This window comes from Thunnus maccoyii, chromosome 18, assembly GCF_910596095.1.
Source record: "Thunnus maccoyii chromosome 18, fThuMac1.1, whole genome shotgun sequence".
NCBI lineage: Eukaryota > Metazoa > Chordata > Actinopteri > Scombriformes > Scombridae > Thunnus > Thunnus maccoyii.
The window spans coordinates 20,162,436-20,234,524 of NC_056550.1; the positions used below are offsets into that span (position 1 = coordinate 20,162,436).

General features: G+C 38.4%; 3 protein-coding genes and 1 non-coding gene across 13 annotated transcripts in view; 2 read left to right on the plus strand and 2 right to left on the minus strand.

Moving 5' to 3' along the window:
* Positions 1–230: 230 nt before the first annotated feature.
* pla2g10 (phospholipase A2 group X) lies at positions 231–3,776 on the plus strand. Its single transcript, XM_042393865.1, has 4 exons — positions 231–319; positions 2,053–2,221; positions 2,899–3,005; positions 3,628–3,776. Exons 1-4 carry the CDS (start codon positions 283–285, stop codon positions 3,774–3,776), a joined length of 462 nt encoding a protein of 153 aa, XP_042249799.1. The 5' UTR covers positions 231–282.
* Positions 3,777–9,845: 6,069 nt separating this feature from the next.
* On the minus strand, positions 9,846–9,917 carry trnat-cgu. The gene has a single exon. It is a non-coding gene; the product is annotated as a tRNA-Thr (tRNA).
* A 123-nt stretch (positions 9,918–10,040) lies between these two features.
* Positions 10,041–49,176, plus strand: axin1 (axin 1). 10 transcript variants are annotated; one of them, XM_042393060.1, is made up of 16 exons: positions 10,041–10,240; positions 13,047–13,181; positions 13,577–13,758; positions 19,300–19,485; positions 20,704–20,753; positions 21,414–21,470; positions 26,907–27,854; positions 33,541–33,681; positions 34,729–34,825; positions 35,794–35,931; positions 41,006–41,550; positions 41,648–41,812; positions 42,003–42,251; positions 42,462–42,569; positions 45,790–45,939; positions 46,357–49,176. In XM_042393060.1, the coding sequence occupies exons 7-16, from the start codon at positions 26,974–26,976 to the stop codon at positions 46,481–46,483; spliced, it is 2,601 nt and encodes an 866-aa protein (XP_042248994.1). In that variant the 5' UTR covers positions 10,041–10,240; positions 13,047–13,181; positions 13,577–13,758; positions 19,300–19,485; positions 20,704–20,753; positions 21,414–21,470; positions 26,907–26,973; the 3' UTR covers positions 46,484–49,176. The 10 variants fall into 10 exon arrangements, with proteins under 10 accessions (XP_042248994.1, XP_042248993.1, XP_042248992.1 ...); XM_042393059.1 differs by lacking the exon at positions 20,704–20,753; XM_042393058.1 differs by lacking the exons at positions 20,704–20,753; positions 21,414–21,470 and having other exon boundaries at positions 13,577–14,678.
* Positions 49,177–60,674: 11,498 nt separating this feature from the next.
* The window catches only part of galr2b (galanin receptor 2b), a 12,659-nt gene continuing 1,244 nt past the window's right edge, over positions 60,675–72,089 (minus strand). Inside the window, exons 3-4 of the mRNA XM_042393596.1 lie at positions 64,935–65,317; positions 60,675–61,632 (exon numbers count right to left, since the gene is read on the minus strand). Of these exons, the coding sequence (XP_042249530.1) occupies positions 60,870–61,632; positions 64,935–65,308 (1,137 nt within the window). The 5' untranslated portion in view covers positions 65,309–65,317 and the 3' untranslated portion in view covers positions 60,675–60,869. The remainder of the gene's footprint in view (positions 61,633–64,934; positions 65,318–72,089) is intronic.

Here is a 72,089-nt window from a genome sequence, read left to right on the forward strand (position 1 = left end):
CATTTGTTGTTTGTTGTCAAATATCTCGTAGAAAACACAATTTTGCATCATTCATCCACACACACAAACACTCAAGTCCCAAAGACTTGAGAAGAAGCACAAAAAACTCCAGGCTGTTTCCTCCAGGGGGAGCACAGGTTTACCAACACTGGATTAGCCTCTGGCCAATGGTGATGCTCAAGAGATTATTCAAACAGCATCTAAAAAAAGCTCTCCACTCATACGCTCACCGAGTGGAAGTGAACAACACTTTCTGTGGAGTTCAGCCGCCTGTTGCATGCCATGACTGCGTTTTACCGGATAATTTTCCTTCTATCTGGTAAGTTCATTATTTACTTTGAAGTGGAGCTATGACTAGTGGGGGGAAAAAATCCAAGTTATTCTAAGAACACAGAAGGAGTCAGTGCAGGTTACAGGCTTGAGGGGAAACCACTTGTATTTGCACAGTAATTCAGTCAAAATGTTATTCTAAGGGAGCAAATGAAAAGAAACTACAGCATTATACTTTATTTAGAGAAATATATGTTATCTCTATACTGGTGACGAATGCATGTTTCATAATCCACAAATAAGAACAAGATGTACAAACCTGTATGACAATTTGCGGGTAATTCATGGTGTTCACAAATGCATTTTCCAATTCACAAACAAATGCCAACCAATTAGAGCAAATGTAAAACATCTGAAACACACAGAGCACCTGTACATTAGTGAATCAGATGACTGACTTTACATTTTCACACATCTTACACCTCATGAATGTCTGAACACGTCAACCAGGTTCAGATTTGAAATAATGGGATAGTACAGAGAGAATTTAGTCCCCATAACGGTGACAAATGCATGTTTCTTGATCCATAAATAAAAATCAGAAATAAGTAAGGCATGTGTATGACAGTTTGTGCGTAATTTATGTTTATGTTCACAAATGCATTTTCCACAAACCATCCACGAACAAATACCAAACAAACAAAAAAAAACACAAACAAATGTAATACAATTTTACAAATAAATTCCAAACTTGAATAAATGTCATTAATCTGCATATATATTTCCAACTTCAACGTCATTAATCTAACTTTTGAAATGCTTCCTGTGCATATAAATGACTTTTGCTTTTATTTACAGATTTTTGAATATGTGTGCATGGATCACCTGACATGTGTGAATTCATTTACAATTATATTTGTGTGTCTTTTTCACAGCCTCTGATCCACAAATGTTGGAAAACTCAGATGGCTTGTTAGTCGCTACAGAGAAGAATCCACATGGATGTCACTCCATGGTTCCTACTTGCTGGGACTAGCACATGGAGACCACAACCCACTGTTAGTCCGCTCGCACTGATACCACACAGACAAATAAGAAGTTCGCCACCTAGCTGTAGCTGGCTTGGTTTTTGTGAAACTGTCATAAAAACATAGTCCTGTCCTGAACTAATTAGCTGCAGAAACACAATTAAGATTGCTTCATGAATTGTTAGGACAGAGGCAGTCAATAAGCTGGTCTTTAGGGGTCAGGAAAGGGGAAACAGCCTCTACAAGCTTGAATAGTATAGGTAGTGAATTTAAAGTTGCCAAAATTAAAGCCATAACAGAAATATTCCATGTAAAAACACTTTAAAGGGTGATGAGATATTGTATGTTTTGGGAAATCACTCACATTTCTAAATCTTGTTTTTATTTGTGGATAATGAAACACACTTTCAACACCAGTGTAAGGACTAATTTCTCTCCATATTTCCCCATTATTCTAAGTCTGGACCTGGTTGAGCTGTTCTGGCACAGTATATCTTTTTTGAATTCATGATAGCTGTGAGTAAGAGTAAGGTCAGTGCTGTGAGTGCTGTACAGGGGCTCACTGGGGCTGCAGAAGCACACATTCTTGTGAAGAAACAGCCTAAAAAATATGCATGTACCTTTCTAGATTTCTTTGATTCTGTAGCCAATTAGAAAAAAGGACTTCATACATGCAGAGGGCCGAGCAGTGTCTTTGTGCAGGGTTTTATGTTTAATTTTATGAAGAATATGACACGGTTTATTTCTCTTGCAGTGGCCGTGGCCTCTGTGACGACACGCGGGTCCCAGCGGACTAAAAGAGGGCTACTCGAGCTGGCAGGAGCCATCAAATGCAGCACAGGGAGATCTGCCTTGGCTTATATGATGTACGGATGCTACTGCGGACTGGGTGGTCAAGGCTGGCCCAGAGACAAGGCAGACTGGTGAGACACCAGCCAGGGCTTTAATCACACTCCTCTCAAAGCTGACAGAAGAAAATACAACTCAATGTCAAGACTGCTTTTATCTTTTTTTTCTGAAAATATCACATATGCAGACTAAAATGTAAACACCCAATTGACACTCTATATATGACCCACCTATACATTATGTGGTGCAAAGTATATCATTCAGCGTGCATTATAGCCCTCCATGGTGGGCACACATGATTTGGGTTCTTCTCAGTCATCCTACATCCTGCTGGTGTGCACAGTGTTTCTGTTTGTGAACGAGTCGACTGAACCACAAATGCTGTGCGACGGGATGGAAGGAGAGGATGATGCCCAAATTCAGCAGACTCACATGGTCCAATGGGTACAGCAATTCAAAAGAGCTCCAAAAATTCCACACCCAAATCCTAATTGCCGACTCCTTCTTTTCCTTCTTCACCACAAAGCGTCAAGCCCCCTCAAACCAGTTAACTGCTAACTATCTGTTTTGTAAACTCATGTGGTGATCCTGCCCTGCCTTTAAAATAGCTGTGGTGAGACTCCAACCACAGCACTGGGACTATCCACCTATCGCTTTCTTGACCCTGTCTGGTCTAAATTGAGTTCTGACTGCTGCCGCCTTCAAAACAACACATCTATCATGCTGTTAATTGTCTTAATTCTGTATGTAGGTGCTGCCACAGACATGACTGCTGTTACGGAGTCGCCGAACGTTTCGGCTGCCAAACCAAAACAGACCGGTATCAGTGGACATGTGAGGACAAGACAGCTGAGTGTGGTATTGCATTTTTAAGCCTTGTTTGTAATATCCATATGTTTGCTTTTTGATCTTTGTTTTTAGTGGCAGCACATTAAATATCATGCTTTGCATACATGCATAACACACCTTCAGGAGTAAACATAAAAGTGAAACACAGATCCGGCTATGTGTGCATGTACCCATGGTGCTATGAAAACAGTATGCAGACAGCTGATTCTAGGGAAAGAAGTGGATGCTTATAACCTGTATTTAATGTTATTTTAAGCCTCCTTTAATCCACAGTAATTACAATTATAAATAGGAACAGCCTTAATAAAGTGTACCTAAGCACTGAAAACAGTGGGTTGATTATGATTTTCTTTATATACATCAATGTAAAATTACTTCACAATATCTGCATTAACTGTTTGTTACTTGTGTGTGTTTCGGTTCAGTAGCCAGATTTCTCTCATTCTTAGAGGAATTGCACCAAATTAACCATTCAGAAGGAAAATGAATAAAGCTAGAGTTGTTTGCAGCAGTAACAACCAAGATTTTGCAACAAACACTAATGATGGAAACAACAAAAAGCATGCATATTTAGTGAAAATCCTCTTTTCAGCTTATCACTGAAAGAAGACGTTTATGTTCTTCGTTGCAGATGATGTGAAGGACAAATGTGAAAAGCTGCTGTGCAAGTGTGACAGAGACGCTGCCAAATGTTTGAGAAAAGCACCTTTCATCCGGAAATATGCCTTATGGCCAGATTTCCTCTGTGGCTACCAACAACCAACGTGTAATATTTACTGACACAATAAATGCATCTGCATGTCTTGTGTGCCTTTTGCAAATACATATTACAGTAATAATGGTAACAGGAGTAATGTAAAATTGTAAAAAAAAAAAAACAAACAAAAAAAACAAATCCAAAGCTGTTTAATTTATCATTATCAGGCCCTTTTACCTAATGTGACAGTACATAATGAGATGTGTTTTTGCAGATACCCTTATATCAAATGTTGTTTCAATAAAACACAAAAACTACTATTAAAACCTGAAAAGACTTTGCAGTAAATGAGCACCTAATTTCTGATAAGTGCCCCATGAATGCCTGGAAAGTAGTAATGGGGATTATATCTGCCCTGGATTCACACAATAGAAGGGCAACTTGTGCATTCCTCGGGTGAAACTCAGCCAGAAGGTCGATTGTTAATCAGCAAGGGAAACATCAGATGGTCTCAGTCCTCACAACAGTACTTTTATTTGCTGAGGGCGTTGTCTGCCTTATAACTCTGAAGTTGCCTCCCTGTGCTTTGGGAATGTTTTGACTACTCTTCATTCATCGGGGGTTTTTGAAAAAAAAAAAGTTATTTGGAAACTTGAGTGAGTTAATAGGCAAACTGAGGTTTTCCTGCTTTTCTATTTAAAGTCAGCTGTGACACAGCTTTTATACTTCTTTCCCCCAAAACCCACGTATAAAAGGTTTCAGCAGCATTGTTAGTGCTATTCCTGAAATCTCTTAAGTGTTCATTTCCTTTTAAAGCTTTAATAACACAGTATTGTTGTGCTGAAAAGAACTCTCCCATGGAGTCTACAGATTAACTTGAGTCAATACATAGCCATTCAGTGATCTCATATACCCTTAATATTGTTACATTGTGAGTTAGTGATGTATGGCTGGTCTCATTGGCTGGTCCGCAGTGAAGTATTTGCTCTGTCTTTTTTCTCAGAAAAAAAAAAATAAAACAACAAATGCAACCTTTGAACCAAGGCAGGCCTCTAAGGAAAAATAAGGTCATAAAACCAGGCAGACGTTGCCTGGTCTTTGATGTGTGAAGTATAGAAATTCACCTGTAGATGGTGCAATATTCACAAACATTAATCACGCTGACAGCATGAGAAGCAAGCATTTACACAACTTACACAATGACAGAGTTTGTTCTTAATAATCATCATTGATGTCATTTAAATATATTTTTAAAAAGAATTTCTGCATTGAGTTCAGTAGAAACAAGGAGACAGTTTTCTGACAGTGGTTTCACATGTAGAAAATTATGCTATTTTAGTCCACCACAGTTGGTTTTAGGTTTGGGAACCTCCTTTAGATTAAATTAGTTCAAGTAAAAACTGTCATTCCCCTCTGACACTCACTAAACACCATTACCACCGTGGGTGTAATCATAGTAAATAAAACAGTGTCCCAGATGTTACTGCTCTGGTGAGCTTCTACACTCCTGAGCTTTGTGTATCGGTTCACAGAGGAAACACAGTTTCTTTGTTGAATGAGTGCATGGCTCATGTGTGGACTGAAATGGGAGATGATGCTGTGGTGCATGGTGTGGTGCAGCGAAGTCCAGGACTGGAAACAAGTATCTGGGTCATGGCCCACAGACACTTGCCCGATTGTATCCTTCACCTTCTACCTTCGGTGGGTATGAGCTCCGAAGTTAGTGAAGTCAAACGCTCCATCCACCATGTGGCAGACAGCCAGTACCACACTTCTATTAGTATATTTTCTTCTAACACTAATCTCTCTGAATGAAAATGAAATAAATTTTTATTGTGCCATCATTAAACTGTGCTGAGCTAGTGTGCTACAAATTATGTATGATTTAAAGTATTTTTTTAACTTTGCTATAACTATGTTTTATACACTAAGTATACTGTAAGTAGAAAGCAGGGTGCTTTGTTTTTGTGGTGCTAAAATTGTTTGCATTAAAGTTACAGGCTGAGTCACTACAGCAGCTGTTTGAGTGAAATCAGAAACTGAGAAACAGAAGACCCTCATTTAACCTTTCTCATTGTGTAACACTGGCTGTGTTTCTCAAGCAAAAACATTTTGATCTGTAATGCGTTAAAGGTTGCATGGCTGTTTTGCAGAGGGAAAGTCTTCATCGGATGCTGAAAGATTCACTTACATAGCTCTGACATCTCTTTCTGGGTTGTTAGTGTCTGGTTTTCAGTTTCAAGGACATTTTGATGAATAGTACATCTCTAAATATTTGTTTAGAGCACACTGTGGTTCAGTTTCATTTCTGGCCAGCCAGCTGTCTTGTGAACCTGCATCCTGCTCCTTTCTTTTCCCCGCTGCCTGTGAAGGTTGATGAGGTTTCTCCTCAGAGCTGTACTCTGGCAGCACACTCCTCTCTTCTGTTCCTGCTGCCTTGAAGTGGTGTGTCAAGGATTTCAGCTCTTGACTTTGTTGATGATCTCTCACCTGTGCTATGTACTCTTGCCAAATACCATCATCACACAGTCTGTGTCTGCACCAGTCTTAACCGTTGCCTTAAGAATCTATCTACACCTTCAAAAGATGAGACTTTCTGTCATTGCTGGTTGGAAGGTTGTGAAAGTTAAGACTCAATGCCTGGTCCTGTTTTGAATCTCAAAACAGATACCTCCTGTGCACTGTTGAAAGTGGTGCATTTGCAATGACTGTGTCCTCTAAGTGCCTGAATTACTTGTCCTTTCCCTCTCATCTCTTGCTGAGGATCAATGGGATTTTTCAGTGTTTTAGTGATGAGCTGTGTGAACCTTGAGAACTGCATCTAAAATACTTCATTGTCAAAACTCTTCAGCTGCAGGTGGTTATTAATATTTTACTTGTGGGATTTGGCTGTACAACTTCGCCAGTGTTATTTCACACTTATCAGCAGCAGCAGTTGAGTTTGGCCGTAGCTGACATGCAAAGTCTGGTTAAAAATGACTCAACTGACCTCATATTAACATTTCTGGATCATTATGGCACTCGAAGAAACCAGGCATTTGAGGAAATGCCGGTCCCCTACCCTACATATGCATGACAGCGTGGTTGCCGCAACGAATGAGCACATTCTTTAATCCCTGCCGGGTGAGCTGACAGAACGTGTTCCACGCTAATTGCATTCTTTAATCAACTGTTTGTCTCTCCAGCTGAGAGCCAGATAGCACACAATGAAGTCTTGGCTTAAACAGCTCCAAACATAAACAACCATGTGCAGAACAAAGTATGACTTCATATACCAGCATAAGATCTTCTAAGCTATGTACAGGCATAATTTGTTCCACTGATGTACTGTTTTTTTTTTTATTATATAAAATAGAATGACAAGTAACTAAAATACAATAGAATACATGATTTGGATGGGTTTCAATGCTTTGCATTTACTGTGTAAAAAGAACTCCTTTGAATTCAGAATACCACTGCCTACGCAAGCACAAAAATCAATGTGAATGGAGCCCAAAGCAGACTTGGACATGCTGCCAATATACTGCATGTTGCAGACTCTTTAGTCATCCTCCTCCTCCTGTTTTCTCCTTTGTGTGTTTTTTTTTTTTAAGACTCTTTTTATTTGCAGGTGGCAGAGGAGAAATGAAAGGAGATTAAAAGTATTGTACAAATGATATGATATTGAATATGTGTGATTTTTATAATCTAAGTGATGATCACACATACTGATCGTTTGACAAAGTAAAGAAGAACAACAAATAACAACACGACTCTATTATCCTTGCCTACAGCTAAAGGCATGTACAAAATGCTGATATACAAAGCCGTTGTATACAGTATGATGTCAGCATCATCTGTCAGGATTCGGACATGTGTGTGATTATATAGCATTTTATCAGTTGTTCAAGAAAAGGCAGATTTCAGCAACCAGAAGATGAACTGAGGGGATTAAAGACAGGATGAGAAATACGTGAATATGTGTCAAATTTCTTTTAAGGATGAAGACAAAGGTGAAGAATTGTGTCTTTTGCCAGTAGTGACCCCATCTGGCCAATTACCTCCAATTTTCCTCCAAGATATATATTGTTTTTGCTAGGACCGCACAATTCCTGCAGTGTGTTGTTTAAAAATGGGAGGGACAGCTCTTATTCTGCCTTTCTAACCAGCTCAGGGAAGGGTGAGAGCGTTTCAATGAGGATACACGTGAAAGCCTGCACCACACAGCCCCCACCCGTACTAATAAAATATGAGGGAAAAAAGCAGTAGAAGGGGGATCATTAAAACAGAAAGAATGGAGACACTTATGCTGTTGCTATATCTGGAATCTAAATACAAGCTGTGAAAGTGAAAACTATTTAGAAGGGCGCTGATAATTGCTTTCCTAATCTTGGAGGAAAGCTTATGTGACACACTCATTTCCACTAAGGTGAGATTGCGTCATTATGCTTACGAAGGTATACATACAGTATACTTTTATACCAAATATCCAATTTAAACTGTCTCCAGAATCTCTTTGACCGGGTATAAGCGAATAAAATAATGTCAGCAAATGTTATTTACTGACATTAAAAGCTCAGCGGCAGAAAATCCTCTTGGGGAAGAAAAAACAATAATATATAAAGTCCTTATATTTTCTCCTAATACTTTCTTAGGTCATGGGATCAATGTTTTATATTATTATTGACACTTTAAAAAAAAACCCACACAGGTTACCATGGAAACAAGCTGCTGGCACTGCAGCTCACTAATAGATGTCAATCACAGTGGCCTTGACTGCATGATGTTTATGAGCCATTCTTTTGTGTTCACTTGAAAAATACTTGTGGACCATATGAGAGCAAATTCCTCTCAAACATCCACACAGCTCTTAACCACAATATAAAATGATCACCTGAGGAAGTCTAAAAGGAGATTTTATTGCATTTTGTCTGTTTGCATTGTGTCATGAAGGACAGTGTCTTTTTCTTCACCATCATGACAATTAAACTTTAGAACCTGCAATTTTGCAATCTGGACCTTATTTGAAGTGAGGGAGGTACTGGTTTATGTGTTAAATGCATTTCCTCTCACTGTGATTGTAGTTGGAGATTGGAGCGGTTTAAAGGTTTTAAATTGTTTTCTTCCTATCATCACGCCTCGGTTTACAAAGGGTCACTTGAACAGATGGAACGTGATGATACACTGCAGCGTGAACTAGATACGAATCATTGATGCTGCAACATGGAGCGTTACCCAGGAAACTGCAGTAGTCTGCTACATCACTGTCAGCTGAGTATGCATGATTATGATGAAATCATCCCAATGATGTGATGTGAAAATATGTTTTGCACAGGAGACTTAATGCAATATTGTGAAAAGTAACATTTGATCAAGCTCAGGTGTATTTGCTGAGTATCTAAAAACACAAGCTGTCAGACAGGCAAACATCCACTTTGAAGATAAACGCAGGTGCAACAGCAATTTTGAAACTTACTGTGAGGATAAATGTGAAACACACTTGAGGCCCTATCATTCTGTATTTCAGACTGCAATTTCTATGTTTTTCCATTCATTTTGAATGAGACACACTCTATGTTGTATTTTGAGTCAAAAAATTGCACTGAGTTGTTATGCGCAGTGAAGTCAAGTGCGTAAAGACCCCGATCGAGTGTAAAAATACATACTTGTGTGTAAAGTCACCAGTTAAACCTGAATTACATTAAAATGATGAAAGGAAAATGTCCAAGGGGATAATTTAACATGGTAAAAACTCAGTCTACTTAAAAGAAACATTTCCTTTCCAATACAGTTTGTATGAATTTATTAACAGTGTTGTTTTTATTAACACAGAATCACTGGACTCCCTTTACTGTACTTCCGCACATACTATGGTTTACACCAGTGGTTCTCAAGGTGGGGTCCAGAGACCCCCAAGGGGGTTTCAGGGGGTCCCCAGCAAAAAGGGGAATAACTTACTTTCTCTATAATTCCATCCATAAGTAACACAATGACAGGATGTGTGACTATTTTGGTCATGAGTTTCATACACTTTCTATAATAAAACGTGTAAAAGCGAAAATCTTATCAGGTGGGGGTCCGTGGTCTGATTTGTGTCAGTTTAGAGATCTTTGACGTGAGAACTTTGAGAACCACCGGTTAAAACCATTGCTGCTCTAAGTCTCGACTTCAAAAGGCACGGACGGGGTTCGAACCCGCGATCTTCGGTTTACGAGACCGACGCCTTACCACTTGGCCACCGCGCCTGCGCTGTCTTTGCCGTCCTGATTTAATTTGTCCTTTAACAAAGCCCACATGTTGTCGGTATTTATATACTGTAGATTTGACGGCGCACTTGCTATTGTCTTTTAAATGCGGTCAGGCTCGACTTCCTCCCTCTGACCGACACAAACACTGTGAGCTGCTGAGATTAACAACCAGTAGAAATGTATTGTTGTAATTTGGCCACAAGAGGAGGCTGTTAACTACCGTGTGAGAAAACAAAATACGTGTCTAGTCATTTGCAGATTTTAACAAGTAGAGGTCTCTCTTCTACTTCCAGTGTTTACAACAAAGAAACACAACATAGGTGAGCCCGCAATGTCTGCTTTTCAGTCCTCTTTACTTTCTGTTTTGGTTAAGGGCTGTCGCGTTTCCTGTAAAGCTAATTAGTGAAACTGCACGTCCGGCACTGATTTGGCAAGAAACCAGTTCAAACTAATCAAGGTAGCCCGAGCTAAATGCACAAGCAGCACAAAAGTTTAGTTACGGGTGAACAACATAACAAACCATTGTGCTATTCTTGACCGTTTAGAAGTAGTGGAAGTAAATATATGAAGTTTGGTCTTAGGTTGGTTATAAGGAAAAAGCCAGTGAGTCATTAAAAGCCTAGGCTATTTGAAGCATAATGTGCCCTGCAAAAATCACTGCAAGCTGCCAACGTGTTACAAGTTGCATGCACAAAGTTGACATTGTCAACAAAGGCTGGTCGTGATGGAGAAACTTTACAAAGGGAGCTTTTATTAAGATCTGACTTTCAATCGGTTATTAAGATAGGCCTACCTTAATATTTTATGACATCAAACACAAAACACAGGTGTCCTCAAGTCTGGCATACGCTGTCATGGCATGGGCCAGAGTTTGGTAGAGAAAAGGTCAGGGGGTCACCAAAATCACCAAAAATGCAATATCTCAACTAAATTCAATGGCAATGTGTGCAGTAACTGTCAAGATATTTTGTTCAGAATTGGCATATTGAACACAGAGAGATTGAGCTTGCATAGCTAATAACTATGAGAACCATGAGGCTGTTTGTAGTTCTTTCCTAAGCAATACAATATGCATGAAGCCAGACTGCAGCTTTTCACTGTCTTTCTTTTCCAAACATCAAAGATGAATGCCTGCCTGAGGGGATTTTTTTTTTTTTTTTTTTGGGAGGGGGGTGTGGGAGTGGTGGTGGGGGGGTGGGGGGTCAGATATCCTAGAGGCTGTTTGAAAAATGAATAAGACTCATTTCCATTGGGAATGAGTTAGTGGTGAAAATCACAGATGTGGAGTATTCACCTTGACCTGCTTATATCAGCACACAGACCAACAGAAGGGCTTCTCAGGGATAAACTGCATGCGTAGATTTAATTCAGAGTACCTAGAAATTTGACGCTGTTTCTGTCAAAGTCCAGACTTGCTTTAGTAGATGGCTAGGTTCAATCAACTCTAGATAATGTAATAATATATAATGTCTAAACTAACTGTCTTAAAAGCAAATTACCATCAATGATAAAACAGGATAACACCCTTGAGTGAGATTTTAAATAGCTAAAGGTGCTTGTAGTTTATTTTATAATGTCACATGTCATTGATTTTTAGCAGCTCTTTGTTTTTTATTTACTATCATAAACCGCTGCAATAACACAACCTGTAAGATACAATATGTTCCAGACAGAGATGATCTGGTGCATTTTTGTTCATGCTGGGAACACCAAGCAGCTCATACCCTGAGAGAATAAGATGTATTACTGTAGCAAGCTATTTAATTATTTATTGCCTTGAAAAATCATCGTATTTTGCTGTGCTGCTTGTGCAGCAGAATACTCCTGTGCCCTGAAATCTGAGAATATTTATTTTTTTGTCGAACAGACACACCTTTTTTGCATAGAGCTTGCTCTTTTGCTATGTAAACAAGAGTAAAACTCTTGCAAGCAAGAGCAAGCCTCTTCTGGCTGCTTTATATTTTTGTTAGCATTGTAGTTTAGTCATGTTAGCTTCAAGCTGATGAAGACATCTTTATTGCAGTGTTTCCTAATAATCTGGACCTGCATCTGCATGAATAGCCACTGGTACCATGTAGACTGTCATTTTAAAGCTGGGATGGAGCATAAATCCTTATTATATCCCTCTTTGTTGATGTCACTAATTAAGCTGAGGACACAGCAGACCACATTAATGGAAAAATCTTCAGTACCAAATGGTCAGCTGTAATTTAATGTAGGCCTATTATGAGCAAAAAACTAAAATAAACTAAAAATACTAAAACACTAAAGTACATTGTTACAAATATTCCAACACAACTAATAAGGAACATTGACCACTGGGTTTCACAGATCATAACATGACATTATCAGTCACATCCAAACTAGCCTGCTAGATTAGCTCTTCAGCTAGCCCATCTGCACAGTCCAATTGAAATCACTCTAGATCAGATACATTTTTATGAATTTCTGTCTTAGAGATTAATTGAATTGTCTACATACATTTATAATTGCATTTGAAATAATTATCTTAGTTGTTAAGTGCTCTGTTGTGGCACCTTGTAAGAAGAAATGTCAGCATTTTCAATCAAAATTTAAAATTTCAGTCACAGCTTCTATTGAGTATTTCTAAAGTGTATATGATGATGTAAATTATTCTGTATTGAGGATTAAAATGACCTTTTCCACCTGTCTTACCATTGAAGAGGCTTTACACCAGGCTGTGAACTGAACATGCAGTGCTGATGAACTGGACACCAGGCAAAACAATCATTTTCTATGTTAAGATCTTGCTGGAAAATGAGAGAAAACAATGATTATAGCAAATACAAAACTGTGTTAATAGACTATTTTAAAAAATGTATGAGACTGTACAATTATGTACATTGGATACATTATGCACATGTTAACATAACATACACTCAGTTTTAGTTTTTTTTTTTTTTTGGGGGGGGGGGGGTAATTTAAGTCACAATTTTTTTGGAGAGATTATCCCTTCCAAAACTTGCTGTTCATCCTATGATATCTTGTGATCTCTCTCCTGCTATTCTCTTGCAACTGAGCAACTTGTTCTATTTTGTCAAAATACTGTATTTACTCTATTTCAAGGTGTAGAAATAAAATGTGTTTAAATATATCACAATCCAGGCAAATGCAAGTGGCAGCCAACACAGCGGGTCTTTGCTGGTGCAGTGTGAGGAGAAAATTGGTCATTGTGAGAAGGGTATGCTGGATCTGACCCTGGCTACAACCAGACATGCGAGTGTGAAATCCAGTTGAAAGGTAAGCAGCTGATAAAGCTACATCACAAAGGCAATATCATCTCTCCCCCTCTCTCCCCAAATTTTCTTTTCACCCATCTCTCTCCCCCTTTCTTTGCATTCATCTGCTCATTAACTGGGCTATTTTCACAACTTCATACAGCCGAATGATTGTAAGATTTAATAAAATATCACCTCGTGATGCAGCTGATTGAAAATCCCAGAGTGCTGAAATGTGTCATTTCTAAGAAACTGATTTGATTTTACACAACACTGTTTAATTTATGTTTCTCTTTCTTTCTGTAGCTTAATGTGTACGAAGCAATTAGGTGCACATCACTCATGTCTGTTGGGTCTGTTACCATAGCTACAATACGATAGTGCAGACAATCATCTGGTCCTTGTTTCCTCCAATAGGGTCGCACGGCTGAAGCTGCAATATACAGTAAAGATGCTCATCTTTCAGCAACACACTAGTAAGAATCCGAAACAGGTTCATGAGTATGAGAAAGTATTGCAGAGTGGCAGGCAGGGGACTGCGCCCAGTCATGGCGGACCACAGAAACAAGATCCGACGAGCCACACAGCAGGAGAGGAAGGTGAGAGCATCTACCATTTTGAAATTCAACTCCTCTTATTGTTCGTTGAAAGAGTTTGGCGGAACAAAACAGTGACAGTAAACAAGATACGTCTTATAATTCAGCATTTAAACGCAAAAAGGGACCAGGATGAACAAAAAGGAGGTATCACTTAAAACGCATCAGATGGACGAAAGCAGACAGAAAGACTCTGCGTATACTTATAAATGTAGTCTGAAGCTGTTCAGGTCAAATTTAGTTTCAAGTGGTGTGATCAAAGAAATCCAGCTGAGCTCTTGCTGAAAAGGAAACGCTCCTTTTACGTTACATATGATAGAACAACTGGAAATGGGGAAAAGTTATCAAAACAGTTTTTTCGGTTCAAATGTTCAGAATTTATTGTACATGAAATCAGAATTGTGAAAGTAAATGTACAGATGTGTCCTCAATCAAAGAGCGCTTCAAATCCCATTAGTCAGAACATCTGAGGAAAAAGATACGTTCAGGGACTATCATGGAGGAGCTTTGAGGCCAGGCTTGTTGAAATCAAAGGCCTGAGAGCTGAAATAATTTTCTGTCCTTATCATTCTGAGGAAAATAAATGTGGTCAGTAAATGTTCGGCTTGGAAAAGGACAACAGCCAATGCAGCATGTTCAAGCTGCCCCCCTACTGGGCGGCCCATGAGCCTGTCGATATGGTGGTTTGATGTTGGATGGAAAATAAGAACCCCCCACAACAAACAGAGAGAGGGCTGGAACAGAGAGACTGGAACAGAGGAAGAGAGGGTAGAAAGGGAAGAACCATCGACAGATGGACTCTGTTGTGATTAAAGATGGCGGCAGTCTTTACTGCAGACTACGAAGGACTATACTCGATCCATAGAAAAGCGGTGGGAGTAGTCTACGATTCAGCACAACAAAACCGAAAACCACACAGAAAGGTAAACCAGCAGGTATGATGTCTGCTTTTGAATCTCTGAGGATGAGAACTGCTGTTTCCAGTAACTTTCCATTGTACTGTTTATCGGTCTATTATGTCTGTCATCGTTTTTCATGTCAGTGCCACACTGGTTTTGTTGTGTCCTCCTCCTCATCAAAAGCAAAGCAGATCATTTGATTTGACCGTTGAATGTGCATCCCATGACCAGACTACTGAAGACCACGACAGACTGGACGCTTAAATTAATTTGAATTTCTTCAAGCCAGCGGATGTCTGACAATGTACTTTCACCATTTGGTACATGGTTACGGATTTATGTCTTTGGTATTATGTCACCGTAGGAAATATGGGCCTTTTTTTAATAAGATTGTTTTCTTTCTTGTGGGGAATATGGTGCTTTATGAGCTAGAATATCCGGCAAAATAAACTCAAGTCTGCAAATTGCTCAATCCTCTGTGCCTAATCCACTCCAAGGCTTGTTAGTCATGATATATTCAGCCTGGACAAAGGACATCAGCAGGACTCCAGAATACATTTTCTGACAGTCTTTTGATATTACTCTTTGGATAATGTTCAAAACTTAAAACAAACATGAAATACCTTTAATTTTCCTGCCACACTTTCATTTAAACCCTCTCATCTAAATAACTCTTTTAATCATGTCAACGATTTTGAGTGTCTCGATTTAATATATAACCCTGTCTATGTTTTCAATCTTTAGTTTCGAGGGCTTTAAAACATGATATCTTGTTTGTTGTTAATTTTTTAACTTTAAGTGAATTATCTGAATACAACCAGTTTGAAAAATAGAAATCTCTATTGTGTGCTCTTAGAATGGGAGCATTCACGTAAACGTCTTAATGGGCTTTTGTTCATCAGAGAGTCTTCAGCAGAGATAAGCCTATTTCAGCCAAGGCCTACAAGGGAGTCTAAATCCACACTGACAGGTGGAACAAAAGACAACTGAAAGCACTGAATTGGGAAACATGAATTTGTCCTCTAGTAACACTTAAGTGCAGCAGGATGTTCAAGAATGTGAAAATATATTTAAATGTCAGATTAATTCTTAACAGATAAATTCTTAACACATCTGAAATCCTCCTTTTTTTAAGAGCAATGATCATCGTGACTCTTAACAAGCTTTTACAAACTGGTAAATTACAATTTTTCTCTAATCAGAAATGAGTATCAGCAATCAGTGAACACAATAATGATTAATTGAAGGCTTTTAACAACTACATTTGTTTATCAATTTTGGCACAAAATACAGTTTTTACACAAGATTTGCTGATTTTAGTAGTAGATAGGTCTGGTTCATACACTCCTTACACCTCAGAGCTGAACAGAAACATCTTCCATTGTTCCTCCATGTGCAGAGCAGCTCCACTGGGCCAGTCGCTGAAGGGCGTCTTGTTTGTAGTTGCTGAGGAATAGAAGACTATTTTTCATACACCTTCCCCACCCAGCCGTTTCCACCAGTTCAAGGGATTCAGTTTGCAAACCCTCAGGTCACAAGTTTTCTGCTCATGACTGAAACCTTTCATTACTGCTGCTCGCTGTAAAAATGTTTGTAGAGGTAGTTTTTGGATGGTGTGCCAATGGAAGTCAGAATGCATTATCATCTGATATTGTGATACAAGGGGAAAATTACTAAAATTTGAGTTGGAGTCCATTCTGTTTTTTAGTTTTTATGGCACAGTTAAATCTTTATATAATTGATTAATGCACTTTCAAAAATGACCATAAATTATTTTATTGCAGTTATTCTTATATTTCTGTCACATTGGCAGTCACACACACACACACACACATATATATATATATATATATATATATATATATATATTGGTGGCAGAGAGAAAGGTTCAGGTCCTCAGTTCAAAGGCTGTAATATCCAAACATTCCTCTTAAATCAGGCTGTATAGTGTGTAAAATCAAGTGGTGGAAAAAAACTGAGTACATTTACTCAAGTAGTGTACTTAACTACAATTTCGAGGTATTTGTACTTTACTTGAGTATTTCCATTTGATGCTACTTTATTCTTCAACTCCGCTACATTTCATAGGGAAATATTGTACTTTCTACTCCACTACATTTATTTGACAGTGTTAGTTACTTTTCAGATGAAGATTTTTACATAAAATAATATATTTTAATAGTCTAACTGTTGTTTGAATTGACGCTCTTTTCTTTTAAAAAATGTGTTATGCACTTTATGTGAAAGGTGGTATATAAAGTGTACACTTATACATAATATAATATGATGCAGTACTATTACTATTAATCTACCCAAAGTATCTAAAATTGGCTCCACATCGATAAACTACATTTGTTAGTGATTGTTAGTGATTGAAACAAACAATATAATATACTATAATAACATAACACAGTCTGCATAAGGAGTACTTTGCTTTTGATATTTAGTACATTTTGCTGATGATACTTCTGTACTTTTACTTAAATAACACTTTCAATTCAGGACTTTTACTTGTAATTGAGTATTTTTAGATGACACTATTTCTACTTTTACTTAAGTAAAGGATCTGAGTATGTTGTCCGCCACTGTATACAGACCCAGTCAAAAGTTTGGACACACCTTCCCATTCACTTGAATGAGAAAATGTGTCCAAACTTTTGACTGGTACTGTATATGTTATAAATGTATGCTAACTGTATCAGATTTTTACTTGGTGCTGTAGGATACTCAGGTCACAGTTGTTTCTGTAATGAAGACGTTGTACAGGATATGAGAATCCTAGTAGACTGGTGATGTAAAAGGGTGTCATGCACAGTGTCCACAATATCACCAATTTGAGCCTCCCAGTGACATATATGAAAAGCCTAACCAGGGACAGGGGTCGCAAATTAGCCTTGGCTAGAAATCCTATTTCAATACATCTGTTTCATGTTATTTTAACCTGTTACAATGTTTTTTTTGCATCGTCCCTGACAAATAAATTAATTTAAAAAAAAAATTTAAAAAAATATCATTCCCTCTGGGGTAACGATCAAAAAGAAAAAAGGAAATACGTCAGTCAGTTTGGTCTAATTTTGGAAAAAACTAAAGAAAACAAACATTGGGTGCAGCTTTTAAGTAGCAATTCAGTAGCTGCCCAGTAGGGACAGAGAAAGTCATTAGAAGAGATAAAAGATATGCATATACATGAATAAAGAGTGCTATAAAGATGTAATTCCACCAACTTGTATATACACTAGGCTATGTGTGTTTTCTGGTGTACATGGGTACATCATCAGTGATCTAACTTTGAACCGCTGTGTGTGCAAAATCTATCAACATCAGATGCTGCTTTTGACTGATAATTCAAACAAGTTCATAGCTTGTGTCCATGTAATGTGCATACTTCTGTTTTGAGGCTGTATTTACAGTTGTAGTGTTCATGGTCGATCTCTTTTGATTCACAACAGCTCATCTTCACGGACTCCCTCCCACCTCTTCACCAGTACTCATCCATGTGGTTGTTTTTTGTTTTCATCAATGCCGTCCTTCATTTAATCATCCCAGTTTCTGATCACCAGCTTTGATATTTAAAACAACTCTTGTGTGGATTCAGCTTTTCCCTAGTTAGCAAAACGGCTGGGATGTGATGGAGAGGCTATATGTGTAAACCTCGTATATGATTTTCCTGTCTGGGCTCTGTCTGGATGACCTTCAGGTAGCTCCCATGCTAAGCCAGGTCTTTGGTTTATGTACTGACAATGAAATCAGCTGTTGAGTGTAAGTTTACATCATAATAAGTTTGGCCGCTGACGCTTAATGGTGGGCCCAGAAAACTGTGGAAGTAATGGATGATTCCTTTCTCAAAGCTCTAAATTTGGAATAGTGAGACTTCATGTGTTGGGTCATATCACATGTAAGTTAAAAGCAGTGGTATTAAGCAGTACAATTCGTCTCCATTAGCAGGTTTTATTGTTTTTAGATTTTTTTGCGTGTTTCTAACAGCACATGGTCAGATGTTGTAGTTGTACTGGGTAGTTAGATGACTAAAATGCAGATATAATTACATCTTTCAGTAGGTCAAGTTCACTGTTATCATTTCACTGATAATTGCCATTGTAATCAGTAATAAAACGATTTGAACTTGATTTTCAAATTCTTATCCCACCATAAACCTCTAGACGCAGGGTTGATTTACAACTTACAAGAACCATTTATACATACAAACGTTCACAAACCTGTTGAGCTGTCTCATACTGATGCAAAATGTTAAGATAGGGAAAAGGAAATATCTTCAAGTCAGTGAGTCATTACGAAAGTCACTGATAGAAAACCTAATTAGAAGGCACCATGCTGCCTAATCAGTGGTTACTATCAAGATGAAGTTCATAATATGAAAACTCAGTTCGACCCGTATTACTGGTATCATGATGAAGCTTTAGCCTCAGATAAAGTTGACTTTCAGAGAGAGAGAGAGATAGAGTTTACAGACAATTTTGGTCATATCATGTTTTCTTCAAATATCTTTAAAAATTTAATTTAAATATCTATTTTTTTCCACAAGAATCAGCTTAAACAGTACAAACATTAAATCATATTTCTTAATATCCCCTGATTTTTTTTCTGCTATGTATAAAGAAGATTAAAAATATTTCTTCTGTTTTAGGAACAAATGGATGGAAAAGACAAACTATTATGGCGACATTCTGCTTTTGCCAGGCCTTTCCATTTCATGGGGGTGAGAGGGATGTTACCATTACTGCAGCCCAACGTGTTAAATAACCGCGCAATGGATTCCTCATTAAATGGACGTACTGCTGGAGGACGCACAAGGAAGGCATTCAAACTCAAGGTAAAACATGCTGATTCACATGTAGATCAGCATATGTTCATTATCTTCATTTGAACCATCTATTTAAAAAATGCAAGCATATGTGCATACACACAAGCACAGATAGACAAAACATTTCTCTTGTTTTTCCAGAACAATGCAGGTTTATCCTTAACTTCCAACCCCTTTGCCAGGGAAAGACATAACTTCCTTCTTTATCATTTGCAACAACACAACTGGGTTGTTGATGGTGACATAGTGGCACCCAGTTTGAGTCAAAATGAATGTTCACAGTCTGGGAGAAGGACTGTTTTATCAGATAATGCACTTTGCTTTCTGAGTACCAATCAAATACATGCCCAACTTGTGCTGTGCCATCAGTTGTAGTAACCCTGTTGTAATGGGATATATATTAATATTGTAGGAACTATTTCTAAATGTTCTGTTCCTTGACCTGTAGGTTATTTTTTTCTTCACAATAAAATAGGCTACTTTTAGGCAGTTTCACCCACCCTGAAGTAAAACTGCTAAAACCATCAGTACTTTTATGCTTTGTGTGTTTTTGCAGTAAGTTACTGGTATGTACAAATCATGAACAGATGAGTTTATCTGCAGACAAGTAGTGGCGTCGACCACATTGGTGGCAGAGAGAAAGGTTCAGGTCCTCAGTTCAAAGGCTGTAATATCCAAACATTCCTCTTAAATCAGGCTGTATAGTGTGTAAAATCAATTTTTTAGAAATCGACATGGGAGTGTGAATAAATCTGTGTCATGTCTGTAAGTCATGGGGGATAATGTGATAAATTTTATAAGACTGTCACATTTTCATCTGAGGCTCTGAAACATTTCTTAGTGGAAAAAAAATCAAAGTTTGACTTCTGTGTCGTGACAGCTGATCGACAGCATCAAAAGACTGAAATGATGTTGGAAAATGACAAATGGTGCTATACAGAAAAAAAACTCTGTATCTGAGTTTCAGGATGCTTAAATTGTAGCTACCCATAATCAATTTTGCCCTGAGGAAGCTGAAGTCTTTTCAAACTTTTATGTTGCTGGCATACATATTGCAAGCACTGTGTATAGCACACACTTTTAACAGGTTTCTAGGTCTAAGCAGGCAATTCAGGTGATATGATGAGACGGAGTGTGAAACATACATTCCTGTTCTTTCTGGTGCTCTCAAATGGTTTGATCTAATTACATAATCAAATTTGTTTCTGTTTTATGGTGTTCCACCAGCCTTTCATCTTAGGCTCAGTAAAACCGTGTGACTGCTCAGTGATTGCCAGGTATGAAAGCATAGAAATTTATGACAGCCGCTTTTGCTACGTTTGGTATCGCCTTTAGACTGTAAAGTCATAAAGTCATGACATGATCAAGTGTATCTAACGTAGCAAAATGTTCTGTTGAATTGAAACCGTGGTGCATTAAATGTCTAGTTGCAAAGCTGCAGTACTAGTTGCAACTACGTATAAGGGCAACTATTTTTATTAATAGTTTTAGTCATTTTTCAAGCAAAATGTGAAGATTTGATGCTTCTCTTATATCTTATATGTATGACAGCAAGCTGATCAAATAAAAAAATAATCAGCAGATTAGTTGATAATGAATTGCAGCCATTTGCCAGTGTCTGGTAGATATGTCAAATGAATTGGACCATTGAAAAGGCCATTGTAAGATGTAAATAGTAGAAACCAGACATGAAATCCAGTGTTTTCACATTTGTAGTCTAGACATATCAATTACTATAACTAGGTTCTTACAGTCACTATGCATGTAATGATAGAGACATGGAAGCTAAATTAACTATTGAACTGGGGAGCTATTGGCCATCATGTGTGGATGGACACATAACCCATAAACTCTGGCATCATTCTCAAGTTTACTCTTCTGTCAGCTGTTAGAGTGCCAATTCTTGGTGGTAAAACTGGACATTTATGACTTTACAGGTTGACCAAGGCTGCCTGAATGCACCGTTTAGCAGGAAATGTAAAACTTGTGCCATGGTAAGCTGATTTAACTGATTAAAGCACATTCAACTGAAGTAACCCATGTAAACTAATCAGTTAAGTCATCTGGTGCAGTCTTCTGCTGGAATGAAAACCTGCAGACTTTCTGCCTCCATTGCACGTAGCTATCCAACCTGCTCTACTAAGAGTAGTAAATATGCACTTTAAATGTTTTATCTGAAAGTACTCCTGACATGGGGTACACTTATTTGCTTGCTCTGTAGAGGTTAACTGTAGTATTGTTTTTGCACTAGTAGCCATGACAGATATAACCTTCTTCAAAGGGTTACTACACATATTTTACATATGAAGTTCAGTGTACTGATTATCAGGAGTACTACTGAGTCTGTGGAAACAGATGTGTACTGTATTCTCTAGCTCTAGTGGGAGCTTTCAAACGTCTGAAAAAAAGAACATTGGGCTTGGAGACAAATTTGCAAATTCATAATGGAAAGGTTGCATTACAAACTGGGGCAAGGTTTTTCAGAGACATGAGCATTTACCAGTCAGGAGAAGTCAAATGAGAGGCACTATGGAGTTGAATTATGGGAACTGTAGGATCCAGTTTATTAGGGATTATAAATCAGGACCACTTGGCCTCTGCTGCATCTATTTTTGATAATCCTTTTTTTTTGTTTTTGTTAATATATGACTTGCAAGCAACCCAAAGTTTATTGAGGATCGCTGGAGTCTACCTTTAATGTTACGTGGGCTATAAATCAGACATGATCAACAATGTAATTTGCATTAGTAAACCTATGGGGCAAACATATTCATCATTTACATACAACATATAATACACACACAAGTATGCCTATACTTAAATACTTAATTGTTATCCACATTTAAAGGACCAGTGTGTAAGATTTAGTGGCATCTAGTGGTGAGGTTGCAAATTGCAACAAACTGAATACCCCTCTCCTCCATGGATGTATAAAGAGAACTAAATACAACATTGGAGATGGGGCCCTGTTCATTCCTATGAAAGTTGCTCAGTGGTGCATGAAGTCACCTCCTGCTGTAAAGAAATTACCTGGATGAAAACATACTGACACACTCTATGGGCTGTATGGAGGATGTTCACTAGAGACTTCCGCTGGCTGAGACGGCTAACTTCTGGTTTAGCCCTCCGGCTAACATAAATGGGGTTAAAACAATTAAATCGTGCGGCTCTTCTAGACTTTCGAAATGTGATTGGACTGAACGGATCACATTCTGATAGTGAAACGAGTCATTTTCCAGGGGTTGTGACGCTCAAAAAAATGTATCCGCTGATTTACAAATGTCTCTTTCATAATGTAAGTCTTTTTGAGCCAGTATGCATCACATGATGTTGTAATTACACAGATTGGCCGCTATGTCAAATTTGCTTCAAAGCCCGGTGCTGTTCCTGTATCCAATTCTTTTTATACATCCATGCTCCCCTCCCCTTCCAAGGGAATAGGAGAACCTAAGGTGGCTGCGACACTCACAAAAAACACAAAAGACCCTCTCTAGAACCAGTATTTGGTTTATCTGTTCTGGGCTACTTTAGAAACATGGTGGTGCAACATGGTGGCATCCATGGAAGGGGACCCGCTCCCTATGTAGATATAAAGGGCTCATTCTAAGGTAACAAAAGCACAAAACAATTCTTATTTTCAGGTGATTATACACTAATTAAAACATACTTATGATTATTACATTCCATTTATGTCAAGTCTGTTCCACTAGATGCCACTAAATCTTACACAAGTGGTCCTTGAATACTCATACTGATATATTCAGATGAATATGTTGAAGGTTGATTTCCTCCCCCCAATAGAGGTTATTGGTTTGGATTTGGAAAGGCCAGCCAATAAGTCATACTCATTTTTTGTTTTGTTTTGGTTGTAAGATGTCAGATATTTTTTTTAGTGATCAGCCACATTTATTTCTGTGGTTAATTATATATTTTTTTTTCAAAGGAAGTGGATACTCCAACCTCTTTTTCTTGATACTGTATGCATGTTAATTCTTGAGCTAGAGGGAAAGAGAGAAACCCAGTGAAGCACATGTAGCAAAGCCAAACACTGGTAATGTGTGTAGTGAACGGGCGAGGCGCTGTGCATCATCTGCTGTGTAGCCTCAGCTCCGCACAGACAGTGAGAGACAGCCATGGAGAGGTGGAGAGCGGGCTGTCTTCTTTGTTATTTTTAAAGTCCTGCAGTTCGCAACTATGACACAGTTCGCGGTGACTTGTGCCGGCCCAAATGCCCGATGCACTCCAAAGCGGCAAGAAGATTTCCACCGGTGAAGTATATGTCACTTTTTTTTTTTTTTTTTTTTTTTTTTTCCTCAGACAGCTCAGAGATTGGGATTGCGGTAGTCGGGAGATATGTGCCATCGCTTTGCTGGTTGGAAGTCTATTCGGAAATTGGTGTGGGATTCCCTCTGTGTCCTCTGGCGGTCGGGGAAATGTTTGCGGTCGTCATGTTGTGCGTTCAGCTTAGCAGCTGCTAGCGGAGATAGCGCGGATATTAATAGGTGAATAGTGTGACAAAGTTGTGCACTTGTCGGTCGGCTGCTGAAAGGCCTGGCTCCGTATATATGTGTGTGTGTGTGTGTGTACACGGAGTTTGTTTCTGGCTCCCCTCCCCCACTCGCCGCTGCTGTTCTGCTCATTCTGGAGAGGCCAAGACATGAATGTGATGAGAGGCTCACTTCAAAGCAGACTACAGTTTTATAGAAAAAAGGGACATTTTCTCGAATTCGGCTCTGACTGCTGAAATAAGCGCGGAAATGTTTCTGTATATTCCCGTCAGGCCACACACACACACACACACACACACACCTGTGACCGCGGAGCCGTGCATTTAAATAGTAATGCGCTAACTGAACACCTGACGTGCCGATACATCATCATTGTGCTTACAAGTAGCGAGATTGACTGCTATTGTCCTTCAGTATTTTAATTAATGCATAGGTGTGAAATGTGCTTGTATTAAAAAAATATTATCATTTTCAGTCCAGCACACCTGGCTTTATGCACATTGCACGTGCTGCTCACACTTCAGGATTGTGCAGAGGAAAAAAAAAAAAAAAGTACTGTTGCCATTTTTGTCTTGACTGGCTTTGTTCAATCAGGAAAATGATTTGTATCTGTATTGGACAAGACAGAGAGTGGGTGTGCCCTGAAGGGAATGTGATAGCAACCAGCACTAATATTTCTTGTGAAATATTGAATACAGCTGGAGTAAGTGTACAACACAGCTGTCAGCCAATATGAAATTATAAACAGAAGTGTTGCGTTCTTAAAATTAAAATTATCTCGCAATTCAAAATCATTAGTTAACAAGTGCACAGAGGTAGGGAAGTGATTTAAGATTCAAAATATGATGTAAACTATTGTAGACTGTGTAGAATTTTGTAACGAACCATTTATTCTTACACATCTTGTACTGATTGATCAACATTGTTTTGTCCTCTCCACGAAATGTAAAGAAATTTTCATACTATCAAGTTTTAGTGTTTGCTGCATGAATGTGTGAATTTTAACAGTCATAGAAAAACAAACTTTCTTTTTTTCACAGCAGAAATTGGCATTAAAATAGTTACGGACCCTGCTGCTTAAATATAAGCTAGATATAGGCTCTCCTTTGTTTTTGTTCTGCAAGAAAGCTCAGGGACAATATATGAGGACCAGGATGTGTCCTTGAACGAGACATTCAATCCCTAAAATCATTAGGCATGCTGTTCTGCAGCTGACCCTGCACTATAACAGGAAGAAAGTGAAATATAAAGAGGGTATGACACAAGGATCAATAAAGTATCATTTTTCTGTACTGACTGAATCAGCTAACAGTAGAGATGACGTAGATGACGTAGAGACGTTCAGATGTTGCGTCTTTTGAGCTCACAGATTCAATATTTTCGATGGAAACGCACGACAAGCGCACTCAAGGCCGAAAGTGACGCCGTCGCAGGGCGCATTTGTTGCGACATGCCTGTTTTTTCAGTTATCCGTGGCGCACCGAGATGGAAAAATCTCAACTTTTTCTAATGCAGCAAGCACACTGCAGGTCATGTGACAAAAAATAGTCAATCAGCTCCACAGGACTTGCTTCACTCTTTCCATCCAAAGATCAGTATTTTGTTCAGGATTGAAGGATGGGATGCACCCAGACATGGCAAGGTTTTTTTTTTTTTGTCTTCTCCACAGACAAATCGAACAGTAAAGCTACTGCGAGGGATTTATGGTGCTGGAAATCCATTTATCTTTGTTTTGACTTTTTTCTTTGTTAAGTTAGTTTAGTCAGTGAGGCTTACTGCTAATTGGTACAAGTGTCCTCCATCTGTACCCTTCTGTTGCTCAACCCCTCCACGTCTTCCCTGGTCCTTCCCCAAGCCTCCGTGCACTTCCTAGTTCTTCTGTTAGTTTTGGTTGCTTAGTAACAGCAGGCGCGACAGTAGTGCAACCTCCCAAGCACCTTGGTTAAAAGGATGACAGCGACACGGCTGGCATTTACACACGTTTTTTAGACGCAACATCTGAATGTCCCCTTTTTAAGGCTGCTTAATTATCGAGTTCATACTGTAAACCCCCAGTGAATTCATCACCTCGATGATACAGTAATACTGATTTGGATGAAAGTAGAATAGCTGGGTGATGTGATGACATGCTTATGCATATAAATCAGTAGGATATTACCACGCACTACATTAACACCACATCATATTCATACTACTGCCAAGTAGAAAGCTGTCTCCAGGGCCAGACAGCACTGTAGCCACGACTCTTGGCCTGGATTACCACAACACTGCCACATAACTCTGAACGTGACTCAGTGTTGAACAATTATAAACAATCACACCACATTAGAAGCCTAATGACCTCACTTTTCAATTACCATGCAGAATCTGTCCACAGATCAAGTGTGTGAAATTTTTTCAGCTTATTCTGTCAGTTTAAAACGTGCGATTTCATCACACTTTCCACAGTTTTTCGAGCGTATTGGTTTATTAATTTAAATGCGCAGAACGTGATCCATGTAAAGGTTAACCATGAACTGCTTTCTGGCTATGGAGTGTCACGGTAGCTTGTCTCTCATTTACAAATCCTCTGGATTTATGCGGAATTGGCATCAATTTTAATGTTCAGCTGGAAACCGGCCTCATGGTTTTTCATGAAAATCAAATAAAAATGCAAACAGTGCAGAATTTAAAAATAGGTAGTAGTCCTCTGCTAACCAAGCGTATGGCACATAATCATCTGACCATTTATCAACACAAGATCTGTTACTATGAATTCACTAGTAGTTGGTGTCAGTTGTTTGCTGCATAGATTTTTTTTGCCATTAATTAAAGAATGAGTGTTAAACTATGTTATATTAGGGCTCTGTAAAGGCCAGCAAAAGTCTACTTTTCAATGATTTGATGAAGCTGCGTCTCATTATATATTTTTCCTACTTGCAGGAGTTTTTTTGCAGTGGCGTAAATAGAGGTCTGGATCTAATAGTTGTGCAGTGTGGGCTCTGGGACTATGAGCATAAGCAACAAAGGAGGCTACTTAGTGGACCTGGGAGGCAGCTTCACTGAGGATGCTCCCAGACCTCCAGTCCCTGGTGAAGAAGGTGAGCTGGTGTGCAGTGATGGACGTCAGTACAGCAACCTTGGCTTTTCCTCAAAGAATGAAAGCCTCAAATGTGAGGCATCCGTTGCTACACCCAGGAGACCTGACTTGGACCTGGGTTATGAGCCGGAGGGCAGCGCTTCCCCGACACCACCTTACTTAAAGTGGGCAGAATCTCTACACTCCCTCCTGGATGACCAGGATGGCATCCATCTGTTTAGGACGTTCCTCAAGCAGGAGGGCTGTGCAGACATGTTGGACTTTTGGTTTGCATGCAGCGGCTTCCGCAAACTTGAAGCTAACGAGGGTAATGAGGAGAAGAAAGTAAAACTGGCAAAAGCTATCTATAAGAAATATATCCTGGACAACAATGGGATTGTTTCCAGACAGATCAAACCAGCCACTAAGTCCTTCATCAAAGACTGCGTCATGAAGCTTCACATTGATCCTGCAATGTTTGACCAGGCTCAGACTGAGATACAGACTATGATGGAGGAGAACACCTACCCTTTATTCCTTAAGTCTGACATTTATTTGGAACATACGCGTACAGGAGGAGAGAGTCCTAAGCTGTACAGCGATCAGAGCTCTGTTTCTGGGACTGGAAAGGGACTGACGGGTTATTTGCCAACTTTAAATGAAGATGAGGAATGGAGATGTGACCAAGAGCCAGAGGAGCAGACCGAGTGTGACCCCACGCCGAGCAACCGGCTCACTCAGAAGCTGCTAATGGAGACGGCACCACAGCGAGTTGCCAGCAGCGCAAGATTCCAGGACAGTCACGAGTACAGGTAAATCCTCCCAGCAATCTAGAAAGCTTCACTTCAGCTCTTACTAACACAGCTTTTCTCTGCAAACTGCTGAATTAGAAATAAACCTGAAACCCCACACCAGCATGAACGCTGCCTGAAGTTTAGAAAAAAGAATCTGGGTGCTGCACAAGAGATGGCTCAGATAAGAGAAAGATTGTCTGTGAAGTGTTGCTAAGAACTTGCACCTATGGTGAGGAAGTGTCAGAGGCTGCAGAAGCTTCTTTACTTGTTAGAAAGTTGAAGCAGCATTCTTTGTTTCTTGTGTAGGTACTGTGGGAAACGCAGGTTTTCCCATTGGACAGGGGTTTGTGATGAAAGAGCTCAACATGATTTTTTTTTTTAAAGGAGGAGGTTTCTGAAGTCAGTTACTCTCAAAACTGTAATCTCTTTCTTGCTTTCCTTTTCTTCTTCATAATATTAAGTCTACATTTATGTGAAAAACAGTTTCTTTTTTTGTAAAGGTCATAAATATGTTTCACTATTAAATCTAGAGCATCTTTGAAGGCAGGAACATATTATATCCCATACACTTACACATTATAAACAAGACCAAAACAGTGTTTTAATTTAAATTATTCCTAAACTGATGTACATTCAACCAGATACACAATTTTAGTCTCATGGCTCATCCTGTCAATAGTTGAAAGTTTGTGATTTCTTTGAAAGAATAAGCAACTTTTATTTTATTCTTTTACTTTTTTTTTTTTGCTGCAGTAAAACGGGTGACTGTGTTTTCCAGTGATGTTTGTGCAAAAGCAGCATTTAAAACAGTTGCCCGTGTGCTTTTGAAATGCTTTTCATCTTCAGTGTGGGAGGTCAAAGTAGATTTAGCCAGATGTTGTTATAACCTCTGCAATGCAAAATCTGCTGATACCAGCTGACTGATGCTGAGAAACGTTAGCTTTTAGGCAGTTTTATGCCTGTAGGTGCATAATTAGTGCATTCATTTGTTTGTTTTTGATTCAGTTTATCTTCATCAGAATACTCAACTGAATGACTCATGTATTTCCTGTGTTTTGACTCTTTCTTCTCCTGTGACTGAGTTGTCTGCAGTTTGCGTCTATGACTCTTGCAGATCCAGTTGTTCTTCTTTTTAATCGAATGTTGCTGCTCTGCATGATTTATACTTCTGCTGATTTTGACATGACAGAGTATTTTAAAGAGAAACATTGTTTGGTCCGAACATGCCCTTCTTTTTTTTCTCTCAGGAAAGAAAGATTTGAAAACAATTCAGTCTGATATTGACATTGCAACCGCCATGAACTGTATTTTGAATTCATACTAATACTTTGGTCTAAATATACACTTTTTCACCTGCATTCACTTCAATGAATCTCTTTGGGAATTGTTTTGATTGTACTCTTTAACTAAATGCAACAAACAGTAGTCTTACCCATCAGTCTAGCTACATATCATCACGCACATACAAAATTATTCAGTTTTTCTTCATTTGCACTTCAGTAAATGTGAAGTTGAAACTCAAACAGACGATTAACCAGTTGAACAGACGTGCTAGTTTTAAAATGTTAAAGTAATTTTATCTCTATAGATTGTGTAGAGTATTATGTGATGTGTGTAAATTGATAACTTTCATACTGAGTAACACAATAATTCATCATGGTGTTGTCCTGATTTTATATTTCCATAATTTATAATTCTCTTAACAAGCTTTGGATGTGCAACTAGTACCATATGATGAAAATGTAGATAGTTTTAAGGGACATAATAATAAGCAAAGAGCAAAAAAAACTGCACAGTTCTCAGCTATGAGTTCATGTTACAGTATGAATGAAGCAAATTGTTTCTTTAAAAGAGCGTTCGTGGCAAATCTACCCTTGATTTTTATGCTGACCTTTGATAACAAAGGTTGCTGGTAAAGTTTTCCTTAATGCCATGAATGCTCCACACATAATACAGTGGATATTATTTATAGCTTGAGTCCAGTAAATTAAGGCCCTGCAGTAGTGAGAGTTAGGTTGTATGATGGAAAACAAGACTTTGTTGTATTGCTGATTTTACTGGATATCAGTTTGGACTGTTGTGTTGCATTTGAGTTATATGTCGGGCTTTGAATCTGTCTAGTATACAGCAGCTAGTAGGACGACAGAAAGAAGAGAGAGTGATGGTTTCTACAAGGCTTTTAGATATTAGAGGAAAGGATGTGCATGTTGTTGTCTTCTGGCATAAGGAATTAAAATCATGTTAAAAAATTGAAACTGTTAGGTACATGCTGCTTACAGGAAAAGTGTTTTGCCAAACAGCAGTGTGACAATAAAAGATGAAAAGAAACCATAAGTAATTGTTCATCACCACAGCTAAGCTTATTATATATAATAAGTCACATGTTCAACAAAGCATGGAGTAAGAAACATCCAGTAACAACATGTTAGGTCTCATCTATCAAAGGGTGAAAGAGAAAGTATGTTTATATGTTGCAGACATTATTTGGTTTATAATAATGTTGGCATTTAAAAAAAAGCATTTAGACAATGTTATTGCCAGCCACTAGAGAAATGTTCCCATATATGACCTCTGCTGCTGCAGCAGCAGTGACATTAGGAGGGACAGGAATTCACATCAGCTGACAGACAAACAATACCTTCCAAATAAAACCCCTTTCTGCAACTAAAACACTGAACACAGTGTAGCGCCAGGCAGTGGAGACAGAACAAATCCTGACTACAGTTTGACTGGTTAAAATGTAAAGACTGAACTAGAATCAGACCTGCCTTTGACCTACTTTTGTATAGTTAAGTCTCATTGTATCTCATTATATTCTCCGGTGTTGACATGCAGCTTTTCTGGTTGATATCTGCAAGAAGCAAAAATGAAACAAGTTATAGTTTGTACAAATCATTTTTTTAAGAAACATGAAGTGATTTTGTTAGAAATAGATATTTGCTTGAAATCTCCAGATATAAAATATAAGAGAAAAAGAGAAAAAGGCCTCAGTCATGTGCATGTGCAAATCTTGATAGTGTATATAAAAGCAACAAAAACACTCCTATATGTAATGAGTTGTAATTAGAGATGAGTGGAATGCTGTTTTTGAGTGTGTTTCCACATCATTATTTCAGCAATCAAGCATTTGGCTGGAATTACAGAAAGAAACGCTTCATTTTTAAATAGCCTTTTAGCATTACCCGTTGGGTTTTTTGTGAAACTAAATTTTACATCAGTTGTGTCTGATCTCTTCAGAGACGGGGGGGGGGGGGGGGAACAAAAGACATTAAATAGTCTTTCAGATCACACTTTAAGAAATTGGGATGACTTGAAAGAGAATGACCTATACATTCATTAATGTTTGGTGAGAACTTTGAAATGTGAACGGCTCAGTTTTGTTCTCAGTCAAGTAAGACATGCACTTCAAAGGCGAGACTTCATAGCTTTTGTAATTTTAATGAAAGTTGTTGCTGCCTTTTTGAGTTGATCGTGCGAGTGCCCTAACAATCTGCATGCTACAGTAAAGTTGAGACGAGCAGCGATATGGATGAAACAACAGTGTTATTGATCCATGTTTCTCTCAAATCAGCATGATCTTCTCTAAAGCCAGTGTTCTTTTTCAGTCTGTTCGTTTTTTTTAGAAAGGGGAAATAGATTTACTTTCTTTTTTAAATGGTATTTTTGGCCTTTTCGTATTTTTTAAACAGTTAACATGAGAGGAGACGGGTACGCTGTAGAATGACATGCAGAATAGGAGTCGGGATCACATTGAGGGCAACTGAGGACACCACAGCAAGTTTCTCTCAAATATGCAAGTCATGTTTGACAAACTGCAGCTATATCATAAGAAATGTGAAGTCTGTATAATGTAGGTTGAACAAATGACACCAAATCAGATGTGGACAACAAAATACAGAATGTGAGCATATTGAATGTGTTCAATATGTCCTAGAAGGATTATTTCACGGTTTCTCAGCCTTGGTGCGAGGCCTTGTACAGGGTTGCTTGATATGCAGACGTGATATTCACATTCTTGAATACTTTTTAAGTAATAATAAGCTGAATATTTGTAAGATAAATAATTTCCGTGTAGCCTGTTTGTGCTCTTAAAAGAAGAAAATGCATTATTCAAACTGATGCTTAATCAATGAGTCATTTGACAGAGAATTAATTGACAGCTATTGTTGATAATGTATCAATTATATAAATATGGCTCTCCTGCCCACAAAGCAAATGTAGTTAGGCTCTCTTGTTAATGAGAAACAAATTTTGTGATATAATGCAAAATTAAAAGATATGTGAAACAGGAAACAACATGATGAAGTACCAGATCAGAAAAAAAATCCAGGATTGAAACATTTCTTAAATGAAGGTCCAGTGATTTTACATGACTACTGAAACTCCTCTGCCCCATTGTTATCATTTATTGGTGGTTATGAGAAATTAATATTTCCAAAATGGCTGGGCAGCTGTGAGGTGGGGGGAGGTGGGAGGTTAGGGAATGTTGCAGGAATCATTTCATCCAGCTTGCATCAAATGACAGATTGAATTATATTAACATTTCCTTCTTTCCCTTGTCCTTCCCTTTGTTTCTCGTAATCAGAAATGTTGGCAAGTATAACCACAAACTCAAAGCTTATTTCCTGTAGACTGTGCTTTTTATTCGTCCCAACTCTTCACCAACCTGCTACATATTTCATTCCCATACAGTACGTGATACACATTATTGTTGTTTGCAATACCACGCACACTTGCACTTTATGTGTCTTCTATATAATCTGTATTTTGCTTGTATTGTCTGTAAATAATATGTACATCGTCTGTTTATTGCTTGAGAGACACTGACAGCCGGAACCAAATTCCCTGTGTGTGTTAACGTACTTGGCGAATGAATCTGATTCTGATTCTAATTATTCACTGTTGTTGAATGAAGATGCAAATGAAAATCAGTTGGTCACAAAGGTTTCGTTTTAAACTCGGGTGCTTCTGCATTCCGAACAGGGGGAAAGCATGGGATAAATGCTTCAGGGAATTCCAATTTGAATAAAGAGATGATGCCTTACATCTATAATTCATGTGTACGAAGCCCTGTAAGAAGTATGCTCAGCAAAGTCAATGACTGAGAATGTAAATGGTGTCAAATGAAGGCTCCCTGTCTTTCTGTGGACGCCCTTTTGAAGAATGTGCATCAGGATAAGACTGTCAGTAATACTCATATGTTTTACACTCTGGTATTGAATTTGCTGTGTTCAGAAAGGCTGGAACTGGAAGTAAACAACACATGCCCAAGAATATTGGTGGTTTTAAGACTCATCCATAGGAAGTTGCATGTTTTATTTCTGCTTCATACATGGTACTGTAGTTTTCATGGCTTTTAAGTGTGTTGTATAGAATCCAATTCATTTGGAGCATCAATTTTCTCATCTAACCAAACCAGATGAGTAGGAATGGAAGATATTTGCATATTATTTCTCAAGTTATGTAACAAAAACAATAGTCTTCTCATATATTGCTGAACCTTTGCATATCTTTAGTTAAATTCCCTGACTTCAGCTGTCAACAGAGAAACCTTCAGCTTTTGGAAAGATTTTCTATTCATGTATCTAAACATTCATCATAAAATAACATGAACACATGCATGTTTATTGTCTGTTTTGGTAAGTAAATTCTGCAGCATTTGCTTCTTTTTCTCAGCATTTCCTGTATTTTTGTATTTTTCCAGGCATGCGCCGTGCCGGGAGCCCATCAACCCGTACTATGTTAACACCGGTTATGCTATGGCTCCTGCCACCAGTGCCAACGATAGCGAGCAGCAGAGTATGTCCAGCGACGCAGAGACACTTTCCCTTACCGACAGCAGTGTGTATGTATTCTCTCATCTCACATACATGTACATTTCATAATTTGCACTAAGTTGTCACACTAGGTCATAAAGGTAAAGGCTATGCCAGGCTGTCTTAAACACTAGAGTTCAATCATCCCAGTGCGAAGAAGTACTCCCAGTCGTTATTTAAAAGGAAGGCATATTATACGAGTTGGCAGTGCTGGAAGACAGAAATTAAGGTTTAATTGGCTTCAAAATTGCACTTCTTGCCCATTTACCCTGTGTTCGAACCTAACAACAAGAGCAGCAACTAAACTCCCATCTGCTCATTAGCCAAACCAGTAAAAACTATTGATCTCGAAATGCTAATTAGGAATCTTAAAAGCTCACTGGTAGCAGACATTAAACCATGTCTGATTCAATGTACGCAAATGCAAAACCTACTGACCCTTTTTTGCAAACGTGACACAAGAACTGGTTTGAAATGTTTCCAAAATGATTCTTTATAGTGGCAGATCTTAAGGTGAACAAGTTGTCTTCTTTCACAGATAACTAGGTCCACAAGAATGAGACCAAAGGCAAGATTTTTTTTTTTTAACCATCTGGGATAACTTGTGAGCAGACCCTCTTATTTGTGCAGACCAGGCATGTGTTGGTGAAAGAAGATTAGAAAAATAATGTTTTCTAGGTGCAGAGATGGCACCGGGGAATTATGCCAAAGAAACTTCAAAGCTTGCACAACTGGACAAAAATGTGTTTGAAGCTGAATGGATTAGAGGCTGTTATCAGCTAATTGGTCCAGAGCTTCCAGCACAGGAGAGTGTAAAACCCAGCATGACCAATACCACATGGATTTACCGACTCATGGATGCATTAACATGTAACTGTAATCTGCCAGACCACTTGTGGTGCAGGACGGACACAGTAAGCCTATGAGAATACCTGTCCTGCTGCAACGATGAATCAAGACTTACTACATGTTCGTCTTTTGGGCAAAAATGTAGTGAAAAGCTTTCAACTTCAAAGCTGCCTGTGTTGTTTATTCATGAGGATGTTTTATGAAAATGTCTTTGTTGTTAATTCCAGAGATGGAGTTCCACCTCACAGATACCACAAACAGCATCGCCGGGAGATGCACGAAAGTGCCAAAGCAAATGGGCGAGTGCCACTACCTCATATTCCAGTGAGTTATTCATGGGTTATTTCCCTTCCCTCTCAGTTTCTGTCTCTGTACCTCTCTCTTTTTAACTGTCTGTCTCTGCCTTATTTTTCTGCGCTCCTACCATTGGAGATGTGCATATTTAAGCTCTGCTGTGTCGCAGGCCCTGTGATGGGGTATAAGAATAGCTGATGGTGAAAGAGAAGGCTGTCTAAATGCAGCTTGATGCTTTCCTAAGCTGTGTGTGCTGAAGCCTAGCAGACATGAATCCTCCCCTGTGACAGCCTGATGCCTCCCTCTGCAGCTTAGGCTGTCTCTTGGTAGGAAAACCCTGGCCCTAATTAGGCCTCGGAGTAAAGAGTCAAATTAAAACTCCACATGTAGCGTCCTATTAGGATGCATGGAGCGACTGTATAGTAGAGCACAAATCCCCGAAGCACAACTATCACGTTTCCCTGCCCCAACAAATTCATCATGACTTCACTTCATTGGCATTAAGAAAATTGACAGGGCTTGAAGGTAATTTTTTAAAAGGCACTTTGTTTTCTAACCTTTTTTTAAAAAAAAACTGGTTTCAAACCAGGAGTTGACATCATTGCAGTACAATAACTTGTGCTAGCAGGAGAGATAAGAGATGTCGCTAATGTCCTTATTAAGAAGTATACTGCAATGAAGTATATAGCAATGATTAAGCATATATGTAGTCTTCATTCTTTTGAGTGGGAAAATGGAAATGCATCACTATATCATCACTATATAAGAAAAGGTAAATTTCACTAGTACTCAGTGGTTCGTTTAAATTTATAATCCCCTTGAAAGTTTAACACTCAACACAGTTTAGTTTAATGTTTCCTGCATATGTTTTAGTCCTTTCATACGGTCTCTGACGGGATGTAAGGGGTCAGGAGGGTAAAACAGCCCGTTTGGTGGTTACAGCAATGCACCAGAAGCACTTACCGTGTGACATTTCTCTTCTCCCTCCCCCCCTACAGCGCACAAACCGGATTCCGAAGGACATACACGTGGAACCGGAAAGGTTTGCTGCAGAGCTGATCAGCAGACTGGAGGGGGTGGTGAGGGAGAGAGAGGCTCAGGAGAAACTAGAGGAGCGACTGAAGAGAGTACGACTGGTATGTTCACTGCGTTTTCTGAACCAGCTCTCACTGTCTAAAGCATAACCGGGTCCACTGTTTTGTTAATTTGGTTTAGCACATGTGCGTAAGTAGCGTCTTTCAGGAATTGTTGCAGAGTTCACACTGGGAAGCACTGTGTGTAGTCTAAATCACCTCTAACGTGATATAGTGGAGGCAGTGCAGGGAAGGAAAGGCTCTCAGATTTTATCAGGATTTATCAAGAGAACTGCTTTACTCAATAAAGTTATACATTTAAGTCATGATGTTAACGATTATATCATTAGAAAATCGTGAGAATTTTCCCCAGAGCAGTCCAAAAACTCTCATATTCAGTTTGCTGTCATATCTAACAAAGAAAAGCAGCAAATCTTGACATTTCAATTGGTTAATTGATTAATTGACTAAATGTTTCAATGTTAATACTTGAATCTTGTATTAAAATCCTGACATCTGAAGGACAAAATATGTGGAAGGCTTCTGTTCTCAGCTGTTTGGAGTGAAGATGTTCTTGTTTATTTTTAAATCTGTGCTCTCCAAATCTAAATATCCGCTGATTTATTTCCACTCTGATTTAATTTGATAACTGACTGACTGAATGAATGAATAAATGATGTCCATGGATGGTTTTATGTGGAAAAGCAGTCTGTTAGTTGAGGAGTATCATTAAGCGAGTGTGAGGCCCTCACAAGAGAGACCCAACAAAGCTCGGTCCTTAGCCAGCAAACGAGATGTGTGCCTGGCCGTTGGGCTTAAAGTTTTCAGTAACAAAGGAGACTTAAATCCGTCTGGCCTTAATGAAATTAATGAGGCCAGCCATTTAAGTGAGGAATAAAACTGATTATGAATTGTTTGGAGAATTGCATCCTTGTCCTGTCAGCGAATCTGGCTTGGTCGATGAATCAGATGAAACACCTGCGCGCTCGGCCACTTGTAAGCCTGGAACAGTGTGCCGCCTGTTTGATGTCACTTGAACGGTGATGAAATGGTTGCTGCTGCCACAAATGAAATCTCCCTCAGTACACAGAGCCAAGTATTGAGTCTCAAGACAGACAGTTTCTGTGGTTTGGCCCTGTTTGGAGAGAAGCTGCCACCACACAGCTCGAGGTTTCCTTTATTAAACATGGAGGCAAGCATGAAACGACTGCCTTCATGTAGTGATGGTCTGTGCATCTAGAAAAAGAAATGTGAACTTTTGGTTTTAGCTTTTCAACAAGATTATCAGCGGTATTAACAATGATATATGCATTAAGAGTTGTTGTAGCATAAAATTAGATTTAAAAAGCCACCATCTGGTTAAAATTGGATGTAATATTTTTTTATTGCTGTGAGGGAAGGGTCCACAACGTGATTTTATGAGGATGTGAATCATGTGAGTCACTTAATTTGTTGCCACTGCTCTGTCACACAACCTAAGAATGAAAATATGGCTTCACTTCTTTGGGACAATGAACCTTTTAGCTATTCACAAAAGTAAATTCATGGCAAAAAGACATGTCAGCAGGATGGCCATGGAATTGAATTTGTATTTGGTGTAAACGAGATAATGGAGCACGCAAGCATGGTGTACACCATCCTTGTCTACGTCAAGGAGAAGGCGTAGTATTGTATAAATGAGCTGCTCTGTCATCAGTAAATCCCTATCCATCTCCTAAGCTGACCTTTAGAGCATCAAATATTATTCCCATGAAGCGTCTACTGTTGGGAGTTTCATTTTCAGATGGAGCAGTGGGCGCCAGTGGGAAAATGTGCCCAAATGAAGATGTCATGGTTTTATGAATAACTTCCAGTGGGCTCAGCTAATAAAGATATCTGGATCTGGTGCAGAGATACAAAGACACATTACTATTGAGAACTTGCCACAAATTATTTGGCTGCATGAGGCATCTTTTAACGGTATTGTGAATATTAAGAAGGTAGTCGGGCACAGGAAAGTTTATGGAGGAACAGGCTGATAAAAGTCTTTCATGCTTCTTTGATGCAGTTGTGGCAAATAGATGGAGAGCGCAGGGCGAATAAGAAACTCAGTTTGGCTCACATGCTCGCAAGTGCAGGTTTATTTAATTATTAACATACTGACAAAAAAAAAAGCTTTAGCTGGCTAAAGAATGAAAGCGAAACCCCCACTGTTGTCTTTCCACTATATATCTTTGTTCTGTCTCTGCCAAATGTGTTTCTTTTTTTCCAGATAGATTTTTTTTTATTTTCCAGATTTATAATACAACAAAAACAACACGCACACACACACACACACACACACACACACACACACACACACACACAAAGATATATAACAGACAGTGGTAATGGCCTGGTTCTGTGAAGCAGGCAATATGAATCTCACCAGCTACACAATAACAGGTCCCAGCTTCCCTAGATTTTTCTTCCAGATTTATAATACAACAAAAACAATATACAGAAACACTGACAGGGCAGAATATAACACATTAGCACACACACACACACACACACAAAGATTTCAAACAAAAAGACAATGGTAATGGTCTGGTTCTGTAGCATCTCACCGGCTACCTAACATCAGGTCAGTTGCCCAGCTTCCCTTCATCGAGACCAGGCTTGGGGCAGAGAGTGCAGAATACCTATTGTAAAGCCATTTGAAAGCATGTTAACAATAAAACAAATACATTTTCATATCTTAGGGGGTGGGAAGGAAACCATCAAGCCCCTTGTGTCCTGATGATTACCTCCCACCACCTGGGTTCAGAATAGGGATATCAAAAAACTCTATATAAACACAAATCTATTCAGGGTGCTATACACCAACATCAGCCCATATGATTAACATCACGACCTTGTGGACAAGCAACCTGCATCATGTATGCTCGTTTATAAGTACCACATATGTGTGTACATAAGTAAAAACATTAAAAAATAATAAGAAAACAAAACAGGGACTCCCAGTCTCTGCTGGATGTTATTATAAATGTAATGTTTACCAAAAATCGTCTTACCTCTGGGCAGTGCCACAGTAGATGCATAAAAGTGCCAATCACCCCACAGCCATTCCAGCACATATCTGAAACATTACCGCTCATTTTCTTCAGTTTGTGTGGGGAATATATGACTTAAACAAAATCATTTAGTTTCAGATAGTTTGAACAACATAGTGTAGCTTCCCACTGATCTGCTGTGAGAGGTACACCAACATCTTTCTCTCACTGTGCTTTTATGGATGCCAAGAGTTTTGTTTTTAAGCGTGTAATTGCACAGAATAGAAATCAGATGCAAATATTGGAAGAAGTTAAAATTATTTAAACCAAAATTTATCTCAAGTTCATGAAAATTCTTTATCTCCATGTAGTAACTGACCCAGCAATATTTTTATTCTGCCATATGTCATTAGAAAGAGGTTCACCACCAGCTGTAAATAATGAGTTCTTCCATATGGGACAAGAGGGCATGGATAAACCACTGATTTTAAGATGTTTATGTAGTGCTTTAACCACTTTGCATGAAAACAGAATTAAAGGGCTTTTGATACCAGAAGGAATCAAGGAAAACATGATGTTCTTCTGCTCCAGCTACCTGCATCTACATGATTTGTCTTGTCTACTTTAACAAGCTGAGGGGACAGAAATGGCTCATTTGTAAATAGTCTTCACTTGGTTTTGGTAACAGGAAAATAACAGCTGTTTTAATACTACTAGGCATGGACTGAGTGGCAATAATATCTTTGTATAATAAGGTCAGAATTGGAGACAGGACGTCCTGGAAACATTTATAGATATCTATAACCATCCTGGTGTTTTACCAGCAGTGAGAACTTAAATGGTTGCCTTAACCTTCATTTCCTGGACATCTGTCTCTCAGTAAGCCTTTGCATTGTCTTTCAGCTGTAGGAGGGCTGCATTATTGAGAAAGTAATCTACCATATTTAGGTTGTGTTTACATTCATACAACTTTGAATAGTATTCTTGAAATGCTAAATTTATTTATTTCTGTTCACATATTAGAAATCCGCTGCGATCATATCTGGCGGATATTGAAGAGTTACTCTCCATTTGTTTCAATCTAAGTGCTAGCATTAGGTCAGCTTAATCAGCAGATTCAGAATACTTTTTCCTGAGTCTAAATAATGCAGATGAGGTTTCCTCATGTAGAATTGCTTGTAGCTTCATTTTAGTGAGTAACACTGAATCTTTTAATTTCTGATTGCTAGGATGTCTCATACGTTGCATTTCTAGGTTTTTCAGTTCCAACATTAACTTATTTTTCCTTTGGTTTCTTTCTTTTTGCTTTGCAGTGCCACAACTAATACACCACCTTCTACATGTGGCTTTAAAAGCCTCCCAGACTGTTTTTTACAGGAAATTTCTCATCCTGTAAAAGCATGTTGTTCAACTTCCACTGTTTTGTTTTGTGTACATTAAAACAGGGAGAGAATGCTATGGATATGGGAGCGGTTTGTGCAGTAATGCTGCTATAAGATTCTCGTGCCATAGGGATTATGACTTGAGTATTAGCAGTGTTCGATGATTGAATATCCTCCATCCACTAAGGGCAGCCACTGCTGTGTTATATTTCATCTCTACCCTCCCTACAGCGCCTTCTTATCAAACCCTATTACGAATGCCTGCAGCACCCCACCCCATGTTTCCCCCTGGAGTAGCCTCTGTCAGAGCATGACTTTGTCTTTCTCTCTGAGCGGAGGCTGTAGTCGTTGCACTTGTCAGTACAAGGAAGAACACAAATGTGATCTGTGCGTGGATAAAAAAAACCCTCAAAATCTGACTGATACTGTTGTATTTTTGGTTGGTGTGAAAACCTCTGCAGTAAGAATACGAAGATACACATTAGTATATGGTGAAAATCTGCCATCTGCAGGTTGAAATGAGTGCAACATAAGCAACCTTATTTAATATCATCAGTTGTGTCTATAGTGTATTAGGAAGTTAGCTGATAAATGAAATGCTTACTCACAAATTTTATATGGCTCAGTAATTTAAGAATTGGACCTATCACATCTACATAATATATATACTTTAGACAGTCATACCATTTTTGTTTGCTCTATATTGTAATTTTTGTGTGTGTGTGTATTTTTCTCCAAAAGGAAGAAGAAGGTGATGAAGTCAGCATGTCCACAGCCACATCATTGTCCAGTCACAGGTTCCCCTCTGGTGCTTATCTGCAGAATTACAACTCCACCTACGCTGACAGCACCTACAGTGGTCCTTTTCTGAAAGATGCTCATGAGGAGAACCCTGAGAGCATCCTGGACGACCACGTCCAGCGTGTCATGAAGACTCCAGGCTGCCAGTCACCAGGGACAGGCCGCCATTCTCCCAAGTCACGCTCACCAGACGGTTTCCCAGGGGGCAAAGGGACAGGACTTGGAATGGCGCTGCCCTCTAGTCAGGGTAAACATCCATCCAGGCACGGTCTCAAGGGAGAGACCAGCCACCTGTACCACCACAAACATGTCCACCACATCCATCATGCAGGTGTTGGGAAGCCTAAAGAGCAGGTGGAGGCTGAGGGAGCCATGCGTGTGCATGGCAGCTTCCCCTGGGGCATGGAGACAAGTCATTACGGATCAAAGTCTCGCACCTACGCTGATGGCATGGGATCCAACCCCATGGAGCATCCGAGTTATGGGTATGCAGCATATCCATGCAGTAGTTGTTTTTTGTCAATAATGCACATAAAATGCTTTTTTTCCTCTTCTTACAAATTGTTTTCTTCCATTTTACAGAAGCAAAGGTGGTACACAGTGTAAAAGAGCATTTAAGAAAGGTGAAGAAGTGCGGCCTTATGACATGCCAGGGCCAGCAGAGGAGATGGAGAAAAAACAGAAGATCCTTTTGTGGCTGATGGAAGGACAGAAAGAAATGGTTCGGCATAAGAAGAGCCCATACGGGTCAGTGATGACAGCCGATTTCCTCTTCCAGTTCAGTAGTTTTGTTAATTTATGATAGAATGATAATTTACTGTACGAATAAGCAGTGACTAAAAAGGGACATAAAACTTTTATTTATTCTTGTTTCTGTACTCTTGCTTTGGTTAGTTTCATTGCTGATACTCAAAAAGTAACAACTTCACATTTTTAGAAGTACCACTGGGTCCAAGAAGATTGCAGGCCATGAGGGATCCCGTCTCAGCTCAGCAGAGCGATCAGGGTCGGTGCACCCGTGCGTCAGCGCTCAGCTGCGGAACAACGTGCAGCCTTCTCATCCGTTCATCCAGGATCCCACGATGCCCCCTAACCCAGCTCCCAGTCCCCTCATCCAGCTGGAGGAGGTTTGCCGGCGGCTTGAGGAGGAGCAAATTAAGTCTGGAACTTTACAACCCAAACAGAGGTAAGTGAATAAACATGTCAACATTGTCATATTTATCTAATCAGTTCAATTTTTCAGGAGAATCTGTTAAACTTGATCCACAAGGGAAGAAGCCGGATCTATCCTTTTTTTTTCTTTAGTCAAAATGAAACAGTTACTCTTTTGTTCTCTAGCCTTTGTGCTTCTTAAGGCCCGTCTGTGTCTAACTGCTGGGGTTGTTCGGTCCCTCAGGTATGTGATGGAGGTGATCCAGAGGGGTCGCACCGCAGTCAGGCCTGCACTGTTCCCTCCGCTCAGCGTGGTGCCCGCCGTTTCTGACAGCGAGCTCTCCGAGCCCGAGTATGTCCACTGTGTCCTACCAGTCCTGTTCCCAGTAACTTTTCCCACTATGTCCAAATTATTCACAGGTCACTTCACCTCCCATTCTCATCACTGGTAGTTTACATTGACCCAGGACTGTGTGTGTTTGTAGAGCCACTAAATGAAACGTTAGAGTACTTAGCAATCAATAATGAGCAATTTATGTCCCTAATTAATGGAACTCTTAAGTGCTATATGTTAACGCCATCATGAAGTGCTCCACACTGAATCCTTGTGTTTGTTAGAATACCTAGTCTAGTCTTTCCAGTATTCATTAATGAGAGGATAAGATTCAACCAGCACATATATTCCCTAGCGGTCATCAGATGGTAGCTAGTCCATGGCATCATGTTGCATGTTAAGCCAGTAGGGTATTGAGTCAGCAATAATGCACTACAAGGCATACAGATTAAAGAAAATATCAGTAGTATCAATAGAAACCGACTTGTTTTTAATCATCATTCATTTTCAAAGTTTGTGTGTGAGCAGTTTAACTCATGGTGAGGTTAGTTTTTAGAGCTACAACAATTAGTCGATTAATTGATTAGTCGATCAACAGAAAGTTAATTGCCAACTACTTTGATAATTGATAAATCGTTTTGAGTATTTTTTTAATAGAAAATACTAAAATGCTCTCACCCAGCTTTTTAAATATGAATATTTTCTGGTTTCTTTACTCTTCTATGACAATAAACTGAATATCTTTGGGTTGCAGACTGTTGATCGAGACAAAACAAGATTTTAGAGGTTGCATTTTTCACCATTTTCTGACATTTTATAGACCAAACAACTAATTGATTCTTTGAGAAAATAATCAACAGATGAAGCGATAGTGAAAATAATGGTTAGTTGCAGCCATATAGTGCAGGACAAATAAGAAAATAGGGAGTGATCAGACACCTCCTATTTTTACTGCTGACGTAGAATGAAACATGTTTTGTTACTATGGTTACTTGGAGTTAAAAATGTTATCTGCTGATTTTAGAACAGTGGTCAAACTGAGCAGAGCCGTCTTTGATCATAAGAGTCTCCTCTTAATGGCAGCCAATGAGAAATGTTTCAGTGGCCTTGATATAAACTGTATTACTTTCCCTCCCTGTTGTAAATAACTATGATCTGACTTGATGGAGGAAAACATATCAGATCCCTTGCTGGTTATTTCCCGTGGAGACCAGAGAGAGGATCACACAGGAAGTAGAAGTGTGTGTTTTACTGTGTTCTTGTGGAGGCAGAAAAGCTGATGTGCTGGGGAAAGAGTCAGTTTTTGATGTTTTGTCAGAAACATGTTTCTGTTTGATGTTTGACTGCCCTCTCAGATGGGCAGATGGAGGAAAGCAGAGGAACTGTGTAAAAGGCAGATGAAACACAGATTATGTGGTGCTGCCACTGTGTGAAGCTGCTGCTCAGACCTGTGAAGAGGGATCAGTACTTGATATGTGCTCAGATCACAGCAGTCCACTACACACAGCCTACTACAGTCTATTACTAACTGCTAGAAATGTATGAAGGAACCTCTCTGGACCTATAAGATGCAAACTCCAAACTGTCAGCTGAAGAATTGAAATTTAAGATGAAGGATGTTTGTTTTGGAAGAACACTGGGATGGTCTTGTGAGTTTTACATTTATTTACTTAGAAAGAGAATTAAGGATAGAAGTATGAAGTACTACTCTTTTCAAACAAAGACATTTTAATCTGAGTTGCAGTTCCATCCAAAAATACCAGTAAACTAACTAAAACATTTTAAAACAATACGTTTTTATTCAAGTTTGTCATCATATATTGATCTACACCAATATTAGAGACTCTAAAAACAAGGAACAAAGTAACTTATATTGTCTCGAGAACTGTATCATTCTGAATATCTGCCATAATACCCTGTCATGAGAATGTTAGTAAAAAAAGTAAAATTGGCCACCTCCTGCATGTTGAGGACAGATGGAAGTAATGTTGTGTAAATGAACACACAAAGTAATGTGTTGATTAATGTCTCCTCTTTGACGTTACTTACTTTCCTGTTCTGAAAAATAATGGTCTTAAAAAATAAGGAAATTTACATTTACTGTATATCTGAGACTTGTAGTGATTTAACTAGCCTATTGAACATTCAATAATGGCACTGCTAATTTGTTTTCCTTTCTGTGACAAAAATAAAAGCAGTTATGTGGTCACAAGTTGCTTCAAAGGCTGAAAACAGTTGAGTCCACTTTGGATAACATGATCTCATTGGGCATCATGGCACACTCAGCCATCAGTGGTACAGTAGAATAATCATATAAGGTCTCTCCCAGGCAGAGGAAGTCTTGAAGTTTAAACAAGCCCATTTAGTATCTTAAAGGGCCAGTTCATGACTCCCTTTTGGTTGTATCCAGCCCTGTAGATATTTATGGGTTTTCCTGTATTTTGCGGGGGTTCTGAGGAACAATGTTCCTGTTACTAATAATAAAAGCACAGAACTTTTTTGTTTGGAGCTATAGATAGCAGCAGTATTGTTTCTTTCCAGAACTAATTATTGAAAGGCAATGCTGTCCATTCACTGGTTTGTCATAATCCACAACTCAGAAACGTCCAACCTATTAAAAACTCTGCAGTTAAAGTCAGCATATGAACCAGAAAACAAGAGAACATCAGCCAGTATAGTTACTCTCTTCACTTGCTCAGTGTAATTGCACCGATTGATTTAGAAAGTTCTACTGAATGATCTCAGTTTATCAGTCCAAGATGATGGACTATGTTTTAAAATACAGTTTACAAGCTCCCTTCCATGGTTCACACATTCCTCCTCCCTTTATGTTTCCTTCCCTGCAGTCTTATTTGTCTTGTCTGTAGCCTTTCCTGATGTTTGTCTGGTGTTGCTCATATCACAGATACACACAGACGCTAGCCTCATTTTTATAACTTTATTGGTGTTGTCATTGTCATTGTTTTTGTAAAGCACTGTGAAATTTGACATTTGACATTAGTATACAGTTATACAGTTGAGCTCACTCTTAACACTAACCCACCATGTGCCATCTCGTGGCACTTGCAAGTATGCTTTTAATTTAGATTAGTCATTAGTCCTTGCAAACTCTAGAGTACCTGGGAAATATGAACTGTTTTTTTTTTATTCTTTGTCCTCCCAAGCATAAAAGTGTGGACATAAATGATGGTAAAAGTTCAAAATTTCTAAAAAAAGGTTTTGTCTTTTCCATTTGCAGACACAAAGCCACTAAAAAGCAGCCATGTGAAAACATTGTTGTGGCGTATTACTTCTGTGGAGAGCCGATTCCATACCGGACATCTGTCAAAGGGAGGGTTGTCACTCTGGGCCAGTTTAAAGAACTGCTAACAAAGAAAGGAAATTACAGGTGAGATTTATTGTAGTGTTTGATGTCCAATATAACATCTGAATATCAGAATTTAAACAAACCCAGCTTTATAACTTAAAGTTGTGTCGTCCATATGCTCTGATAGGCAAAAAAACAGCATATAAAATGTTATAAGCCACAGTTTATAACACATTTATGACACATTTGTTGTTTTTTGCATTAGATGCAATTCAATTTTAGAATTCCTAACTCTAAAAGGCCACAACTCCTACATCACTGATCCAACTTTGACTCAATTTAGGGGCATGCTGAGTAAATTGCATGCTTAGCTGAATAAAAACTATATCCTATTGGACTATTAAGGGTGTTACAAAAGTTTTGCTGCTGGGCACAGTTTATGTGAAGGTCACCAACTGTCAAATTTGGAAAAATGAACTTTCTTCTCTGCTTCTGTAGGTATTATTTCAAGAAGGTAAGCGATGAGTTTGACTGTGGGGTGGTGTTCGAAGAGGTTCGTGAAGATGACGCCATTTTGCCCATCTTCGAGGAGAAGATTATCGGGAAAGTTGAAAAGATTGATTGAAGTGCATGTTGAAGAGGAAGGAGTAGAGAAGTCAGCGTATGATGGAGCAACTGGATGGTGAAGAGGAAGTGTTTTTTAGGATTGAGAGAAGAAAAGTGGAAAAGCAAAGCAGTGACTCGTGACTTTTGAGGCTCGAGAGGCCTTCTGGTGTGTTTGGCACCGCTGCAGTGACGTCGGACTAGAAGAAAAGACCTCACTCACTCTGGAGTGTAATGTAGCATTGTAAAATTTACTAGATAAATGAAGAACAAAAGTGCTACTAAAGCTACATATTTTTGATATGATGCATCATTCTAAAGTAACCACACTTGTAATTTTTATATGTATTGGTACCAGATGTGTACAGTTTGTGTTAAAAGATAACAAAATTTTATATCTATTTAAGTATTTAAAATGCTAATTTTCAATTCTATTGAAGCAGGAGTGTTGCCCCTGTTGAAGACGATCAAAATCCTTTACAGGGCTGATTTTTGTTTGTTTTTTTACTTGTTCAATGTAAGAGTCCTTTGGGACTCTGTTGTCTGCTTTTTTAAAGTGCTTTCAATATTTCACTTACCAGTACTTAATTTTGTGGCATTCAGTCAGGCTGCACTTTCATTGTATTATATACCACTGACTATGTCTCAATGTAGACTGCGACATTATTTTCTAAAACACTGAATGACCAGAAAAATAGAAATATTGTCTACTGCAATCCACTACAACAGCTCAGAAATACTTGAAATACTTGTAAGGAGCTTGTGGTCATTTTTTGACGCTGCTCAAATGTATGGTGTTTTTTTTTTGTTTTTTTTTTAAGGCTTGTAGTTTGTGGTGGTGGTGTATTTGTCTCAAAACACAAAATTCTAGAAACAGTTTAAGTATAATGTAATCTAATACAACATCACCACAAACTGCAGGCGTAAAAATTACCATAATTCTGAGTCAGATCCCCTCAAGTCTCAAAAAAAAGTCGTGACACAGAGTAGTTTTTTTTATTATTTTTTTAATCACAGTGCTGTTTTATTGGATTGCATTACTACATATTGTTTTTTTATTTCTGGTCACTGAGCGTATACTCAAATGTAGCCGATGGCTATGTTTACGTACAGTCTTCTCCTAATTTATTTTTACCCAACCCAGTTGAAGTTTTAAGACGATTGCCTTGGACCAACACTGTAGATGGTGCAATAATACTGTCAGAATTATATGATTGGATATCGCAAGTTGAGTGTCTATGCAAGTTGGTTTAAATTGTGTCGCCCTAATCAACAAACTGTGTGTTTGTTTAGATGATGCTTCAGTTAATTAATAAGGCTGAAATTTCAGTTGTTTTGAGGCTACTCTAAATCAAATCTGGTGATTAATCCTGATTGTTAATGAAAAATGGCACATTATTTAAAATAGTCAGTGCCCAAATTTTTTTTTTTTTTTTTTAAAATGTCTCTTTTTACTTTTCTTTCAATAATTTCCAGTTTTACACTGAAAAACACTGTTTGGGTTCAGTATCTTAAGTCAAGCACTGCTTTCTGCATAAGAGGTCAGTGTTGTTCATCATACAGGGCGCTCAGGTTAGAGCAGTTTTCCTATCTGTAGACTTGCACACTCATGGTTGTTCTTTCTTTGCAAAGAGGTCATATCACAGCATTTGAATGAAAAGGGCCAGTGAATGTCATCAGGACGCTATCAAAGGTGAAGGTCACATGTAGTCATTTTTAAACATACTGTAAGTGCTTTACCATTTTACAGTCAGTGCAGGAAAGGGTTCAGCCTAATTAGATTCTCCTGAAGTTATGTAACCACATAGATTTTATATAAAGAGGGCTAATAGACAATTAAAATGCCGCTATCATGTTTACATCATTACAAGCTTCATAGTTCATTCACATTGGATTGTTTCTGTGATCCCCAAGACTTACTATCCTAAATCCTTTAACACTGCATAGTTGAGTGATAAGTTAAGAAGAGGAGGCACCAAGAACTGATCTCTATTCTGTAGCCTTCTCTGTTCTTATCACAGCTACATATTGTGACTGGCAGGAATGAGTTATTCAGTGTGAATGATCTACTTTTGATAGATCACGTTACACCAAAGAGAAAAAATAAGTAGGTACGCTCGTAAATTACCCCTTTACATTTATACTTGTCCTCATATTGTGGCAGCATTATTTGATATCATTGTTATACAAATTTTATGTTAAAATGTTTTCTGCAGTGGACAAGGTGGTAGTTTCAGGATGCAGCACACAAGTATGAAAATATCAACATTTGGATGGAACAGTTCCTACAACTCACAGGACTTTAAAATGTTATTAATGCAATCCTGAAAAGTGTCAGTCAATTTAAATTTGCTGGCTCCTCTATTTGGCAATGTAAGTGACTCTCTTGCACTCAAATAGCACACAAAATAAACCTGAAAACGACGGCACGGAGTCAGCCAGAAAAGCTACATGATATTAAAGGTGCAGTGTTTAGGATTTAATGGCATCTAGCAGTGAGGTCGCAGATTGCAAGGTCCTGGAGCCAGTTTTTGGTTTGTCCGTTCTGGGCTACTGTAGAAACATGGTGGGCTCTGTGGAAGAGGACCTGCTCCTTATGTAGATATAAAGGGCTCATTCTGAGGTAACGAAAATACAACGATTCTTAGTTTCAGGTGATTATACACTAATTAAAACATACTTATGAATATTATATTCCATATCTGCCAAGGCCGTTCTGCTAGATGCTATTAAATACTACACACTGCACCTTTAAGATTCAAGGCCACCATGTTTTTTTCTGTCTTTTGTGTTGAAGTCCATAGTGAGGAATATGGTATAATAAAAGCCTTTGTTATATTATATTATATTGAATAATAGGCAGAAAGATGAGTGGACCTTGAATTCAGAGTGCTGTATCGTATATGTTTTTGCATAGAAACCCAGTGATTTTTTTTTTTAAATGCTGTTTTTTAGATGCCTAAATTGAATCAGTATAATTTTAATATATTTAATACAATTGCCTCCATTGTCTTATCTGTTAAATTATACATGTACATGATCATCAAGTTAAATACTATATATGTGTCATCTTGAGTTATAATGTTTATTTCCTTTGAAATATACCATAGGGTATCAAATCTATTATGATTTTTACTGTGAAAGCCCCTGAAGTGAACTTCTCTTATTTAAGATCAATGAAATGTATATAATAAACATCAGAGTGCCTTTATTACTAAACAGATGCGGGGACATAATTACCAGGAACTAGCTTTATATATTTTTTTTGTTTAGACTCTTTTTTTTTTTTTCTTTTTTTTTCCTTTGCAAAGTCTGTCTTGTTTAATGTTTGTCACTATTCCGCATTTTCTATGTAAATATGTACAATTTCAATTGTTATCATCCAGCAGCCCAGTCAGCACATTCAGTACCCTGGACCTGTTTCTGTTCACTAACTAGCATGGTTACCAATTAAAGGTACCTGGACAATAAATACATGCAATAAACCAGCGTTTGAGTTTGGCGTATAATTGACCCAACCTTCATTTAAAAGTGTGCTCAGACTAAATTTGTTTATACATTACCTGTTAAAATGACAGTGATGAATGAAAATAATATTCTACATACAGCACAGCACTGCTTATGTGCTGCGGTGGAGGATTTACATACAGTAGGTATCGCAGAGTTACATAAAAACATTCATTTACAGCAGTTGCGTCCAACACAATACAACAAAACAGGATCTGAGAAGTATGAGCGAGATAAAATGGCTATTTGAAACAATTACATTGCTCATGGAACATTTTTTTTAATGTGATGCTTGAATGCCTGATGAAGTTTGTGTTGTAGATTTTTCTAAGCTCGGTACATGATATAAAAAGCAGTTTTACCAAGTTCAGAGCAGACAGGGATACTGAAGATTATACATTTAGATGACCTGTTCTACTGAAACAGGAGAAAGGATTTCACTAAGGTAACAAGGAAGTTAACTGTAATGAAAAGGTATATGAATCTTTCTCCATATTTTTCAGTAGGCCCACCCGATTAACGTTTACATTTATTACAGTGATGAGTTGTTCTTTAAACTTTAGGATAAGTGCAGTGTTAGGTCTCAGACTGAAGGGGGCACTCTTAGTTTACTATTAATGTGTGATTACTGCAAGATGCTCTGTTCATCTTGCAGTAATCGAACATTACCAGTATCCTCCCACATAAATATTCAGGACAAGCGTATTGCATGGTATACAGAAAATGAGGATCGATGAGTAAATGTGTATGGTGAACATAAATGCAGATCTGAATGGGTTAGCCTCAGGATACACAAAGAGAGTAAGAGTTTCACTGTGAGATCCTGTTTAATAACCTGCACTGACCCATTATCTGAGAGGATTAGAGGAATGGAGCACTGCAAACACTGCTCTCTGCTTCTCTGGTTGTTCACATATTGATTTGAAATAAATAATGATAATCAATTTCCCGCAGAGATTACTGGGAATTTGTGCTGCTTTCATCTGGACTCATACACGCTAATCAAAGCTTCATACTTGGAGTGCTGTTAAAATGAACAGATTGTTTGAAGCAAATAATTTGTCAGTGATGCTCCCTCATATTCATGCCCGTCACATTCTCAACCCACAGGCTCATATTGAACTAAATATTGATTACCCAGCTCAGATAAGTGAATAAAAAGGACCTTTTTGCTGTTCAGTCAGTCCCTTAAAGCACTGGAATTAAATCAAAGAAATAATCACTAATTTGTCCGTTTTTTAGCCAAATTAAAATCTTTATACATCTGAGTCTTTACAGAAGCAGCCATTCAGAAGCACTGCAGGTGTTTGACACAACTGTTTTACACCTTTCAAAGACACTGTATGACTTGTTCCTGCTACCTGTTGTTTCTTTGTGTTCCTGATGAGATCTATCTGCAACATGCTGGCCTGCTTGTAAACACCATTCGTTTCACTCACCTTTTCCGTTGAGTCACAGGCAATGTGCGTAACCTCGATCCAGTGAGTCAACAGGTTCAGTGTTGCTGATGTTCTGATGCTCGGAAATGGATGAACTGGCTGTACAAACAAGAGGTTAGTTCACAGACCTACACCAATGTGTAAAACAAGATATTTCCCTACATATTTTAGAGTTATTGAGTAATATCAGGTCAGTTTTCTGTCAAACCTGTTGGAAAAGTGTTGAAATTGTCCCTCTGCATTTTGTAGACTGCACAAAATGTCATTATGAAGTCACCCTATAAAAGCTATACATGATAATGATGATAATTGTGGTGATTTTAGCAATAAATTCTTCTAATATTGCACATAAACATGCAATGGCAAAATGCTTTATGGTTGGATTGGTTTCTTTATTACTGTGTATAAATGAAATGTGTACAAACATTGTCAATGATTGCCTTAACAAACAGATTCGTATGATACGTAAGATGCATCCGGAGCAACTGAATTCAACAGTTTTTCTCAATTTATTTCTGAAACACCGTTGCACTTCTTTAAACATCAAAGAATATGTTCACAATTTGTCAAGTCTGCCTTAAAATAATAGCCAGGTGCCCATATCTACATTAAAACATGTTTTTCATACTGTATTCATCCCTCCTGTTCATAATGGCCTTTCAAAGCTCCCTTCCTAATGCGCTTTCAGTATAAGTGAAGGGGGACAAAGTCAACAGTCCTTGTTCTGTGCAGAAAATGTATTCAAAAGTTTAACTGAAGCTAATATGGTGCTTCAGTTGTCCGAGTTAGTCCAATCAAGTGGATATTTTCCAGAGTTACAGTTTAAAGTACAAAACACCTTCTTTTTTTTACTATCCCACTGCAGCTCAACAGGCAAACACAAAGAGGGAATGTTGCACTAAAAAGACGTTAACTTTGGAAGATATCGGTACAGTTGGAGTCTCATATAAGCTTCAGATAAACTTTGGAATACAGTACAATATTTGGAATACAAGACTGTGGGTTTTGTCTTCCATCACAGCCAGTATGAACAAGGGGAATGATTACAGCAAGAAAACCTTCCCCTACTTGTATCTGCTATGACGTCGTCTCTGTCCTCCCTCTGTATATTTCTCAGTGCTCCTCTCTCTGACCAAACTAGACTCTTTGATATCTGCCTGGTCCATTTTCAGTTGCTATGGCACCTACCTCAAACTCAGTTTCACCCCCTGGAGTGGAAATATGTGTCAGAAATGATAGCTGAGAAATTGCTTCTGTAAACTACATTTGACGTGTGGAGAGTTGCACTAAAATGTGAGGATGAACATGTCAATAATTGATATTTCAATATGTATCTGTTATCAAATTTTTTTATGGTATGAACATTTTTTCGGTTGGAGGTTATTACAGTTTTATTTAATATTTTGCTTGTGAAGATTTACACAGAGAGGATGTTGATGCACGTATCTGACAGTAACTCAATGCATTATTGCGTCAATTTGAAGATATTCTTACATATACGGTACATCTGAATTATGTATCGAAGTAACAAGAAACACATTAACTAGTGTGAGAAAATGAACTTTTGAGAATTGTGTTTTGAGAATCATGATTTTCATTCAGTGGTTGTGCCAAACTAAGCAACCGAGAAATCCTGTTGCTGCAATCAGGAGTATTCAGCAGTAACTCTGACATGTAAATCTCCTGTTTTAAATTGTATGTGGTCTATTCTTCACTCAAATGTAAACCAAAATCTGTTGATAAATTTGTTGGTATAGCTTTTCATTCATTAATTTGGAAAGATCATGTCATATCATGAGTATTACACCCAGCAACATATAGTATGCTGATATTGCAGTATTGTACTATGGATTTCTGTAGGTGAGGCCTTAAACCCATCTAGAATAATTAATGCTCAAACCATCCACTGCTTAAAGTCCCCCTCCAATCAAAAATGTGTTTTGCTTCTTGTTACTTCAGTTTGGTGTTTGAGCTTCACTGTGCAGAATGATATATGTGCAGAGTTTGACACTAGAAGGCTGTTCTCACATTCATCTGCTGAAGGTGGAAAGTTTCTCCGTGCTCACTGAAAATCTGAGTTTAAGACGTGCACCTGCGAGTATGATTTGTGACATCACAACCAGTTTGGTGCCAATCCTGGTGCGATTTGGAACCCTGAAACCTCCACTGCACACACACTGAGAATGGACTTTTCAGTGAAGTACACAGACATCTTGTGTCCAACAGTTCAACTTTTGAAATGGAAAATATTTTCATATTTATAGATTCTGGAAATTTTTAATAAGGGAGAAGATACAGATGTCATTTTAAGGATTTTAACAAGGAAAGTGAACTTTTATTTGTGGAAAAAACATTAGGATCTTTAATATAGCATGATGCTTTGAATATTTTGGTCAAACGTTTTCAAAGTAGGATTAAAGGAACTCACACAAAAATCACCCTTTGAGATTGAGAGACCCTAGATATTTAATTAAAACCTGAAGACAAGAATGAACCAATTTAACTCCTCCACTGACTATGTCTTATAAATCGATCACTTCCATCCACAACAAAGAGGCGATCCTTCTTTGAATTGCTTTTCCGAAGGTTCCTCCTATTGTCCTCATGAGCTTGGATGATCAGTTTTTCCTTGTCTTTGGGCAGCTACAGGTTGACTCAGCCTCTCATCAGTTCTTCACCACTGCTAAATGTGATGCAGCTGTTCTCAGTAACAAATCATTCACATCAAGTATAATTATCATCAAAATGTAACAAAGAAATCTCATTTCCCCCTCAGGTAGAATGATTTTTCTGTCAGTCCTGAAGAGCTTGACACTGCATCTCTTGCCACGACTCAAGCCTTCCACCTCCTCCCTGGTTCCACTCACATCTTCCTTAAATCTATTTTTAGCTAGATGTTTGTGTCTGTGTAGCCTCAATGTAATTACAGACCATTCAGCATCAACCAAAATTATACTAACTAAACAAGTGTTTTTATAGACCCAATTTAAAATGTTTTTTTCTTTTCAGAAAAACTGTTGAAAAACTGCAACATTACTATACCCTTAAACAATTACTAAGATAAATTGCAGTAGTGGTTTCCAGAGCAACCATAGCACTGACACAGACCCTGTCAAGGTTGTTAGTGACGTAAGTATAAATTTCCTACGATCATTTCCAAACTAACAGGTCTAATTTCTGCAGCCACATTACATAAGGCATTAACATTCACAAAAAAAGAACACCCAATCTTTTCACATTTAGTCATTTAGCTGTAAAATGTGTGTTTTCAGTAAAAGCTTTGTTCCCTCGGCAGTGGTACATTTAACTTCTGATAATGGAGATGTTGTTGCTGCCGATCAATGTGTCTTTTTCATGGCATCTGATGTCTGTTATTTGTGTTGATGGCCAAAGTGGCCACATAATCAGAGAGTAATTATGTTGAGATTGTGAATCAGTCACATTTTGATCTTGAATGAACATTGATGATAAGCTTTGTTTTGTGTGACAAATGTGATTTTGCTATTTTGACAATTAGTGAAGATTCTCATGTGGAAATTATGTATAATTGCAAAGCGAACAGCCACCTCTGTCTGAGATTTTTTTCCTAGGCTGATCTGGTTCTCTATCCCCTAATTCACAGGGATGTAAAACAGCTTTATGTATCATTTTGTAATTACAGGCTTCTGTAAACCAACAACTAGAGGCACACTATCAGTCTCTATTGGAATATGAAGAATATTACATTGACTTTACATTTGGTTGCAGTGGTGGAAGAAGTACTCAGATCCTTTTCTTCAGTAAAAGTACCAATATGTGAAAATACGTCATTACAAGTAAAAGTCCTGCATTAAAAATCCTACGTAAGTAAAAGTACGTAAGTAAGTATTAGCGGCAATATGACTGATATATTATTATATATGACATCATTATATTATTAATACTGAAGCATCAGTGTGTAAGCAGCATGTTACTGTTGTAGCTGCTGGAAGTGGAGCTAATTTGAACTACTTTATACACAGTTACCTAGTTTAGTCCAGTGGTTCCCAACCTAGGGGTTGGGCCCCTCCAAAGGGTCATCAGATAAATCTGAGGGGTCGTGAGATGATTAATGGGAGAGGAAAGAAAAAAAACTCAACCGTCAACATCTGAAATGACTACACACTGCTTTTTATAAAATGTCAAAGGTTGGAATCCATTAGTTTCATCTTCAACAATGTGTTGTGTTTTAAAAGCTTGTTATATTATCCATTGTGTCAAATCTTCATCTGAAAAGTAACTGAAGCTGTCAAATAAATGTAGTGGAGTTGAAAGTACAATATTTTCCCTCTGAAATGTAGTGGAGTGGAAATATAAAGTAGCATCAAATGGAAATACTCATGTAACTCAACTTGTACTTAAGAACCGTACTTGAGTAAATGTACTTTGTCACTTTCAATCACTGGGTTGCAGTTGTAATCATTGAATGGCAGTGGCTAATGGTGTTAATTATCTGCTGATGTCAAAGATGACTGATGACATAACTGAAAGGGACGGCTGATACCAGAGTCCTGACATTTTAACAAATGATTATACAAGTTTATGTTACATCAAGATCACAAAATTGTTATTTCATGATTGCAAAAACAAAGCTTGTTATGTTTACATGATAATTACTTGTGATTGTGATTGTATTTCTGTTTTCTGTCAGAGATGTTTAGTTGATGTGCTTCTGTGTTGCATTTGATTTCTTGTACGGTACAGTACATGTTAGCAACAATTTATTTCATCTTTTTTTGTGCATTCTTAATTGATCCTGCTGGTTGAGCCCCTTACCATTAATATTACTACCTGAGCATCCACCACTGTGACTGGTTTCAGTCTGACATCAACAGTAGAGGTTTTTCTGTTTTTCTGACAAGCTTTTTTCCTAGAATAAATATGCCACATTCAAGATCTACCTATACTTTTTTATACAATAATTGCAATTTAACAGAAAATGGTGTTTTTTTTCAAGTGTTTAGTCACTGACTGACTCATTAACCTTAAAAAAGGTGTGTAATTATTCCATAGGTACACTCCAGACTTCACACATAGATGGAAATGTGAGACATGAACATGTTCTGTCTTAAAACATCCTCCAGTAATGAATAACACTTATTCCTGGTACTGCTTTTTATGTCTAGTTTACTTTCTTGCTTTTACAGCATTACAGGTTATTGATTTGTTTCCTCTTTTTTTCCCTGGTTTGCAGACAGAAATTCAGTTCAAAAGAACAACTTAGTTGAAAAGTTTTAAGATCGTTACACAACGCCAATTTAGCTTAATTCATTCTTGACATCAACAGCTTAATTTATTCATTAGTATCTTCTTTTAAGTGCAGCATGGCCTGTGATGCCTCTCGCTCTGCTCTCACTTCCCAGAGAAGCGATGGTCTCTTGGGGATCTGCTCTGTTGTGCTGTGCTCAATAATATCATCACCAAGTCCTGCGGCAGAAAAACAGCAGCTAACAACATGAAGTGGGATAAAGGCAGCAAGTAAATATCTAGCAAGAAGATAATTGATATTTCTTTATATTTACTGTCTTTCTTTTCCGTCCTATTAGACCATCAGGTGTCCGATTACTCAAAAAGATAGTAATAAACATTAGAACAGCACATATCAGTCAGCCAATACACATGAAATCGGTTTATGTGAATAAACAGTATGTACAGACCTGATAATCACTCCTCACTAATCCTAAACTCAGCACAGCAGAGATAGGGGAGTGACAAAAACTGATAGATAGCTTTAATGCTAAACTAACCGAACCGGTGTAGCTCTGTGTTAAAAGCAAATAAAAGTGTGAGTTAGGCTCGTAAAGATATCCTTTCACCTGGTTGGAGTTTGCAGTTTTGATGCATGAGTTGATATTTTAAGTCCACATTCATGCACAGTTTGTATTGAATAAGAGTACACAAAAAACTCAGAGCAGAAAATATTTTATTTGGTCATGTAAGTATAGCACATTGTGTTTTAAAACATTCTGATAAATGTCTATTTAAATATATTTATATTCTTAAAATCTACAGGCCGTTACTTTTGAAAACTTTACATGATGAAACAGAACGAACAGAGAGACACCTCAGTATATAGATGCAAAGGATAAAATCACAGTAAACACATTTGAGGAAAATCGGTCAGTGCAAAGGAGAATCATCCGTTTGGAAATTAGGCTTTTTAAGAGGAAAATTGCATCTTACACAATCTGAACAGAACACAACTAAGAGGCGAGAAGATTTTTTTCTTTTTACAGCTCTGAGGTAGGACACAAGCTTACAGTGAAACAGAGAAAGAGAGCAATACTGAGGATCTGCTTTCATTTGGAGAAAGAAAGTATATAAACCATGTAAATGATTGATTATCATTTCAAAACTTTTAAAGTTTTAAATACACAAAATACACACACTTTAAAATACACAACTCTTAACTGCGTAAGTGCACTCATTGATAAACACATTCATTTAAATATATAATACTTTACACCAAAGAGAAACATGCCATGAATATAATCATTGCAAAATACAAGTAAATCAAGAAATATGTCTAATTTTCAAGTGGGGTCCAAAAAGACTTAAGTCTTCTATATAGAGCTGTTAGTTTTTAATATTTATTATATACCAATAAACATCTCTTTTTACTCAATTGAGTCCTCTTGACACCTGATTCTTGCACTTTTTACACCAGAATGTAGTCCAGTCCAAATGTTTGAGTTTTAACTGCTGGTATAAAATTTAAATATAACTGAATATCATGTTTTTACACAATTTTCTGAAAGTGTCATCACATTAGAACATATATTTAATTCAAATATATCAGTAATTTCTTGACAAGATGGAACAGCATCTGCATGCAAGATATAGATATGCAAAAAAAACGGACCGAAGCATGTCCAGCTTCAGTTTGAAAAACTACAGTCCAATAAAAAACAATTGGGTAATGATTATCTTAATGAGAGATGTGAAGGTTTTAAAATAAAGATTTAGTCAAACTGAAGAAACCAGTCAAACGTGTTGCTGGAAATACTGGTAATGACTGAACTGTTCTGGAGTCTGTGACTTGTACAGGATATACTGTACTTCTCATCTGACTTATGTGCATGAGCAGGAATGACCCTAAACCTTCATCAAAGCCTGTTTGAATGCTAACGAAGAGCAAATAGTGCTGACTTAGAAAGATTTCCCTCTACAGTCACCACATCTTGACCCTTTTAAACATTTTTGGGACCATTTGAAAAAGGAAAAGGTGAAACATTCTGCAATATTGTGAGACACATTCTCTGCTGCTCTTGAAATGGGTCATATTATACCCTTTTCCCACAACTTAACACAGTTCCCTGGGGTCTTAATAAAATGCATCTGACATGCTTTGGTCAAAATACCATAAGGATCAAACACCACAGCGGCCTTCTCATCTTGTCTAAACAGCCCTGTTCAGAACGGCCGGTTTGAGTGCCTATCCCTCCCACGTCAGCCCCTTCTTCCGCGGGATGTGCTGGCTACCATGGTAACTGTTGAGCAGTGACAAGCGTGAACCCTGGAGAAACATGGCTGCCAGAGAAAACATAGTGATGCCCATGAGTGGTGCAGCAAACACACCAAATGTGTTTATTCATCCATGGGCGTCCCCTGGCCTGGGTATTCAGGGTTGTAGCCTCGAAGATTTTAGCCCCCGAATAATTCTCCACGGTTTGTCACTAAAGAGGATGGCAGTGTTGTAATTTTGTATCTTCAGTGAATTAACAGAGGCGGGACCAAAATAAGTGAATATTCTTGTGTCTTATTGGCTGACAGGTCTCAACTCTTCAATTGATGGGGTTACTATGCCAAAAGCTCACACAGTCAGTCAGTGAGAGGAAAAAATGGATATACAATGATTTTTTTACTGGTAAAGAGGTTGAAGCTGAAGCAGTGGCACAAACATCCTCTCATGCTGAGCAAGGAAAACAAGGTTTGTAAGTGTCTGTATGAGTTCCAAGTTATGTGAACATAATATGAGCAGAGCATAAGTTATATACAGATAATGTACTTTGCATTGCACTGCAGCCAGCTAAACTGTTAGCAATGATTGCTTAGTTGTGCCTCCCCTTGGCTAGCGACACCAAACTAGCCTAGTCTCGTGTTAGATCTTAACCTTATGTCTGTTTCCTGTCTTTTATTGCAGCCTGTTGGGTCATAACAATATAGAAGTAAGCAGATAATATAATTTGTCATTGTCTTCATTTTTCCAGAGGTAATAATATTTTCACATGTTTTACTACCTGTACCATTTAGGTGGGAATTGTGGTTCATATTAAGTAGGTCCATCAGCAATGATTTTGCAACCAAATCATGTAAGTTTACTCAGTCACTTAAGTAGTTAGCCATTTTAAACTCTCATTCATTATGTGTTTTGAGGATTTTCAATCATGTAGGCTTAGTAATAATGGTAATAAGTAACTGATATGATGCTCATTTTGGTTTGAGACATTCGAGCAGCTGGAATATTCATGTGAAGATTATATGGTGAATCAAATCCAAACCCTTCCTTCATTCTCCAATTTTCATATTTTTTAATCAATGTGCAGCCCTCACATGTTAGAAAAAATGAATGATAACAGTCTATTTAGAGGTACATTTTTAAGTTTTTTGAGCCAGCGAGCAATGGCAGGCACCGACTAGTCTCCAACCAGCGCGGTGATGTTACTGAAGCTCAGCCTGAATGAACCCAAAATAAACTTAGATTTTGCTGTGATTTAATAGCCCCGCAATACATGCAAATTTTTCATCCTTAGCTTAGTTTAGCTTAGCTTAGTTTACCTGGGTCCTGACCAGCACTTGCAAGAAAAACATGGCGGACGTCAGGAAATTTAGTAGGTGGAAACTCAGATAGAAGGATGGATGGGGGGGCGATACAATTGGTGACCTAAGAAGGGGCATCAAATCTGAATGGCTTGTTGAATCACAGGAATAGAGAGGAAGCCAGCCCACACCAAACTGACTGGGTTGACTTACATACAGTTTGTGTGTTAGTAGGCACATCAGAGACCCAAATATATATGCACAAGCACTGAAAAGTATGGCCCCTTTAAAAGTGCTGAAGTAATATGGATAGTCGAATACTGCAAAAACTTAAAGAAATGCCAAAGTGCAAGCCATGGTTAAGGCAAATGGTGGAAACAGGAAATACTGAGAAATTTTCTCTTTTAGTAAATACTGACAAACCTTTCTGATTTACTGAATATCTAAGTAAGTAGAATGGGACTGAAACAAACATTTTTGGTAGTGGACTCACTGTGTACACAATGTTACTCTATATTTATATCTGTAAACATGTTTGTGCATGAATCCTTTAATCTCCTCCTGTTTGCCACCAATAGTATGAATGTCATGATGAGCATTTAACACATTTTGTAAAATATTAGCTGCAGTGTCTTTAACATAAGGCAATCTGTACTGAGCATGTCAGCAAAGCTGACTCACTTGTCAAGTCTGCCGCTGAAAGGGCAAATTCAGTGTCACTGTGGCTTCTCTTGGCTCTGCAATCGGCCTGTTAATCATTTCGCATTCATTCTGTCGTACATTCTCCTCGTTCATCTGTGACACTTCTGTAGAGGCTGCTTCAAACCCAGGCACAGTGTTGGCAACATGAACGACATGGACCTTATTTCTCCCATTTTTACTGAGAATACAGCTAAATACTTTCTTGAAGCCTTTGCGAAAGTGCTTGGACACCAGAGCGTACACGATGGGGTTGACACAGGAGTTGGCGTAGGCCATGCAGTGAGAGAGGAGCCTGAAGGCATACGTGGTCTGATTGAAAGGGAAGTCTCCGTACAGGTAGCACAAGATCACGACATGGTACGGCAGCCAGCATATGCAAAAAAGCACGGTGACAATGATGATCATTTTGGTGACTTTGCGTTTAGCCCTCTTGGACTCTGACATGCCATCCAGGGGGTCGACAGCCGTCCACAGGTACTTGATGGTTCGAGTGTACGAGAGGCTCACAATCAGCACAGGGATGACATAGCCGAACATGAACGTGCACGTGTCCAGCACTTTGCGGTTCTGCTCCTCCCAGCCAGGGATACACACAGTACTGTTGGCATAATCAATCAGGTCGTAGTAGCTGAGATAAGGACCCGCAAAGACCAGAGAAAGACCCCAGATGATCACCATGGCAACCACTGCGTTACAAGGGGTTCTTAGCTCTCTGGAGCGTAGCGGGTAACGAATCGCCAGATACCTACAAAGACAGAAAAAATAATACTGAATTATTAATGTATTAATTAGTGGACTTACTGACTTAATCTGGTTTTAAGCGGATTCTTGGGTTGCTCTTAACAACTCTTAACTTCATAGTAATAAAATATCCTTCCTGCATGTTACTGTAACAGTCCTGCCTGCACATTGTGATTGGCTGTGAGATAGCCAATCACAAGGACGTGTCTCCTCTCTGAACTCATCTAAACTGAAATCCAAATCTGAATCCAAAAGAAAACAAGCCATACATTTTGATTGATTTACAATTAAACATTAAATTTGTAAGTAAATTCCTCAGAAACTAATCACTTTCTGAATTTAAAGTTTGTATATTATACATTCTTTTTTTGCAAATCAAATACAGTGACGCATGAGTGTAAAGGTCATGACAATTGCTTTTTGGTAACCACCAATAGTTTGATTATGGGAAGGGAGCATCTACTATCCATAAAGGATGCTGCCACCTCCATGCTTGCCATTAAAAGCATCATATCTCATACTGAGAGAACTGGATGATAGTCATTCACACTAAAGCTGTTTGTGGGTATTGTTGTATAAAAAAGCCTTTAGGGAAATATATCATAACCACAAAATCCCAACAAAAGGCATTTTTAAATAAAACTTTTCAATAGAGTCTGATCTGGCATGCATCACCTGGTAAAACCATGACAATAGCAGAAGATGTGACTGTGCCTTGGGCCATGCTTTTGATGCTGCTGAACAGGTGGGTGATAAAAGCGCAAATCCACTCACCATGTGTTGACATGAAAAAGAGGTTTAAATGATATTTTCCTAATATTTTCATGGAACAAATCTCTTTCACTACTCTGACACCACAATGCTTTTTACATATTATTGTCTCATCATCACCTGTGTTATCCATCTTTGCACATGTAAAGCTTTATTCATGAGTATTTATGATGTTTTATGAGCTGATGTTCACAGGGAATTTTCAAGCTATTGCAGGTTCTTTTGCCCAAAAGCAACACTGCAAATTCATGTCCTCTCCATCCTCATTTACAGAACACTTGAACCAGCTCTCCACAAACATAAGAAACAGTCCTTGAAACCTTACTGAAATGGGGCCAAAGACACTTAAATGCAACATGAAAGGGGAATGAAGCAAATATTGTGACCTACTTGTCACATATGGAAGCTCAGTGGCTTGGACGAAGTACTGAGACATTACTCTGTAAGCTTAGCTGAAATTGTCAGATTTATAAGAAAGCACAAGCTACTGGACAGTCTGTTAATGTCTGTCAAGATGATTTGCCTTTTACATTTGTGTTATGCTTCTAAATGAGGTTTTGCTGAATAAGAAACCAATTAAAGGGTAAAACAGAATCATCACATTTTCTGTAAAATTGAACCATGACTTAACTTCAAAGTTTCCTGGAAAACACAAATCACCCACTCCACTATTTGGCTCTACACAGATGCTGATGTGTCTATTTGCAGAGATACTTATAGTGATCATACTAAATTCAAGAAGACATTAACTGCCATATTATAATTATGCATAACTGCAGCCTCAACACATAGATATTTATACATAGGTGTTAAAAATTATTTTGTGTATGAGAGTGCATTAATAACTGAGCATCATCTACTGTACATTGTTTTTTTTGGTACTGTTACCTTATGCATGCTCCAGATCTCAAGTATATGTTTTAAACTGCAAGTGCAAATTAATTCCCTGATTAACAGCAATAACTGTAAATTGTTTTGTTTTATATGGAATCATTTTCTCAGGCATAAAATCACAGTAAATGTATGATCCGCCCCTGGGTAGCATACTGCAGCGGCAAATGCCTTCCATTAAAAGAGCGGATGAGTGTGCTGCTGTTCATCCAGGCTGAACTGTGATTTAATACCTGCTGGGGATTCCTAGTTTTAAGTGTAAACTGTAAGCTGCTGCTTTTTTCACTTGTTACAGAGGAACTGGGGGAGGAAAACGAGAGAAATTCATTAACCTCCAAAGTCAGATGTTCCTGCTCTTTTCCAGTCTGAGGAGGAAATGTCTGGTTGGCAAGGTGAAAATCTATTGGATCCTCTATAAAGTGTAAACATAGCCAGTGTGAGCAGAGGGTTTCTGCAGCAGAGGGCAGGTGCACACTGACTCTGTCCATATTGACTGAGCTGATAATATTGCCCAACAACTTAGAACCTTCTCTGTGAGGGATATAATTTTCAGCTGGGTATAATGAATGATTCTCTCATAAGATATTCAATTACAGATTTAGGGTCTCTGTAAGGTCTTAGAGTTCTAATACTGCAGGAAAGTGATGTTCCTCCAGTGCAAACAAAGCTCACTCCCAGAACTCCTCCCTCAAATTAATAGTATATGCCCTGAAATTACAAAGCATTAAATTACCAGTTTGTGCACCCTATGTACTATTTCATTCTCTCGTTGTAGTGACTCATGCCCTTGAACGTCTTAAATCATTCCCTTGGATGAATAATTTGTTCCCTTGAATGACTAAAACTTTCATGAATTTGTTCTCTCCTTCTTCTCTCCTGAGGAGGAAGGCTGCTCCAGAACCTTGAACCTGAGTATTTATGAAGTAATGCAGCACTGCAGAAAGAACTTGTTATCCCGAACATATGTTTGGAAGTCAGAGATAAGACAGCATTGTGTTTAACAGCCAGAATCCAAAGGATATCCATGTATCTCAGTCAAAGTTTAAAATAAAGCTGAGAAAGACAAGGACAAGAGTACAAGAGGACAATAAAGGGTGATAACTTACAGCTATTTATCTGAAGGAATTCATTAAGTAATTTGAGGGCATATAATTAGTAATTCATAGGCATGAAAAATTAATTAAAAGGAACCAATTATTGAATTTGAGGGTAGGAATTACTAAACAGGTTTAACACAAGTAAATGAGAGCATGAATTAGTAATTTGAGGCCACAAAGTACCGCTATAAGGATCTTATCAAAACAATTATTAATGGTGAAAGTAAAGTAAAGCCAAACACATATAAAAATGATGAGTAGTGACAACCTTTGGCAACATAAAGCAAAGGGATTTATGGGAAATGTAGCCTTCTTGAAAAGCAGAGCTATTTACACTAATCATCTCTGCTGCTCTATGTTTATAAAAATGACGTCAGTGTAATTTGAAATTTAATTGGGTTGTTAGGTTAGTCACATATGGTAGTTAAACTGAAAAAAATAAGAGAATTATACGTAATTTTTGTGTTATATAACATACTGTAATAACCATGTTTATGTGCACAGATATTTTCTCCTCTGGAACTGACAATAGCTAATAATAACATACCTGTCAACAGACACAGCAGCAAGGGTGAAGCTGCTGGCGTACATGGTGAGGTTAATGAAGAAGTGGACCACTTTGCACATGAACGAACCGAACACCCAGCCCTCGAGAGAGTAGATGGTGGCTTGGAAGGGAACGCAGAAGATGATGAAAAAGAAGTCGGCCACACTCAGGTTGAGTATAAACAGATTGGTTGTGTTGTATCCGACCTGCCCACTCCGCAGCAGCACAGCGAGCACCAGGCTGTTGCCAATGGTGCCCAGCAGGAAGATGAGCGAGAAGACCACCGACACAATCACACTGGTGGGGTTCAGCTGGTAGCTTTCAGACACATTCATCTGCCCTCCTAGTTTGTTGAAATCCTCGAAATCAGACATTTTGCAAGTCTGGAACAAGAAAATAATAATAACAATCATGATTCCTAAGGGTTTAACTGTATTACTATGTCCTAAATCATATCAACTGTCTAAAAGCAGCACTGTTGTGAAACCACATTTCCCAATCCTGTCTTATTTACGTCCCTTGAAGACAAGGCTTATGCACCAGTGGTCAGTATTGACACGATGACAAAGAAGCTCACTCAGACGGGGTTTAATGACAAGTTAGTCTTTGCAGCTTCTCAAATAATTTTGAGAAAGTTGACATGCCTGCATGCACCAGAAGATTTCTTTATCCAGTTAATCCCCTGTTGAGTAATGTCACACATACTAACAAGAAAAGAATAAGGTTTTAACTGGCTGGTGACGTTTGTCATATGTGTCCTTGGACTATTTTCAGTGTTTAATTAAAAGTAATGCTGCAATGCAGTAAGTCTACAGTTATGAAGCTCCTGAAATGCATTTTGACTTTTATACTTTCAGTCTTAACTTAGATTAAAATGTTAAATCAGTTTAAAAGAATGTTAAACACAATACTATTTTTGTTCTTTTGCTGTAACAGAAGGAAAGAGGGTCACCTTTAAAGTGAGGATAAAATGCTTCACTGTCATCACTGCGGCGATTTGTTGGGTTCAAATAGGAACCAGAGGATTTACAGGTAAGTGAACCAAACCACTCACAGCAGCTGATTCAACTCCTCTCCTCCCTAATCCAGAAAATTGTGTCTTTAACCGAAAGTGGTCTGAGTGCTGTTGTCTTGTCAGAGTCACTCGATCAAAAATGAAAAGAGCAGAAGTCCATCTCTGCTGGGGGATTTTTGCTTTCAGCCTAGAAAACATCTTAAGTGATCATCTCTTCATAGTGAGTCTGACAGCAGTGATTTATCTCTGCCAATCTCTGACCAATAACAATGTCATTTTAGAGCTTTTAATGTATTGCAGTTTCATTAAATTATATCTACAATGTCAGTATGCACTCTTGGGCTTTTTTTGTCAAATTGTCATGTTGTTGGATTATGAGTGGTACAAAATTGGGGCTTCAAAGTAAAGAGCTGTTCTTCATGGTGAAATTGATGAGTCACAGTGGAGAGATAATTTAATCCCATCCATCTGTCAAAGAGTTCAATTATGGATCAAAATGTTGAACTGCATTAAATGAGCAGCTGGGTCTGCAAATCGCTGTTTTTGGTTATTTCCCTTGATGTTTCTGATAATGATACATCCGTATGTTCTTTGTCAAGAGTCGGTTGATCTCTATGGAATTTCATCATATCTGAATTTAAAATATAATAATAACAAAAAAGGTTACGTGGCAAAACCATTGCTGTCATGACACAAGGTTTATTATTTATAAGCTATTGTATTTATGATACAAATCTCACTTACATGTAATTTATATGAGTTAGGGTTGATCAATTGGATACATTATTGCTACAGTATATTTGACAGGCCCTTCAAAACTATCCTTAGTTTATGAAATGGAAATTTCTTGAGATTGTCATGTGCAGGCTCCATCACATCTGAAATTACAGTGAGGTCAGGTTGCAGGTCAACTGCCATTCAGACCTGTTGGAGTACCAGAGTTAATGATTGGAAGCTGGAAACAGACACAGCGTATCAGGGTTCAAGTGCATTTTAATCAGCTCCTCACTCTGACTCTAAAAAAAGAGGAAATTCTCATTTTTATGCCGTGTAGACTTCAATGTGACACCTGTTCATTGACAATTCCTAAATTGACAATCTCCAGTGTTGAAAGAAATGCATGTTATATTACCTTCAAACATTGGACTGCGTTTAGAAATGGCACTTTTCTTGTAGCTTTTTCGTGTGTAAAAAAACCCAAACTGAGGAGAAAGGCTCCAATTTAAAGCCAACATTTTCATTCAAAACTGTTATCTTCTTGATTACCACCACAGAATATGCATTGCACTTGCAATTTCCAGTCATGACTGGAAAAAGGAAACCGATGTATTTGAACATCAAGCTATGCCAAGCTCAAGCTACAGCCATCACAGATTTTTTTAGACTGAGAAGAAGGAGGGAAAATGCTTTTTTTTTATGGAATAACCCTAGAGCAACAAATCAGCTTGATCTGAATTGAACTGAAGAGGCATGAATAAAGGTTGCTAATTACTCTACCTAAATGAACAGACAAGGATTTTATATGAAAGGCACAGCGTGATGAATTAATGCTGCATATCTATGGCGGTACAAATGTGATGGCTTATAAAATTCATGGAGCTGAAATAATATTGAAACAATAAGAAGCTCAGACTGCAACAAAGCTACATGTAGATGGAGAGATCAGAATTCAATTTGGCATTTGTCTGCCCAGAATTGATGATGAAATCAATCACAAGTCTGTTGTCTTTTTCAAAGAGAGAAAACCACAATCACAGGGAAATAAAGTGCCATAAATGTAGATTATAAAAACTAATATGTTGTGACATTATTGTAAGTCATCCTCTGGCTTTTATGCTTCACTCATCAAATCTCAGCAATAACCGGCTTAAAATTAACTGTGAAACATTATTAAACTTTCAACATCCTTTGAGTATTAAACTCTTCTGCTGCCGGTCTATCAGCGTAATCAGAAACATGACTGAGGGCAAAATGAAGAGGATATACTGATCACAGTCAATGGCAAGTAAATGAGTCATAATAAGTGGAGATTGTAGACATTGTAATATTTTCTTATTAACCTTTTAAGGAGGCAGGGTTATACTTGCTGGATACTGCAGAGGAATTCTCCTCACAGCTCTGTTTCCATGCCTGACTTCAGCAGTCTCTTTCTTGGAGTGGCTGATTTCTCTTTCTTTCCATAGGGAAGACAATCTGAACTGATATTACATTTCTGACTGCATTGGGATACAAGGGCTAAGATCAGCCAGCGCTGAACATGTGCAAGAGTCTCAGGGAGGATCAGAGAAAACAGGGATTGGCACACAGGAGCTTTATGAGCTGGTAATAGAGCGTTTGGGACTTGACAGGTTGTGGAATTTGCAGACTTTGGCTGAGCGCATTGTGATGGATGCGAGGGCATAATTAGAATTTTTTTGGAAATGAAACAATGAGTAATGAAAACAGCAGAGCCAGAGGGAGGAGGAGGAGGAGGGTTGATGGGGATGTAGCTCAGCCTGAACCAGACTCCATGGGAAAACATCTTCATTTTGAGAGGAGAGGAGAGGTTTCAACATATAAAAAAATGATGAGGAGGCATAGATAAGGCGACACAAGCTGGAATATGATACATGATATGAATTCTTTCTCTGCCTGATGTTAGGAAAACAGCCAAACTTTAGATATCAGCCAAACAGCTATAGCATTTCTGCATCCTGTAATCGAATGTTCAAAAAGAAAAATGCTTGTTGTGCATCATTCATTTGCATTGCAGATGTTCTATAGATCCATTTAAATACTTCTATTCTGTACAGACAGCAGAATCAGCATGCAGATAAGGCAGATGCAATATGATAAACATACCAGGGTGATGATTAGTGGACAGTATCCAAAGCTTCAGCGCTGCGCTCTGATTAGGAACACTCCCGGCAGACCTGCTCTGTTAAGATGCTCATACTCTTCACACTGAAGCCTCTATTCTTCCAGAGTATATCGCTATCTGCCTGTGTTGCTGCTGTCTTACTCTTTCCCCGCCTCCACCCCTTCCACCCAACCCCTCTCCCCCTAGTAAGGACTCCTCCTCCACATTCACTTTAATGTTCACACTTCACTGCAGAAAAGGATTGCAGTGCAAAGGTATGGAGGGAGGCTGCAGCGCTCAGCAATCTATTCACAATCAGTGCATAATCAGGGGGTTCACTGACAAAATAACCTTTATGCAACATTGATTGCCAATATAAAGAGTCTGCACATGCACCCAAATCAGCCCCACTCCAAATGAGGCGGTGACCTTTGCATTTGCGTTCATCTTTAACATGGCTTGTTGTGTGGTGAGTGAAATTATTGTCTGCTAAGAGGGAGCACGATTCAATTTGGCCAATCAATTCGGGGGGGCAGAGGAAAACAATATTGTCAGTGTACACATTTGTTATAGCTTTAATTAGTGGGGAATGTTAGTTCAGCATCAGGTTTATAAAATTGAAGCAGGTGAGTGTGTCACTGTGGAAGTCTGGGACATCCAATATTACAGATTGTCTCTTTATAAACCTATGTTAAAATATGTCACAACAAGTGAAATGCTCAATCACAGCAAACCACTTGAAACAAATGAAAACTGTCCCCTATTTAGCCTAACAATTAGACTTTAACAACTTGATGATTATATTATATTTCTAAGGATGTTTTCTTATTTTCTCATTTCAAAGTTCCCTACAAACCTTTAGGAATAGGTGAATCACTTCAAACAGAACTCTTTTCATATTTACCTGTAGGTTTTCAAATTCAGGTACCAAATGTTGTACTTGGGGCTGTATTTCAGGTGCATCTTTAATTATGACCATAGTAAAAATATTTCACAACTTATAAAAAGTGTCAATAACACATCCTCAAGTTTCGGTGGTTAACAGCTTTTGATAGTTTAGATTTACTGGCAATAGTTAAAGGGTATGGCTGGTGATTTTCTATATATTTCTTATTGTCAACAAATTTCCTGTGCAGAGCCAAACCAACAATAAACTAATCCTACTTACAAGTATTGTGTGTGTATCCAAAGCCTGATACATCTTATTCCTCTGTGCCACAGACCTCCATTGTTGTCCAAAATCAATTAAGAACATGTCAATGAGCCACACCGTTGCACTGGGTGACATGTTCCTTTGCCCCAGAGTCAATGATCAGTCTCCAGAGATTAGTTCCATGTAAGGCAGACGCCATTGGGCATATGCTACATATCACAACCTCTTGACTTGAACTCTTGAACTTCAGCACAAAGTCACAAGGTTGTGATATGTAGTACAACAAGCTAGTGTTATGTACCCAGACTGGATGTATGAAGGTTAGATGTTGGTGAAAATCAATGTGTGGGATTTAGACTGGACCAAATGGAAGAGCGGGGATGCCGGCTTACCAGACTCTCATCAGGATCCTGGCAGTGCTGTTCTGAATGAACTGGAGCTTCAAATTCTTCTTCTAATTCCACTTCTAATCTATCAAAAAACTGTCCGATATGGAATACGTGTTCAGGCCACGAGGAGCTATGTACCACAACATTGTCCTTATAGGTCACCACATTCTCTAGTCCTGCAGTTACCATATTCATTAACCTGTGAAACGTTACCAGGACATTGTTCATTTGGTTAATGGCATTTACCAGTATCCTTTCAGCAAATCAAATTTCGACACAAAGTGACATGTAAGTAAAGTGTATTATCAGGCTTAAGGACTGATGCCAAGGGTGAGCTCTACTCACTGACTTCAACAGCTCCAATTTCCTTCAAGTAGTCCAGCTTGACTGAACCCCAGCTCACCTGTGAGGAGGGACTCTATTTGCAATTCTAAGTGGCCCTCTAACTATATTTCCATAGACCAACTCAAAAGGACTGACACCAGTGGAATCATCGCGAGACTCTCGAATTACAAAGAGCAGAAAAAACATGACTGCATCACAAACCCCAGAGCACCCTGCACAATAGGTCTTGATCTTTGTTTTTAAGGTTTGGTGATATTGCTCTATAGTATCCTGTGATTGTGGATGGTAAGCAGAGGACACAACCTGCTTAATACCAAGCTCATACATGACCTCCTGAAACATCCCTGATGTACCCCTGTCATGTTGGACTTCTTTAGGCAAGCCTACTCTCAAAAAAAATTGGACTAAAGCCTCCATAACAGGCTTTATACTCCTCAAAGACACAGCTTCAGGAAATCGGGTGCCGACATCCGTAATAGTCAGTAATGATTAATTTCCTTTTTTCGTTTTCAGTAGCAAACCAACTCAATCAATCAACACACATGAAGATGGTTCTTCCATGACAGGAGTGGGATATAGCAGAGTGACTGGGATACTTTGATTTGTCTTACCAACCACCTGACATACATGACATGACCTGGAGTATGCCACCAAAGATTGTGGTGCATTTTTGGCCAATAGAAATATCTCATGATCCTCTCCTGTGATTTACATATGCCCAAATGGCCTGCTCAAGCTGTCTCACGGGTCAGACGCATAACCTCTTGCCTAAAACTACTCGGTAGTATAATCTGTGCAACTACCAACCAATTCTCATCAGGCGGACGGTGAGGTGACCTTTATTTCCACATCTAAACATTATCTTGCAGATAGAATCCCTCTGCTACCTCCTGACTCTCTTCATGAGTCATACTGTGGCAGTTTCTCTTAGAAAGGCCACAGAAGGGTCCTGACGCTGCTCCGCAATCAGAACCTTACATGAAAACTGGCTGCACTCTCCTACCCCTGTTACCTTTGCAAAGAATGTGTCCATTAACTGAACTGGTGACTCCCCTTCCTCAGTTAAAGGGTTACTCGGTGAGTGGGACGTAGAACATATCACTACACATGCTGCAAAGGTCTCTGAATATTTCCTCTCTAGAACTAAAGTCTTAGACACCTCACAAGGCACCTCTTGAACTATAGAAGTGACACCATCACTAAGTACAGCATCCACATGGAAAGATCCACAATTACTGGGATAAACAGAGTGTCTGCCAGATCATCAAAGGAAAGCTATCTCTCCTACTGGAAAGGAATCGATTTTTCCCACTGCAGCTGGCGTACTACTAGGTTAGTCCTCAGAAAAACCTTGTGAAGAGGAGCAGGAACAAACTTACTGCCAACACCTTTAACTAATGCTGAGGCATCCAGA

Excerpts from the sequence above, each read along its gene's own strand:
- axin1 (XM_042393058.1), top strand. The coding sequence starts at position 26,974 with ATGAGCATAAGCAACAAAGGAGGCTACTTAGTGGACCTGGGAGGCAGC. Across the intron at positions 33,682-34,728 it reads TCCCTTACCGACAGCAGTGT|AGATGGAGTTCCACCTCACA; the intron begins GTATGTATTCTC and ends TGTTAATTCCAG. Across the intron at positions 42,570-45,789 it reads AGCGAGCTCTCCGAGCCCGA|ACACAAAGCCACTAAAAAGC; the intron begins GTATGTCCACTG and ends TTCCATTTGCAG.
- pla2g10 (XM_042393865.1), top strand. The coding sequence starts at position 283 with ATGACTGCGTTTTACCGGATAATTTTCCTTCTATCTG. Across the intron at positions 320-2,052 it reads GATAATTTTCCTTCTATCTG|TGGCCGTGGCCTCTGTGACG; the intron begins GTAAGTTCATTA and ends TTTCTCTTGCAG. Across the intron at positions 3,006-3,627 it reads GGACAAGACAGCTGAGTGTG|ATGATGTGAAGGACAAATGT; the intron begins GTATTGCATTTT and ends TCTTCGTTGCAG.